Source organism: Oratosquilla oratoria, chromosome 24 (genome assembly GCF_046742065.1).
Source record: "Oratosquilla oratoria isolate Oo_2021 chromosome 24, ASM4674206v1, whole genome shotgun sequence".
Lineage (NCBI taxonomy): Eukaryota > Metazoa > Arthropoda > Malacostraca > Stomatopoda > Squillidae > Oratosquilla > Oratosquilla oratoria.
In genome coordinates, this window is record NC_134800.1 from 36,058,954 (window position 1) to 36,118,953 (window position 60,000).

Consider the following 60,000-nt stretch of genomic DNA (forward strand, 5'->3'; position numbering starts at 1 on the left):
ACCAGTCTCACTAACAAGCACGATTGCCAAAATTTGTGAGAAAATTATCAAGAATAGATGGGTAAAACACCTGGAAAAAAATAATATGATAAACTCAAGACAATTTGGGTTCTGACAAGGGAGATCATGTACCACAAACTTAATATGTTTTTACTCAAGACTAATAGACATAGTGCAAGAAAGGGATGGATGGGCTGATTGCGCTTTCCTGGACTTACAAAAAGCTTTCGACAAGGTACCACACAAAAAATTATTTAAAAAAATGTGGAACATATAGGAGGGATACAAGGAAACCCACTAAAATGGATAGAGGACTTCCTGATTGGTAGAAAGATGAGAGTAGTACTCAGAGAAAAATATTCAGGTTGGGAGGTGATCAGTAGAGTTCCGCAAGGATATGTATTGGCTCCAATAATGTCTGCTATTTATGTGAATGATATGGATGATGATGTGCAATGTTACATGAGCTTCTTTGCAGACGACGCTAAATTGTTAAGGAAAGTAAAAACCGAAACGGATTGCGAATCACTACAGGAAGACCTGAATAAGGTATGGAACTGGAGTCAGAAATGGGAAGTGGAGTTTGGAAAAAGTAAAAATAGAATATCAGGACAATATAAAATTGGAACTAAGGTGGTAAAGAAAGTGGGATCTGAAAAATATTTGGGAGTAATTATCTCAAACGACTTGTCCTATGATAAACAAATAAAATTGTCGGAGAATCCTATAACTTGCTAAGATCAATAAAAGTGGCATTTACATATTTGGACGAAGGAATTATTTTTAAAAAAAATATTAGTCACACTGATAAGGCCTGGACTAGAATATGCGGCGACATTGTGGTCACCCAGTACCAAAAAGAATATAAAGAAAATAGAAAGAATCCAGAGAGCAGCCACAAAAAAGGCTCCTGCACTTTCAAATTTGTCATATGAAGAGACACTGGCTAAATTGGAGTTACCGACTCTGGAGCAAAGAAGAGAGAGAGGTGACCTACTGACCATCTACAGAATCATGAAGGGCACAGAAATACTCGACAGAGAGGACTTGTTAAACTGGGACAAGAGAAGCACAAGAGGACATGGAAAGAAAATAAAAAAACATAGCTATAGAAGAGATCTGAAGAACAGTTTTCCACATAGAGTGGTGGACACTTGGAACAAACTGGACGAAAAAATAGTGTGTTCAAAAACCATTCATGAATTTAAGAGCAAATTAGACACTGCAAGATACAAAGGCAGGACACCACGACTGTAGCTCCCCTTCCCGTAAAATACAACTAGGTAAACACACACACACGAACCGTCGGAGAAAAAAGAGAGAACCTAGGAGAGGGATTTCACCTTCGTTAGCCATCGGGGGACGGACCGACCGACTCGGCCCAACCGCCAGCGTGACCGCAGGATTCGCATCAAAGTGTGAATAAGAATACCTCTCAAACCGTCGCCTGAAACGGTGACCCGCGGAAAGATTGGTTGAAAGCCTGTTCACACTAGCGGTTTGAACCGCCGCGGTTAGATTACAACGTAATTCAATGAAAGCGTTCACACACAACAGCGAATTTTTTCCTTGACTATACGGTACCGCCGTGGTTTCCGTGCGGTTCAAACCGCTAGTGTGAACAGGGCTTAATTGGATCATTTTTAGAAAGGCTATCCTTAAACAAAGAATAAATAAATAAATAAACAAACAAAGAACAACAGCAATAGGAGAAGGACATGAAAACGAACACTGCAGGAAGAAAGCAAAGGGCCTCCAAAGTGAGCCAACTGCAAAGAAAACCAAACACTCATTTTTAAGGTCAATAGCCTGTAAACATTAAAAACAATCAATTGTCAGTAACCAACAACTCAAAACAAATCTGGACCTTATCTGGGCTCACCTCCCTCTGCACCATTCCGACCATGCCATTGAACATCCCATCTCCAATGGGAGAACCCCAGCTATGATCTTCAGGCTGCCGAATCACGTAACTGCAGACAAAAGACGAGCAAGATGAAAGGGGTGGGAATGGATTGGGGATGTCAAATACTTATAGGAACTTTGCTTCGTCAGACATCTTTGTTTCATGAATGCTATCTGGCGAGAATTCGTCTAAACTTACTCGAAGTCGAGGACGTCCGCGAGGGCTTGAAGGACCTTCTCCATGGGACCCTCAATCTCAAAGACGTCACCATTTTTCCTCAATTTCAGGAAGGGTATCCACTGCAGAATCGGATCGGTAATAAGGCAAGGAGAAGAATAAGAAGAAAATAATTAAGTAAAAACCAGCTTGGTGATGATTGTACAGAATAAAAGATACACTGAAACTGGTGATGATTGTGCAGAATAAAAGATATAATGATTGAAACTATATATGTATACACATATATATATACGTATATATATATATATTTTTTTTCTTTGAGGCATATTGAATTGTATGCAACAGCAAATTGAGCTCTGATGAGTTTCCGATGAAGATTTTCAAGTCTTCTAAAGATCTCTCTAGCATGGAGAGGTAAAGAAAAAACCAAGTTGCCGATAGAAGCCATCTAATGGGTAGAACAGGATACAAGACGTTTCGCTAATCACAGTTAGCATTTTCAGTTGTGACAATAGCAAAGAAATGGATGATTATAAATACCTTCTGTATTTATAATCATCCATTTCTTTGCTATTGTCACAACTGAAAATGCTAACTGTGATTAGCGAAACGTCTTGTATCCTGTTCTACCCATTAGATGGCTTCTATCGGCAACTTGGTTTTTTCTTTACCTCTCCATGCTAGAGAGATCTTTAGAAGACTTGAAAATCTTCATCGGAAACTCATCAGAGCTCAATTTGCTGTTGCATACAATTCAATATGCCTCAAAGAAAATATTTTGCCGCGTTACTCCAATATATGTATATGTGTATATATATATATATATATATATATATATATATATATATTATATGTACGTATATATATATATGTATATATATATACGTATGTATATATATATGTATATATATATGTATGTATATATTGACAAGCACCATGATTTAAGACCTATTCCTGCAATGAAAAATGTCCATGAATATTAAATAGAAAAAATATTGGTGACTTCACAGGGCGTTGCACAGATGAACAAGAAAAATCGTTCGGCGACAGCCAGGATACAACGGAGATTACCTCTCGGTACGGAACGGATTCATCGTTGTGTTTAGTAACCTCCTCTTTAGTGCCACTGTATGCATCTGAATGAAATCGTCTGCCAAGAACCACAATAAAGCAAGTATTTCTTGATTCAAGTCTGAATGAATACAAATGGGTAGATAGATTGATATATATAAAATGAACAACAATAAATTAGACAAAAAAAAATAATGATAAGGTAAATAATGACGACCAACTCTGATGATCTGTCATCAATTTGCTTTCTAGGTCATGAAGGTTGACTTACTTGATGACAATTTACTGATGTCAATAGAGAAATCTGAACTCTTGTTGCTTCAACTTATCCTGCTATATACCAAATACAGTAGGGCAAGATATTTGCTTTTACGAATACAAACTGAATTTATTTTACGACCTTACTTGAGCGGAAACACGTTTTTTTTTTTTTTTTTTTTTTTTACTTGGAGACCTTGCTCGAGAGTTCATGGCCCTACGTGAACTTCGCATCATGACCAAAGCATTACATCGCGCCCATCTCCCTTTACAAATGCAAAATGTTCATGACTTTAGTACCTCTACAATGTACAAATTTAAATTCCTACTTGTTCACCAGCAACATATAGGAGAGTTCGGTTTTTCTCGCCGTTCCTATCCATAACGAAGAAAATGTAGCTGATGTTTTTCTTTCCTTTTTCTAGCCGGGCCTGTGTGGCCCCTTGTGTCGATGGGCAGTGTTCTCAAGATAATATTACAAGACCACCTTCATCCGACCAAACTGCAGTCGAAGAATGCTCTTTCAACCACATTTCAGGGTTTTTATAACCACAAACGCACCTCAACCTTTCTTTGGTAGACATTTGTAGTGATTACCTTTATTCATACGATTACCCCTTCAAAGTGAATCAACCATGATGTCTGAAATGAGTTTGAAGCATGTCTTCAACGGCGACATTTGGAAACTCCTTCTTGCAAGATGCTAACGACTCCCATCACCAACACTTCCGCGAAGATGAAAGCTCCCATTTCACTGGTCCGTCCGTTACTCAAAGACTATGAAAATCAAATGCATACACTGTCACCCACATCACTGTGATCACAATCAAACACTATGAGAAGGTCAGCATGTATTTTTCAGTCATGAGTGTCTTCGAATTACTTCTGAAGGACTTTACGAAAAGGTTACCCTGCTAGGCAATGCATTTCACACTCGGACGACATCTGTGTCCATCTTCGCCTCTCCTTTTCAGATACATTGTCAACGAATACATCAATACGTAGTTGGTGGTATGTGGTGAGACATGCATACGAAATGTAAAACGACACAGAACCATTCTCTGAAACTGCCAGCAAACTCAGAGATATCCACGTTCGTAATTTTCGACACCATCATTCCCTATGTCAAAACAGATCTCCAGATGTGAATAATAAATTCACGAATAAAATTTGCATACGTTTGGCAATAATTATTTTCAATATAATAAACACAATCTGCCGTATAAACATATACATGCTCATCTCCCAAGAAATGTAGACTGAAACAACGACAACTTATTACTTGGAGAGGTGGGGGGGCTGGAGGAAGCATTGGGGAGCCTTACGGTTCTGGGAGGGCTGTTGCTCCCTGTCTCTATCAGTCGTTTGCTTTATCTTGACCGCAAGTGTGGGTGTGCCCATGACGGCTCAACCCATTCGGGGAATTGTGAGTTGGGCCCCGTTCTAGCCCTTTCTTATGTGATGGTAGTCGAGTGCATCCGCTACTTAACCGCACTGCCACCATGATGAACTGTACCGGGATGACCGACACCACAATGACAAGATTCTTAGGCTGTACAAAATATTTACGACCACTTCACACTCCCTGAGACCAATGTCCCTTCCACCCCGCGAGCAATTGCTCTCCCCCCTGAACCCCCGCCCCTTCATATTAAAAAAAAAAAAAAAAAAAAAAAATGCTGACGCCAAGGTCAAGGCCAGTCAAGACAAGCGGCTGACAAGACAGAGCCCGACAATCCCCCCACCCCCACCCCCGGGAGACGACGCCTCCACTTCACAGCTCGAGCTCAAAACCCACTTCTCCAACAACAAAAGTGATGCAAATGGACAAGCCCCTATCAGCCCAGTTTCCTCCGAAGCCAGCGTGTCTACGGACGACATATGCCAGCTAGTGATGTCGATTTCATGCATCAGCGAGGAGGAAACAGTGGCAGAATATCTGCACCCTACCCTCCTCCTTCAATGATGCCCACCTCCCCACCACTATCCCTTATTCCCCGCTCCCACCCCACTCGTACAGTGGAACGTCAACGGCTTTGTTGGCAATATTCAATTACTACAGGCTACCCTGGTTAAAAAGAATACACGTACAGCGAAACGTAATTATGAAATTAAGACTGCTAGTCAAGCAAGATCCAACCCAAAAGGTTTCTTTCAACTCTATAGAACAAAGAATAAAGAGAGAATAGGACCAATTAAAAACGATGAAAATGTCATGATAGAATCGGAGGAAAAAAAAGAGTGAGGAATTTAACAATTATTTTCTATCCGATTTTCAGAGGGGATGAAGAAAGTAGTCTATCTAATATTAGTACTAGTAAAGTAGAAGTAGTCAAGCAGATTGAAAGACTTAAAACTACAAAATCCCCGGGTCCAGACGAAAATTTTCCGAGAATACTAAAGGAGTGCAAATTTGAAATCTGCGACCAGTTAACTGAAATATTTAATAAATCAGTAGACACTGGTTTTGTGCCTACTGCTTGGCGGCAAGCAAACGTTGTTTGTTCCTGTTTTTAAGAAGGAAGACAGATCGTCTATATGCAACTACAGGCCAATCAGTTTGACATCGGTTATAGGAAAAATGCTTGAATCAGTAATAGTAAATAGACTCAGAGAACACATCGAAAGACATAATTTAATTCGTGATTCACAGCATGGTTTCTCCAAGGGTAAGTCATGTGTGACTAATCTTCTATCCTTTTACACTAAAGTATATAAGGCGTCAGATAACAATGATAATTACGATGTTATTTACCTTGACTTTAGCAAAGCGTTCGACAAGGTGCCACACCAGAGACTACTAAATAAAATCAAAGCCCATGGCATAGGAGGAAAAGTGTTAGAATGGATTAGAGCTTGGATTAGTAACAGAAAACAGCGGGTCACTATAAATGGAGTAAAATCTAGGTGGGGCTCGGTTTTGGGTCCCTTGTTGTTCATTATGTACATAAACGACTTAGACAATTGGATAAATAGTGATGTTTGTAAGTTTGCGGACGACACTAAAATAGGACGCCTAATTAGGTCAGGAGACAACTCAGAAATTCTGTAGGATGATCTTAGCAAATTGTTCACATGGTCGGTGAAATGGCAAATGAACTTCAATATCTCTAAGTGTAGCGTGTTAAACGTAGGGCTACACAACCCCGAAAATAGATACAGCTTAGATAACACGCTTTTAGAGAAAACTGAGTGCGAGAGACACTTGGGAGTTCTAGTGAGTCCGGACCTTAAAACCAGGAAACAGTGCATTAGCGCCAGGAATAAAGCTAACAGGGCATTAGGTTTCATTGCTAGGACGGTAACGAATAGAAGTGCAGAGGTAATTATTAAACTCTATCTAGCGATAGTTAGACCCATCCTTGACTATGCGGTACAGTTTTGGTCTCCGTCCTACAGAATGGACATCAACTCACTAGAATCAGTACAGAGAAGAATTATCAAAATGATACATGGACTCAGAAATTTACCTTACGAAGAGAGGCTTAGGCACCTTAACTTACACTCTCTGGAAAGACGCAAAGTGCGGGGTTATCTAATAAAGGTGTTCAAGTGGATCAAAGGCTTTAACAAGGGTGATGCAAACAAGGTTATCATAATAAAACAACATGGCAGGACTCGCAGTTATGGTTATAAACTGGACAATTTTAGATTTAAAAAGGAAATAGGCAAGAATTGGTTTACTAATAGGGTGGTCGACGAATGGAATAAACTTAGTAACCATGTAGTAAGCGCTGAAACTATCAGTTGTTTTAAGAAACGATTAGACAACTTTATGGATGGGGATGACAGGTGGTGATGGATACGGAGCTGCCTAGTGTAGGCCTTATGGTCTCTTGCAGTCTCCTTCATTCTTATGTTCTTATGTGTTCAGTGACGTCGACGTAGCCCTCTTTAAAGGAAGCCAACTGGCAGGTCCACCTCCTAGCTGGCCATGAGCCCACATTCATTGCCGGGGACTTTAATGCGCATCACCTCATCTTCCGTTCCCTCCAACGGGGCAAACCCTAGCAACGCTGCTTGAGGAGATACCTATGGTCACCCTACTAAACTTCGCAGAGTCCACTCAACATCCTGGGAGGGCGATTGGACCTCACTCTGTTCTCTACGAGTATGGCTCAGCACGGCCACTGGATAGTGGACCACCTAGCTCACTGGTGACCATTATGCTATCGTCACTTTAGCCGTGGAAATCTTCCCCCCTTCTCCGGAACACAGGAAGGATCAAATGGACCCTTTTTCAGGAGATAAACCGCTGGCACCAGTCCTATGCCCCCACCATCACCCACACAGGATATAGACAACTTCCATCGAGACTTCGTCGCCGCGCGTCCGGCCCCTTCATGGACCTGTGTGGTGAATCTTAGGGCCCTTTCACACTAGGCAACTGGTGACCGTCACTATTGACGGTCATTAGTTGCTTATCATTATTTTAAATTGAGCCTTTCACACTACATCACTGCGGTTGCCCGGTTGCGCAACAGCCAATGGCTGTTGCCCGCTCCGGTAACAAGTGACCGTCACTGGCAGTTGCCCTCACCGAGTATTTCTTTTTCTTGACCAGCAAAGCCAACAAAAGCACCTCCTCCATTGATGCCATTCTTTCGACTATTGAGATGATGAGAAAGGATTCCACAGCTGGGTGACAGTCACTGGTTACTTGCAGCTGCCCGAGACTTTCACACTAGGTAACTAATGACCGCCACTAGTGACGGTCACTAGTGGCCTAGTATGAAAGGGGCCTTAGACAGGAGACAGGAGTTATCTCCCTTCATCTACGGGGAAAGAGGCTTTCTTCCTGTCTTATCGTCCAGCTTCTGACCGGCTCATGAAAGTCAAGGCCTCCTTTCTGAGTGTCTTGGACGTCGAGGGAAATCCCACCGGTCACTCCTGGAAGGGCTAAGCGGGGAGTGCGATCCGCGCCTTTGGACTTCGGGAACTGGTTCGGCGTCGAGCGTCTGGACAGACCTCATCCTTGTGCCAGCTTCGAAAAGATATGATAATATTACATACATACATACATATACCAAGAGCTCTTTCCCCCTTACAAGGGAGGCACAACAAAGACAAAAGGTATAATAAAGACATAAATCCACTCCCATTTCATCCCCACTCACTCCACTCCCATTCACCACCCGACCCTCCCTCTTTTCTTGGCTCCTGGATGACGAGTCATCCCAGCATCTCGCCCATTGCCCCGGGTCAGAGGCAATGCAGCATGACACAGCACATCCACAGCAAGGCCGATTCATTTAATCGGCGACCCCCCCCCCTCTCCGTTCTGTCATGCATAAAAAGAGAAGACGGGGAGAAATCCCTTCGGGCTGTGTCAAAATCTCATTCACACATAACCACTCCCTAACCCCCAACCCCACTCCTGTCCATGCATTTCAGTATCATCCATAAATAACCATTCTCAACTCACCCCTATCTCATGTCTTTTCCCTTCCTTCCTAATCAGACATCCCCCTCTTCCTCAACGCCCCTTTTAAAAGGCGATAAAAAACAGGACGAGGATAGGACTAGGCATCCTACTCTCTGTAGCCACAAAGGATTCCTAGAAATGCAAAGGCATAAGAGGGTCTCGGAATTTTCCAACCAGAGCTATAAGGTTTGGGTCTTTCAATGTGTGTGGATGTGGGAGAGATGAGAGTAAAATAGAAGAGATATGTAGTATGATTGTGAGAAGATGGATGTGTTGGCATTGTGTGAAACTAAGTTGAAAGGGAGGGGTGAGTTTGAGTTTAGTAATGTAGTGGGGGAGGGTGTCAGGAATGAAGAGAGGACGAGGGACAGAAGGGGTGGCTATATTAGTAAGTGAAGAGATGGGTAACTGTGTGTTGGAGTGGAAAGAGATTTCTTCAAGGTTAATTGGGATGAAGGTGAAACCGGAGAGATGTGGGTGTTTGTAAGTGCATATGGGCCTGGTAGTGAGGAGAATGTAGAAGAAAGGGAGGCTTTTTGGATATAGTTAAATGAGTGCATAGAAGGTTTAAGGAGAAAAGTCAATGTAGTGGTACTGGGAGATCTCAATATTAGGGTCGGAGACGAACCAATAGATGGTGTGGTTGTGAAATGTATAGCACTAGGAAAAAATCATAAAGGAGAGTTGATGGAGATGTGTCTTGAGAGTTGCTGATAGCTAGCAGTTTAATAAAAAAAAAAAGTCAAGCATAAGTACACATGGGAGAAGGTGGTGGATAGAAGGGTGGTAGATAGGGCTCTAATGGGCTATATAGTGATAACCAGGAGAAGAGTTGGGAAAGTTTTGGATGTACATGTTCTTAGTGGAGAGAATGGAAGAATATCAAATAATTTTCTGTTGGTAGGTAAGCTGAGAGTGGAGGATATATAGAGAAAGAGGGAAATAACAGAAGGTAGGGAGGTGCTTAGAGTAAACTGCTTAAATGAGAAAGAAAAAGAGAAGTACAAGAAGAAACTGAGAGAAGAGAAGGAGGGAGTGGAGGAGGAATGAGGATGTTTCAAGGAGGGACTCACGAGGTGTGCAAAAATTGTGTGTAGAACAAGGAGGATGGGAGGAAATAGAAGGAAGAGTAGTGAGTGATGGGATAATGAAGATTGTAGAATAGAAGAAATGAGCATTCACAGATTGATTGCAAAATAGGACAAGAGAATCACATGAGATGTACAAAGAAAAAAGAAGAAAAGTAAAGCATAAGATAAAAGGAGGTAAAAAGGAGAGATGTGAAATGGGGCAAGAGTGACAGATAATTTTGAAAGTAATTGAAAGGAAATTAAAAGAAGAGGAGGAGGCGAATCAAATAGAGAAGAAAAGGTAAAAGGTGCAGATGGAGAGATGATAATGGAAGAGATGGCAGTAAGAGGAAGATGGGCAGAGTATTTTAGGGAGTTGCTAAATGTGAAGGAGGATAGGGAGGAAAAGGTAATTGCAGTGGAAGGCACTAAGAAAATGACAGTGATGAATGAGGAAAATATAGGAGAAACAAGAAAAGATGAGGTGAAAGCAGTTATTAAAATGATGAAAGCAGGTAAGATACCTGGGTTAGATGGGTGTCATGTGGAATGTCTAAAAAAAAGGAGGTACAGTGATGTTGGACTGGGTGATGAGGTTTAATACTTGTTAAAAAGAGGGTAGAGTGCCAGAGGACTGGAGGATTGTCTGTATAGTTCCACTGTGCTAGGGAAAAGGGGGACAAGTGTAGTATTTTCAGAGGGATCAGTTTCTTGAGTGTAGTGGGGAAGGCTTGTGGGAGGGTTTTAAAAAGATTAGGAGAGGAACAGAGAGAATAATTGGTGAGGAACAGTGTGGATTTAGGAAAGGTAGGGGTTGTATGGATCAGATTGTTGTGGTAAGGCAGATGTGTGAGAAAGCTTTAGAAAAAAGTAAAGATTATTTTTGTGCCTTTATGGATTTGGTAAAGACTTATGACAAGGTAGACAGGAAGGCAGTGTGGGAGGTATTGAAGATATACGGTGTCATGTTCCATGATGCCTTACTGACACAAAGAGGATGAGAATAATGGAGCCAGAAGTTACATTCTAGCAAAAACCATATTGCTGGTCATCCTAAATGAGATGACCATTGATGCTGGATTCAACCAATTAGTGGGTTATCTTAAATTAGAAAATAAGATTTGATATAAATTGTCTGTACCTTTTAAATGCCCTAGTTCCAGGAGCCTTGCTGTGTGGACAGTAGAGTACAAATTTGAGGCCTTCTCCCCTCAGAGGTCAGAGGGCATGTAAACAAAATGATGTTACAAAGTAGTATCCTTGCATAAGTATTTATGTTCTCCCATTAGTATAAATTGGTAATGATTGACAATTTGTAAGCCTTCTTCACACACAAATAAAGTAGAAAGATTATGTGAAGCTAGGCAAATAGGGATGGAATAGGCTTATAGAGGCACACATCAGCACCTGTGCTTGGCACTGATGTTGTGCGGTTATGGTATAAATTTAAGAAGATGCAGGTATTGACTCTCTTTTACTTCCTTGCTTGCTCTTATATTTTTTGATAGCATGTAAATTATCAAAAAATACCTGTCTGGGGTATTGGCTGAATGTTATTGTGACAAAGTAACATGCAGTTGATACTTTAGGGTCTATATGGGGCACCACTACAGACCAGAGCCACGCATCATTTTGTTTGTGATAGAGGAAAACTCTGTTCATAGAGAAATGATGACACTTTTATACTACGACTATCCCTCCATTATGCTGTCCCCCAACCCCTTGTTACTATCCTGTACCATTTCTCTGAATATTCACTTCCTTTTTTCGCCGACCCTGTGGTGGGGGAAGAGAATGCTACCACCAAGTCTTTCCACTTGAGTCGTAAAAGGCGACAAAAAACGGGACAGGGATGGGATTAGGAGTCCTACTACCTGCAGCCCCAAAAGGGGACATTCCTAAAATAAGAAGAAAAGGCATAAGAGGGTCTGGGAGTTTTCCAACCAGTACCTTAAGGTTTGGGTCTTTTAATGTGCGTGGATTTGATACAGATGAGAGTAAAAGGGAAGAGATAGGCAGTATGTTTGTGAGAAGAAAGATGAATGTGCTGGCTTTCAGTGAAACTAAAATGATAGGAAAGGGCAACTGTGAGTTTGGGAGTGTAGCTGGGAGGTACTCAGGAGTGAAAAGGGGACGAGGGAGAGAAGGGGTGGCTATACTAGTAAGTGAAGAGATAAGTAAGCAGGTAGTGGAGTGAAAGGAGGTTTCATCAAGGTTGATGTGGATGAAGGTGAAGCTGGGAAGGGAGATGTGGGTTTTTGTAAGTGCATATGGGCCTGGTAGTGAGAAGAGCGTAGAGGAAAGGGAGGCTTTTTGGGTAGATATAAATGAGTGCATAGAGGGATTAGGGAGAAATGTCAATGTAGTTGTATTGGGAGACCTTAATGCTAGGGTAGGAAAAGAACCAATAGACAGAGTGATTGGGAAGTATGGAGTTCCAGGTAAAAATTGTAGTGGAGAATTGATGGTGGAGATGTGTCTTGAAAGAGAGTTGATGATAGCAAATACAGTGTTTAAGAAGAAAGTCAAGCATAAGTACATATGGGAGAGGGTGGTGGGTGGAAGGGTGGCAGATAGAGCGTTAATGGACTATATAGTGGTGACCAGGAGTATGGTAGGAAGAGTTAAGGATGTACATGTTCTAAGGGGAGAGAGTGGGGAAATATCAGATCATTTTCTGGTGGAAGGTAAATTGAGAGTGGAGAATAGGTGGAGAAAGAGGAAAAGGGCAGAAGGTAGGGAGGTACTTAGAGTGAACTGCTTAAATGAGGAAAAAAAGGAGAGTGAGTATAAGAAGCTGAAAGAGGAGTGGGAGGGAGTAAAGGATAGAGTAGAACTAGGAGTGGAGGAGGAATGGGGATGGTTCAAGGAGGGAGTCATAAGGTGTGCAAAGATGGTGTGTGGAACAAGGAGGGTGGGAGGAAATAGAAGGAAGGGTAGTGAGTGGTGGGATGAGGAAGCAAAGAAATGTGTAGAAGAGAAGAAGCAGGCATTCATAGATTGGCTGCAAATTAGGATGAAGGAATCGTATGAGAGGTACAAAGTATAGAGAAGGGACGTTAAGCATAAGATAAAGGAAGCAAAGAGGAGAGCAGATGTGAAATGGGGTAAGAGTATGACAGAAAATTTTGAAAGTAATAATAAGATGCTTTGGAAGGAAATTACGGTAAAAAGGAAACAGGAGGCAAATCAAGTAGAGAAGAAAAGTTAAAAGGTGCAGATGGAGAGATGATAATGGAAGAGAAGGCAGTGAGAGGAAGGTAGGCAGAATATTTTAGGGAGTCGTAAATGTGAAGGAGGATAAGGAGGAAAAGGTAGTTGCAGTGGAAAACGCTAAGAAAATGACCGTGATGAGTGAGTATAATGGAGGATAATTAAGGAAAGTAACTGTTAAGATAATGAGAGCAGGTAAGGGGCCTGTGTTGGATGGGTGCCATGCAGAATGTTTGAAAAAAGAGGTACAGTGATGGTGGACTGGCTGGTGAGGTTATTTAATGTTTGTCTAAAAGAGGGTAGACTGTGGGAGGACTGGAGGAGTGCCTGTATAGTTCTGTTTTACAAGGGAAAGGGGATAAGTGTGAATGTAGTAGTTTCAGAGGGATCAGTTTGTTGAGTGTAGTTGGGAAGGCTTATGGGAGGGTCTTGATTGAGAGGATTAGGAGAGGAACAGAGGGAGTAATTGGTGAGGAACAGTGTGGGTTTAGGACAGGTAGGGGTTGTGTAGATCAGATTTTTGTGGTAAGACAGATATGTGAGAAAACTATAGGAAAAGGTAAGGATGTTTTTTGGGCTTTTATGGATCTGGAAAAGGCTTATGACAGGGTAGACAGGAAGGCACTGTGGGAGGTACTGCAGATATATGGGATAGGAGGAAAGCTGTTAAGAGCAGTCAAGAGTTTAAAGAGAGTAGTAAAGCTTGTGTTAGGATTAGAAATGGAGAGAGTGAATGGTTTGAGGTAAAGGTGGGACTTCGTCAGGGATGTGTTATGTCGCCCTGGCTGTTCAATCTTTACATGGATGGGGTGGTGCGAGAGGTGAATGCAAGGGTAGTGGGTCAGGGGTTGAAGATGATTAAAGAAAATGGAGAAAAGTGGGAGGTGAGCCAGCTGTTGTTTGCTGATGACACTGCGCTTGTAGCAGGATCGGAGAAGTGATTGAGGAAGTTAGTGACAGAGTTTGAGGTTGTGAAAGAAGGAAGCTGAAAATAAATGTGGGTAAAAGTAATGTGATGATATGTACAAGGGTAGACAGAGTGACAAGAGTGTACAAGAGTGTACAAGAGTGTACAAGAGTGTACAAGAGTGACAGCAGGCTGGAAGTGAGCATTAAGGGTGAAAGAGTGAGGGAAGTGGATAGTTTTAGATATTTGGGTGCGAATGTGGCAGGAAATGGAGGAGTTGGGGTGGAGGTAGAATGTAGATTGAGAAAAGCAAGTAAATGCCTTGGTGGATTGAAAAGTGTAATGAGAAATAGACATCTGGGAATGGATGCTAAGAGGAGATTATATGAAGGAGTGATTGTGCCAACAGCAATGTATGGGGCAGAAACATGGAACATGAGAGAGGAAGAGAGAAGGAGTTTGAATGTGTTTGAGATGAAATGTCTGAGAAGTATGATAGGGGTTACTAGGCTGGATAGAGTGAGAAATGAGGAGGTGAGGAGGAGAACAGGGGTGGAAAGGGAACTGGGAGATAGGGTTGATGAAAGAGTATTAGGATGGTTTGGACACATGGAAAGAATGAGTGAAGAAAGATTAGTAAAAGAAGTGTGGAAGGCAGAGGTGGAAGGAGTGAATATGAGGGGGCGTCCTAGGATGAGATGGATGGATAGGGTGAAAGGGGCATTACAAAAGAGAGGAATGTCTGTTGAGGAAGGACGGGAGAGGACAGAAGATAGGGGTGAATGGAGAGGGGTTGTGTATAGATGATGCTGTGATGCATGAGGGGGAGTGGGTGGGGGATGGGGGGTGAGGAAGTATGTATGAGAAAAATTTGACGCAGCCTGAAGGGATTTCTCCCTGTCTTCTCCTTTTCTACATGAGGGTACGGAGAGGGGGGGTCGCCGAATTTATGAAGCGGCCTTGCTGTGGATGTGCTGTGTCTTGCAACACTGCTTCTGACCCAAGGCAGTGGATAGGATGCAGGGATGACACGTCATCCAGGAGGTGCCAAGATAAGAGGGAGGGTGGAGGGGAGTGGAACATATAGGAAATGGAATGGGTGGGAGTGGTTTCTATGCCTTTTTCTTTTTGGCTACCCCCTGTGTAGGGGGAAAAAGCCTTTGGTATATGTATGTAAAATGTAATTTTCGCAGGAAAATTAATTTTTCCCTGATACAAACCTGAGGTACTCCTTACCCAAGGATACGCGGCGCGTTTCTACCGCTAACACTGTGTGTGCTTGAAAACACCTCACTCCGAGGGTCTGGGCAACCATTATCCTCAGTAAGGGGCCCTCCTGGGGCAAGGGGGGCCCCCCCTCCCCCCGCAGGGGTAGGAGGGTAGAAGCTCCATTGTCTGAGCCAGGTATGAAATTAGTCACGAGGGTTGACAGGCCAGGGAGAAGGAACTACTAGCGGGGTGGATGAGGAGGGCCATTAGAGGTAAGGAGTACCTCAGGTTTGTATCAGGGAAAAATTAATTTTCCTGCGAAAATTACATTTGTTCCGAAGAATACAAACTCTTCGGTACTCCTTACCCAAGGAGACTTGGACTTAGGGGGGAAGGAAGTATTTGTCTAGCCTGGGAAACCCTCGTAAGGAGAAAATGTAGAGTGCTAAGATCTACGTTGACCAGACCCTTATACATTCCCCGAAACTGTGAAGGGCACCTGGATCTGTTCCCAGAGTGGAGACAGACAGGGCATACTCACTTTGTACCCCTTGTAGGGCTCGAACTGATTCCCTTGGAATGCTTGAGAGCCCTCGGTGAGGTAAGGGAATGTAGGAGTATGAGAAGGACTTGAGATAGGTATCCCCGTGGTTGCCGATCCAGAACTTGGATGAGGCTTCAGGGTTGGCTGTGTGCCATTGGTACGGGGTATGTTATCTCAGGACTTCTTGGGCAGCCACTATGGGGCCTAGAGAGAAGGTCCCTAAGGATTCCCACATGACATCTTTGAGGTAAAAGGAAGTGAACGTAGTCTGGGACTTCCATATACCTGCTTGAAGGACCTGGTTGACTGACCGATTCTTTCGGAAGACTAGGGAGGGTCCTATTGCCCTGAGGTCATGAGCTTTTGCTCCAGGGTAATCCGTGGGGCTCGAGGCGTAGGCCCTGCGGATGACTTCCTTGATCCAGTAAGAAATGGAAGTCTTAGTGACGGGCTTGGGTGTACCCCTGGTAGAGACGAACAGTCTTGGCAAGTCTGGTCTAAGATGCTTCGTCCTCTTGAGGTAGGTCCGGATAGCACGTACCGGGCATAGGACCATTTCTGCATGTTCGCCCCCTACAAAGTCGTCCAAGGAAGGAATACTAAAGGACCAGAATCTAGGGTCGGCTTTGGCCGGATCCTGGTTTTTGGCAACGAATTGGGGCAGAAAAGTGAAGGAGACCTCTTGCCATCCTTTCGAGTGGGCGACTCGATAAGAGATGGCATGCAACTCCCCGACCCTCTTGGAAGACGCCAGGGCCAAGAGAAAGACTGTCTTCAAGGTGAGGTCCTTGAAATTAGCATCTCGGAGGGGTTCGTAAGGGGGGCCCCGCAGAGCGTTGAGGACTAATGCCACATCCCATGGAGGAGAAGTGATCTCCCTGGGGGGGCATGATTTTCTGAAATGTCTGAAGAGCATGGAAATTTCTGGAGACAGGGCTAGATCCATGCCCTTCAGAGAAAACACCTGATTAAGAGCTGCCCTATAGCCCTGCACTGCCGAGAGGGAGATCTTCTTGGACTTCCGGAGGAAGTGGAAGAAGGAGGCAATCAGAGGAATGGTGGCTTGCTCTGGGGCTATTGCTCGGGAGTGGCACCATTCTGCAAAAGCATTCCACTTCCCTTGATAAAGGGCAGCTGAGGAAGAGCGAATAGGGGAGGACATGTCTTCTGCCACTTCTTTGGGGAAACCCTTCTCTAGGAGGATCCGGACCATAGTCTGAACGCGTGAAGTGCCAGGGCTGACGGGTTCTTGTGCCAGGCCCCGTTGACTGGTTGATGTAGAAGGTCGGGTCTTCCCTGAAGGGCCAGGGGCTCCTCCACTGCTAGCTCGAGGGCGTCTGGAAACCATGGGGCTTCCGGCCACCAGGGAGCGATCAAAGTCATCCGAAGGTTGGATGCGGTACGAACTCTCTGGAGCACCTTTTGGAGCAAGGGAAACGGTGGGAAAGCGTAGGTGTCGAGGTTGTCCCAGCTTTGCAGAAGAGCATCCTCTCCCGCTGCCAGCGGATCCGGGAGAGGGCTGAAATACACCGGGAGCTGGTGGTTCCATCTGGTGGCGAAAAGGTCCACCAGAGGGGAGCCCCATTTGTTGATGAGGAAGGTCGCCACTTCCGGATGGAGGGACCACTCCGTGCTGATTACCTGACTCCTTCTGCTGAGGTGGTCCGCCCAGACATTCTTTTTCCCTGGGATGTAGCGAGCTCTGAGTGTCACTTGGAGGTTCTCGGCTAATAGGAGGATCTCCATAGTGAGATGGCAGAGGTCCTGGGAGACTGTGCCCCCCTGCTTGTTCAGGTAGGCTACTACCGAGGAATTGTCCGACATGATGCCCACAACTTTCCCCGAGATTTGACCCGAGAAGTGACGGAGAGCCAGCAGTACCGCTTTCAATTCTAGCCAGTTGATATGGGCTGTCCGCTCGACCGTGGACCAGGAACCGCTGACGTGATCGTCGTTGAGGTGGGCCCCCCAGCCCTCCTTGGAGGCATCGGAGAAGAGGAGGACTTCGGGGGGAGATGGGCCGAGGGGCATCCCCACGAGCAGGTTGCACGGGTCCTTCCACCAGAGAAGAGAATGCTTGACCTCTCCGGTAAGGGTGATGTGTTGACGGGTGTCTCCCCTTAGCGGGGACCACTGGGACTTGAGGAGCCACTGTAGGGGTCGCATTCTCAGTCTGCTCCTGGGTATTAACCTCTCGACGGAGGCCATGTGGCCCAGGAGGACTTGGCACTGTTTGGCCGTGAGGAACCCGGTCGATAGTGCCTGCACGACGAGGGAAGAGAGATTCTGGATTCGCTTCTCTACTGGGAATGCCTGCATGAGGGAAGAGTCCAGAACCATACCCAGGTACGTGACTCTCTGTCTTGGAATGAAATCTGACTTCGTCCGGTTGACCGTGGAGCCCAATTTGCGGATGAAAGCTAGGACTATCCCCAGGTGGTCGCGGCATAGCTGGGCGGAGTGTGCCAGGATCAGCCAATCGTCCAGGTAACGGAGTAGGCGAATCCCTCTGGAGTGGGACCACGCTGAGACGAGTTTGAACACTCTGGTGAAGACTTGGGGTGCTGTGGAGAGGCCGAAGCATAGGCAGGTGAATTGAAAAGTGGTCCCCTTGTGGACGAAGCGGAGGAATTTTCGGGATGAGGGATGGACAGGTATTTGGAAATAGGCGTCCTGGAGGTCCAGGGACACCATGAAGTCCCCTTCCCTGATAGACGCCCTCACGGCCTCTGGGGTGTCCATCCGGAACTTCGTCAGGGAAAGGAACTTGTTGAGAGGAGACAGATCGATGACAGGTCTCCACCCCCCTGTAGCCTTTGGTACTAGGAATAGCCTCGAGTAGAACCCCGGGTCCGGAGTTGAGACTTCCTCGAGTGCTCCTTTCTGGAGCAGAGTGGAGATTTCCTCCACTAGGGCCCGCCCGCGATCCGAGTCCGGATGGTAGTTGCTGACTTGGATGGGATAGGGGGAGAGGCTGGGGATGGTGTGAAAAGGAAGACGATAGCCTGCCTTGATAACCTGGATGGTCCAGTCCTCCGCCCCGGCAGCCTCCCATTCTCTCCAGTAGAGAGAGAGGCAACCTCCTATCCTGTGCGGGAGGGCAGGCGAGTTCCTAGAATTTCCTGCGTTGGGGTCCAGAGCCTCTATGATGTTTGCGCCCCTGTTCTCTATTGGGGAAGGGGCGGGGCTTTCCTGTCTGGGCTTTGGACTTCGAATGGGGAGGGGGCCCGTCTTCCCGCTTAGGGAGACGAAAAGGCTGCCTCTGCGTCTGAAAGGACCGAGGGGTCGATGGGGGGGTGGTCCTTGGCCTCGAGCTAGAGACGGCTGTTCTCTCGATGGCTCTGTTGTGTAGCAACTGGTTGGTGCTAGTGATTGCCGAGTCCACCACATCCGGGGGAATCAGCGTGTGGGTGAGCAGGGGGGCCCTCCTCAAAGGAGCATAAATCTCCCTGAGGAGGGGGTCACTGGGGTCCCCGAGGATGGTGTCTCTCCTGCGGGACTCGAAGTTGGCCCAGGACGTTGAGAGACAGGAAGCCTGATGCTTCAGGGCTCTGCTCGCGCTTGCCAAAAAAGCCTGGAGGTCGCATTCTTCCTGGGGTTGGAGTTCGGGTAAGAACTCCCTCGCCGAGGCAAGGAGGCGTTCTAGCCAGGAGTTCACCGCCAGGGACAGAGCCAGTGAATGAATGTGGTCGCTGACTTCCCTGCCGGAGAGGAGGACGTTTCGTCTGCGCAGCGACTCGGCGTCCGCCTTAACCAGCTCTGGTAACCTCGCCGGGATCGAGGCTGGTCTGAGGGTTGACCCCGATGGGGTGTAGAAGCGCTTCTGGTGTTCCAATGGGACCGGATGCCAACGCGCCCTCTCGGTCGTCCTTGTTGCGAGAGCGTCGGAGGCCTGGGCCATGGCCCTCGCCGTCTGCGTACTCCATGGAAGGTGGAGGGGAGTAGGCTGGGCTTTGTGAGAGTTGGCCGCCATGAAGATGTCAGACTCGAATGTGGCTTCCTCTTCTTTCGGGGGGCCCAGTCGATTCGCCCTCCGAACCCTCGCGAGGACGTCCGAGAAGGAAGGTGGGACCACCATCGAGGATTCCGACTGGGAAACGGGAGGGGAAAGGGAGCGTGACCCCCCCCCCCCTACGGCGCTGTGGACATCGTCGTCGGCGTAGGAGGGGTCGGCACGGGCAGAGAGGAACCGCACGCTACCATCCTCGTCACTGATGGGTTCAGGGGGGGGCTGAGCAAGTGGAAGCTGGTCGAGGGGGGCCCTTGGGGGCGGAGACTCCTCACGAGCTTCCGTGCGGTGCACGAACCGCGCTTGAGAAGCGCGGAAAAATTCCCGTTGGGCCTCCATCTGTTCCTTCAACGTAGTGACGAGTGAACAGAGAGTGGGGAGGAGGTCCGGGGAATGTCCTCTTGGAGGGTCCCGCCTGGGTGCGGATGGTCCGGGAGACGCCAGGGGGAGACTGCCTCCTCCGGACGAAGCTGAGTCACCTACGACGAACGCGCGTGTGGGTACACCTCGGGCTTCCTGCCCACCGGGCATAGAAAGGGTTCCGGCGATGACCCGGCTCGTCTGACGAGAGGTGGAAGGGGTGGGACTGGGGGTCACCCGAGAAGGAGAAGAGGCTGACGCGCTCCGAATCTCCGAACTCGGTTCCTTTGTCCGTGGGGGGGTGGAGCTGCCGGGGAGCATCGCGGAGCAAGCGGACGCAACCGGGAAAAAGCTCGTACCCGGGGGGTAGTTCGCGGGGGCCAATGGCGCGTGCCCGTCGAAAACTAGCCCCCTTTTTGGCAGGAACAGGAGACAATTTAGCCTGAGACTGACTCGGGGCGGCTATTGTACAACCTTTCCGTTTACTACGCTTAGGAGGGGGGAGACAACTGCCCGCGTCCTCCGCCGACGTAGCATGCCTTCTCTTTGTGTCGGGTGAGGGGGGAAGCCATCTTCCTGGCCCGCGTATCTTGACCCGTGGCTGCACCTTCCGGTGAGCATGAAAATACGCGGACCACTGCTTATCACCCCATTGAGCGCACGTAGTACACGGGGATGAAGGGGAACATGCCAGATTCCGACAATGGATACACCAAGAGTGTGGGTCCACAGTTGTCGGTGGGAGAAGAGCCCGGCAGCGAAATTCACCACGGGCGAAGGCACACATGCTATCGCGAACAACAACAACTCTAGGACCAGATTCCATACTTACAGAGAAGCGGAGAATACCCGGTGGAGATTAAAGAGAGGGATAAAGGGGACTCAAGCGCTTCCAAGCAGGGGGAAGGCGGCGATGCAGGACGTTCCACACAAAGGACGCCGTTGGAAGGGTGTAGAAGGCCGATGCCGATTGCGTTCGAGATAATCGAACGATCCAAGCAGGGGGAAGGCGGCGATGCAGGACGTTCCACACAAAGGACGCCGTTGGAAGGGTGTAGAAGGCCGATGCCGATTGCGTTCGAGATAATCGAACGATGCGGAATTGGCGCAGGAAATTAATTTCCTGATACAAGCACGGAACTGTGAGAGATGTTGACTCGATCGCTACCGCTTAGACAATGGAGCTTCTACCCTCCTACCCCTGCGGGGGGAGGGGGGGGCCCCCCTTGCCCCAGGAGGGCCCCTTACTGAGGATAATGGTTGCCCAGACCCTCGGAGTGAGGTGTTTTCAAGCACACACAGTGTTAGCGGTAGAAACGCGCCGCGTATCCTTGGGTAAGGAGTACCGAAGAGTTTGTATTCTTCGGAACAATTAAATAAGTTTTGCACATCACCTCTTTTTTTTTCCAAGTGAAGATAAAAAAAAACATTAAAGGGCAGAATACTCACATTGGCCATTGGATTGAAGAAACTGTTCAAATCACAGCTGAGAGTTGATACATCAACTCAAATACAATGGCTAGTCTGTGACAACAGGGTAGGAGGAAAGCTCTTATGAGCATTCAAGAGTTTTTATGATAGTAGAGCCTGTGTTAGAATTAGAAATGGCGAGAGCAAGTGGATTGAGGTAAAGGTGGGACTTTGCCAGGGATGTGTCATGTCACCATGGCTATTCAATGTATGCATGGATAGGGTGGTGCAAGAAGTAAATGCATGGGTAATGGGCTGGGGATTGGAGGTGGATAAAGTGGAGAAAAATGGGAGATAAACCAGTTTTTATTTACTGACAACACTGATCGTAGCAGGATCAGAAGAAAGATTAAGGAAATTAGTGATGGAGCTTGGTAAGATGTGCAAAATAAGGAAGTTGAGGATAAATGTGGGTAAAAATAAGTTGATGAGATGTACAAGGGGAGATATTGACTGCATATTGGAAATGAGTATTAACGGAGACTGAAAGAAGTACATAGCTTTAGATACTTGGGGTAAATGTGGCAGGAAAGAGAGGAGTAGAGGTGGAGGTAGAATGTAGATTGAGATAAGCAAGTAAATGCCTTGGGGGGATTAAATGTGTTTGATATGAAATGTCTGAGAAGTATGGTAATGGTATTGAGATGGTTTGGACACATGGAAAGAATAAATGAAGAAAGATTTGTAAAAGAAGTGTGGAAGGCAGAGGTGGATGGAGTGAATAGGAGGGGATGACCAAGGATGAGATAGATGGATGGGGTGAAAGGGGCATTGGGAAAGATGGGATGTCTGTTGAGGAAGGTAGAAGACAGAAGACAGGAGTGAAGAATGGTTATGTATGGATGATGTAATGTATGGAAAGGAGTGGGTGGGGGATGGGGGAGGGGGTTTGGAGTGTGTGTGAATGATATTTTGATGCAGCCCAAAGAGATTTCTCCCTGTCTTCTCTTTTTCTGCACGAAGGGATGGAGGGGGGGCACTGATTAAATGAAGCAGCCTTGCTGTGGATGCACTGTGTCTTGCTGCATTGCTTCTGACCTAGGGCAGTGGGAGATATGCAGGGATGACCCATCACCCAGGAGGAGCCTAGAAAAGAGGAAGAGAGGGGTGGTGAATGGGAGTGGAGTTTGTGGGGATGAAATGGGTGGGAGTGGATTTATGCCTTTGAATTTGGCTACCTCCCTTGTAAGGGGGAAAAAGCCCTTGTTATATGTATGTATTGTATGTCTGTACCAGTATAAGGCCCAAAAAACATCCTTACCCTTTCCCACAGCTTTCTCACTTATCTGCCTCACTGCAAAAAATCTGATCCACACCTCTAACTTTCCTATACCCACACTGTTCCTCACCAATTACTCCCTCTGTTCCTCTCTTAATCAAAACCCTTCCCAACTACACTCAAACTCATCCCTCTGAAACTACTACATTCACAATTATCCCCTTTCCCTTGTAAATATGAACTGTACTGGTGCTCCTCCAGTCCTCTGGTACTCAATCTGTAATGGTGTGGTACGTTGTAGCATCACACAACTAGTTATGCATCATACGTATTTTTCAATTAGGAGATGCTCGTTTTCCCCTTTATATAATTATCAGATTTTGTTTGATATTAATTTTATTATTATCATTGCTTTATCTATTTACAATTTTGGTACAGTCTGTAGGGAGAACCAAGTGAGCTTATGTATATTTTTGTGCCAGCTCAAGGCTTGGCATCTAGTTGTTACTCTGCCTTTGTACTGTAAGCACACATTTGAATATTGTGGTGTTTTATCACATTGTAATAAATTATTTACAGTGATTCATATACTTATATTTAGCCACACTACACAAACCCTCTCTTGGCCACACATAACACCTCACCAGTCAGTCCAGTATTACTGTACCTCCCTTCTTCACATTCCACATGACACCCATCCAATCCTGGAGCCTTACCTGTTCTCATAATTGTCAAAGCTCCTTGCACATCATCTTTTCTTATTTCTCCTGTTTTCCTCTCTCATCACCATCATTTTCTTATCACCTCCCACAGCTATCGCCAATCCTTCTCCACATTCAACATCTCTGAAATACTCTGTCCATCTTCCCCTTACCACTTCTTCTTCCGTCAAGGTCTGCCAATCTGCACCTTTTACCTTTTCTTGACTCACCTCACCTTCCTCTCTTGATTTCCCTCCAAATTATATTTTCTTGGCTTTCAAAATTTTGTCATACTCCTCCCCATTTTACATCTGCTCCCCTTTTTGCCTCCTTTATCTTTTGTTTTGCTTCTCTTTCGTTTATACTTCTCATATTTTTCTCTCATTCTACTTTGCAACCAATCCCTGAATGCTCAAAAGATGACTGGCCAAGTATCTGGCAGGCAGAAATGCTTATGTGTCATATAATGACCAATCATTGCACACCAGAAACTTAACAGAGTACCACAGGGCTCAGTTCTAACCCCCCCACTCTATAATCTATACACATATATACCCATGCCCAACACATTAGATACAAATCTCTCCTTATGCAGACAACATAACAATTACATACACCACAATGCAGATAAAGCTGCAATAATACTACAACCATACCTCAACACACTTAATTCCTGGTTCACAACACTCAAAATAGCCCAAATCTACAGCCACACTTCTCACCAACTGGACAGAGAAACACAAATACATACCATGTCTCTTTATCAATAACATTTTCATACCACACACATCCAACTGAGACTCTTGGAGTAAAATATGATATATCCATGTCATTTAAACAATACATCACAAACATAAGGACTAAATGCACATCTAGACTTACATACATATACCAAGGCTTTTTCCCCCTTACAAGGAAGGTAGCCAAAAAGGAAAAGGCATAAAATCATTCCCACCCTTTCCATCCCTGAATACACTCCACACCCCTCCACCCTCCCTCTCATCTTAGCACCTCCTGGATGACGGGTCATCCATGCACCTTGTCCACTGCCCTGGGTCAGAGGCAGTGTCACAAGACAGCACATCCACAGCGAAGCCGCTTCATTAAATCGGTGACCCCCACCCCCACTCCATCCCCCATGCATAAAGGAGAAGACAGGGAGAAATCCCTTTGGGCTGCGTCAAAATTTGCTCACACATACTACCTCACCCCCCATCCACCCACCCATTCCACCTCATGCATCACATCATCCATATACAATCATTCTCCATTCACCCGTCTTCTATCCTCTCCCATCCTTCCTCAACAGACATTCCCCTCTTCCCCAAAGCCCCCTTCACCCCATCCATCCATCTCATCCTAGGCCGTCCCTTCATGTTCACTCCCTCCACATCTGCCTTCCATACCTCTTTTACTAGTCTTTCCTCGCTCATTCTTTCCATGTGTCCAAACCATCCTAATACTCTTTCATCAACCCTATCTCCCAACTCCCTTTCCACCCCTGTTCTCCTCCTCATTTCTCACACTATCCAGCCTAGTAATGCCCATCATACTTCTCAGACACCTCATCTCAAACACATCTAGACTAACATGTTTAAAAGAATTGTAGGAACAACATTTGGACAAAACAAAGAAACTATTACTATAGTATACAGACAATACATACACTCAGTGATGAATTATATTTATGCAAGCCCCACATAAACCCCTAAACTTGCTTAGACACACCACACCCTACAGATTATACAAAATAAAATCCTAAAGATAATTAGACTACACAAACAGAACATCTACAGACCATTTACACCATGAAACAAAAGTCCATGAGAGATACACAAACATTTGCTGTAGCCTTCACAAACACAGCACATCCACATTACATAGCAGAACACCCATACACCAAGAAACATCAAAACAACCCCCAAATACCTACGTCACACACAAATACTCTTCTCTTCCTCCACAACCACCAAACACCTGCCTCCAGAAGCATATCCATAATCACATCACTCCCTGCTCCATCAACAAACTGAAAGACAATATATTGCTGCATGCCAGACCCCCTGATATCTATCCCTCTGAATCCGCTCACCTACAAGGAGAGTCCACCTGGCCAGCCTGTAGAGTGGCCACCATCCAATCCTTCTAAGCTACCTGAAGAGGCTGGATGACCATTTTGCAGATAACTGTCCAGGATGCAACACTTCACCCCAAACTATACAACACATTATGGAAGACTACATTGTACACAATTACACACTCCAACAACACAATATACATTATAAAGGATTTGTGGGAAAATCCCATTCCAGTCGTTGCATTCCTCAGGGATACAGGACTGCTCAACCAGACAGCCTAGGGAATGACAACAACAACAATAACTTCAATTGTATCTTATTCACCTTTTCACTTAAGGGGAGCTGACAATAGTAACTATCCCCCTTTCCCCACTACATGTCAGTGATATAGAAAGTTTGGCAAACACAACACAGACAACAGTCCATAGTTTCCTCTTAGGCCCCATCCACACACAGCATTTTGATGCGCGATGTATTGAAGCGATGAGTTGAAAAACGTGACTTTCAATTCGTCGCAGCATCATGAAAGCAGTCATGGGGCGTACCGATTTCGAATCGCTGCACAGTGTGTCAATGACAGTTGAAGGGAGAGGACGCACTCGCTCTGCTTCGCTCTTCTAGTTTCATACAATGGCACAAGCAACTTCCACAAAGCCGTTCGAGTGGACGAAGACTATTATATTACATTTCATTAAGCTACTAAAGCAGTACCCAGTCATTTGGAATATCAAGTGCAAAGAATATGAGAAATGTAAAAAGTACAAGCATCGAAAGCTGACTTATATTCTTTAACAAAATGTAATGTGCGGAATGAAGACGTTACCAAAAAACTTCATACACTGAAAACACAGTTTCACAGGGAAATGACTGCCATCAATGCATCAAAGAAGTCTGGTGCTGGCACGAAAAATATATACACTCCAAAGCTGTGGTGGTTTAATGATTTAATGAGTAGAGCGTCGGCAGACATCCTCCTCCCGTGAAAGCCAAATGATGACTGAGATCTGGTTGCTCGCGCAAGGTATTCGCAGTGATGCAGCCCGTCCGGACGCTAGTGTCAAGTTTTCAACACGACTACTGCATCAAGTCGCTGATGTGTGATGCTCCGTGTGGACGGGGCTTTAGAAAGAAGGCCTGAAAATTGTTGCCAACTGCTGTGGTGCTGCAATTTCCATTCAATGAAAATTAAGGCAGCAATCATTAATAAATACGGAGGCAATTATGGTCAACGGGTAAAAGAAAAAGAAAAAACTAATATTTTAAAAAACAAAACTTTATTAGAAAAGCTTGTAGTATTAAAAAGGGAATCCAACATTCTTACAATACAGCAGATTGTGCTCCACATATCTAAAACACTTATTGCCAAAAGTATGTAAATACAAAAACTGAAATGCTAAATAAATTTAAAAAGTTTACCAGCCATTATCATAAGCTCACTGGTTTAAGATGAATACATTTTCCCAATTTATCAATTACACAACAAATGGAACAAAAAAGTTTTTCTGCTCTGGCCATAAAAAGGATTGGAAATAATCAACCTTCTTGGCCAGATGATGGTATTCAGATTTTGTTCTGCCAAATACTAAACTTCATTCAACTTATGAGCAGACCCAGGCTGTAACAGGCTTCATCAATAAATTTCCATTTGTGTACTAAGTCTGTCACTAAACTGAATAGAATAGTTTGGCATTGACAAAAGAAAAATACTTGGTGCACTAGCTGCTCATAGTATAGAATGAACTACCAACATCCCATCCAGTTCAATGAGACTGGATCAATGCTGGAAATGACCATTTATCAGAACAAATGATGCCCTGCAGGTGTTCAATATCCAATCACAAATAAAACACTTCACTGCAACAAACAAGGTTAGCAGTCTTTGTTAAAAAAGAAAGAACAATCATGTGCATAGAGCATTTCCTGTTACTGAATTCTAAAAACATCTGTTGCAGAGGTGGGAAGGGTGGTTAAACAAGTTTTACTTAGGTTTTGCTGTAGGTAGGTACTTTGACTTGGCCACCCCCTCATAAGGGGAAAGGACCCTCGACACACACAAACATTATTTGCTCTACATGTTATTCACATTATTGCATTGCCTTTACTCTAAGTCGAGGTTGAGCTACAAGGATGACCCTTCATCTGCAAGGAGCTAAAATGGAGGGGACAACAAATGGATTTTGGATGGGTGCAGGGTATGTGTATGCCTTGGCTGGTTATCCCCCTTAAAAGGTGGAATGAGCCTTTTGGTGTCTGTTATTCATAACATTCACCCACCGGTACTAACAGTATCAAACTGTGATTGAGAAATAAATGACCTAACCCACTCATGTATTTATCACAACTTAGTTTACAATTATAATAACTGCAGACAAAAAGTCCCTTTGGCATCTAAAAGATGTAAGATACTAAACAGTATCATCAATAAAACCGAGCACTAAAATAATTATGAACTGAGACCTGTACACCTTGACAAAATGAGCAAATCTCCTGGTTGAGATTGAAGTCAAGCTTACTACAATCACATTTTAACTATACTACTTTGTTCAAAACTCCATGCTTCATGTTGTAGTGCAGGAGTGATATCTAAAAACTAAATTATAAATATAGAAAATAGGCAAGCATGAATAATGATGATACTGTATAAAGTATTAATGAATAGTGAGTACATGTAATGGGAAATTATGAGTTACATTATTTCGGATATACAGAACTAAAGAATGAGTATATGTAACAAAACATGATGGATGTAATTGAATCTTGCATACCTTAAAAATAAAACATAAATAAAAACTAGTGATGCAGTGGCGATGAAGAGGGATTATGCCCGTGCCAGCTTCCCTAAACTTTCTTTATCATCCATTACAGACACCAACAAGTTCCTGTCACCAAGCGCCTGTTCTGCCTCCTCAGCATTCAGACGAAGGCTAATCTGCAAAACAGTTATAGAACTCAATACCATATCTCTATGATGAAAATTATATTCAACATTTTGTCATATAAATAGTTGGATGGCCATGACAAATGCCTCCATTGTAATTCTTCAGTTATTAGCAAAATCATATCCTTCCACTGTCACTTTCCTTTTATTTGTCCCTTTTATACACAGATATAGATATAGATACAAAGAGAGAGAGAAAGAGAGATTGAGATAGAGAGAGAATGTGTGTGTATTTACCTTGCTGCAATATACAGGAAAAGATCAACATGTATGCACGCTTGTGTGTGTGCACACACACACCCATGTATGTACATACCCATAAATTTCTTACCTTGGAACTTCTGACATCCTTGTTCTTCTTTACCAGCAAAATTCCTCTGGATTCAAGCAGCACACACACTGACAAAAATTCTGTCTGGTCTATATATTGTACATTCCTTTTCTTGCAAACATTGTTGTACACAGTGTGCAGCTGGAGAAAGAACATGGTAAGAATTAGTATGCAGTACATTTACTATCAAGATCTGCAACACAGATTGGTTAGGGCAATGCTGACCACTGGGCCATAGTCAACTGTGCACCACTGTATATTTCCCAGTAATGTAATAAATAAATGAAAATTGGTAGGAGTGTTTGGAGGAAGGAAATAATGAAGGAGGCCACGATGATGTTCAAAGTTCCTAAACAAGGGAACAAAATTTTAAAATTTGAGAACCACTAGGCTAGAGAAAGAATACCTTACGCTTCTTCTAGGTCTTTTTAAAACCAGAACTGAACACCTATGTTCTCTCATATTTTGATGACTTGACAATAATAACATAGCACAGTAAATACAAAATAGCAGTAAAGAACACCCAAGCCTAATTGAACACATTGGAAGAATGGCTCAAAAATAATAGAATGGAAGCCTCATCCCAGAAACTAAATAGGATACTCACTCTGGACAACTGTGGAAAACACCGTGTGGTAAAATTAATGGACAAATCCTTTCAGTGGAAAAAGAACCATAACATTCTAGGCCATACATTTGATACTCGTACAACTTTCTGCCCACATACCAAAGACCTGACAGCAAAACACAACAAGAAAACACTATATACATAGGGCAATTTTCCCCCTTACAAGGCAAGTACCCACTCCCACCCACCACCCTTTCTTCCCTCTCATCTTAGTTCCTCATTGATGATGGGTCATCCCTGTATCCTGCCCACTGCCAAGTCAGAGGCAATGCAGCAAGACCCAACAAGTCTGCTTCATGTAGTCTGCGACCACACCTCTTCATCCCCTCATGCAGAAAAAGAGAAGATGGGGAGAAATCTCTTTGAGCTGCATCAAAATATCATTCATACATAACCACTCCCTACTGGCCCCTACAAACTCAAACATAGCCCGTGGGAGTGATACTTCACCCTCCCCCCCAAAAAAAAATGGCCCCCCATCCCCCACCCCTCTCTTCCTTGCATCAAAGTATCATCTACACACAGCCATTCTCCACTCACCCTCATCTCCTGCCTTCTACCTTCCTTGCTCATGTCCCTTTCACCCCATCCATCCACCTCATTGTCAGCTGTCCTCTCAAGTTCACTCCATACACCTCTGCCTTCCACACCTCTTTTATTAATCTTTCTTTACTCATTCTTTCCATATGTCCAAATCATCCCATTATTCTTTCATCGGCCCTATCTACCAAGAAAACACCCGCTACACTACATAGCAGAACACCCACACACACCAAGAAACATTAAAACAACACCCAAAGACCTCTATCACACACAGATACTCTCTTCTCTTCCTCCACAACCACCAAATACCAGCCTCCGGAAACATATTCATAATCATAGCACTCACCACTCCATTAACACACTGAAAGACAACACACTGCTGCATGCCAGACCCCCTGATATCCACCCTTCTGAATCCTCTCTCCCACAAAAGGACAGAGTCCACTTGGCCAGACTGTGGTGCAGCCACCACCCAGCACTTCTAAGCTACCAGAAGAGGCTGGATGACCGCATTGTGAACAGCTGCCCAGGATGTAACACTTCACCATACAACACATAATGGAAGACTGCATTATACACAATCGTGCACGCAAACAACACAACATACACTCTATAAAGGATTTGTGTGAAAACCCAGTTTCGGCTGTAGCATTCCTTGGGGAGACGGGACTGCTCGGACAGACAGTCTTGGGAACGACAACAACCAAGAAAACAAACCTACAAAACCATCACTATCACTGACTTTATCCAACAGAAACTAATAACTATCTACAAGCAATCCATAAGGACCACCCTAGAAAATAACTCCACAGCATGGTTCCCAACAATCAGCAAGACAAACATAAACAGTTTACAAAAAACAAATCCTCTACCTGGAACACCAACCGAATTCAACCACCACCCTCTCTCATTTGTACTTATGCTCGACTCTCTTCATAAACACAGTGTTAGCTATCATCAACTCTCTAGACACACCTCCACCATCAACTCGCCACTACGATTTTTTCCTTGCACTCCACACTTCCCAACAACTCCATCTATTAGTTTGTCTCCTACCATAGCATTGATATCTCACAATACCACTACATTTACATTTACCTAAACCCTCTATCCACTCATCTAAATCTATCCAAAAAGCCTCCCTTTCCTCTACACTCTTCTCACTAACAGGCCCATATGCACTTGCAAACACCCATATCTCCCTTCGCAGTTTCACCTTCATCCACATTAACCTTGAAGAAATCTCCTTCCACTCTACCAAGCACTTACCTATCTCTTCACTAACTAGTATAGCCACCCCTTTTCTCCCTCGTCCTCTCTTCACTCCTAACACCCACTCAACTACTAACCCAAATTCAAACTCATCCTTACCTTTCAACTTAAGTTTCACTCAATGCCAACACGTTTCTTCTCACAAACACACTGCCTATCTCTTCCCTTTTACTCTCATCTGTACTACACCCACACACATTAAAAGATCCAAACCTTAGGGTTCTGGTTGGAAAACTCCTCCCAGACACTCTTATGCCTTTGCTTTTTTTTAGAAATGTCCCTTAAGGGGACACAAAGAGTAGGATGCCTAGTCCTATCCCCATCCCATTTTTGTCACCTTTTACAATTCAAGTGGGAACATTCAATGGTAGTATTCCTCTCCCCTACCACAGGGTTTGGCAAAAAAGGAAATGTATATTCAGAGAAGTGGTACAGGACAGTATTAAAAGTGGAGGGACAGCATAACAGAAGGACAGTGTCAGTATAAAAAAGCAGCAGCATTTCTCTATGAATAGATATTTTCTCTACCACAGACAAAATTATATGTGGATCTGGTCCATAGGGGTGCCTGATATAGACACTAAAGTATCAGCTGTATGCTACTGAGGATAATTTAACCTCACAACATGCAGTCAATACCTGACTGGGAATGCCACACATACACACTCGATTTGCTCCACACACTTTACAAGGAAGACTGCCAAACTCATTACTCCAACAACAAACCCTAGACATAAGTTCTGATGTTGCATCTGGAGCAGTTTGAATCTAGCCAGGCCTATTCTGCGTTGGTCCTGACAAGAACTACACTGACACACCTGCACTCAGGACACCATCCAGCATCAAGACAGTACCAACACTGATTAGGTGTGGCCAAATTCAAACTGCCCTAGATGCAACCACCACAAAGAAGACACAGTACACCTCATACCACAATGCACCACACTAACAATCCTGACAACACATCTTCCTTAAGGGACTTACAATCCCACCCTGAGACTTGTTGGTGAAGGCCACAGGTCTTCTGCAAGAGAGAGACCAGGGGCTACAGACTGATTGATTGATACAGTACAATCAACCCAAGTATGAACTTACAACAATGGCCTCTGCACCTTGAATTCAGGTTTCCAATGAAGTTTCCTTTCTAGGTAAAGAGAATCTATGCCAACATCCCAGACCTTATTTAATAAAAGTTGTACATAACATTAATTTTGATAACTTCAAAATGCAAGTATTTACATAAAGCAGAAATTGTTCTTGTTCAGCTTTTACTATTACTTCATCACTCCTCTGACTGTCATAACAGCCACTGGGTAGGCCCATGAATCATTCAGGGAAGAAATACTGTGTTGTTGTCTAGGGATTGTTAGTGAAGGGCACTATAAGAAGAGATGTTCTGTGTCTCTTGTGTGGTGATTACATGTAGGGCAGTCTGATTCTGTGGCCCAGCTTATTTGTATTGGTATTTAAAACTGGATGGTATCCTGAACACAAGTGTACAAGTATGGTTCTTGTTTCTGTGGGATTTCTAGAGAGGTTGTTGTTGTTGTTGTTGTCGTTCCCTAGACTGTCTGTCCGAGCAGTCCCATCTCCCCAAGGAAGGCCACAGCCGAAACTGGGTTTTCCCACAAATCCTTTATAGAGTGTATGTTGTGTTGTTTGCGTGCATGATTGTGTATAATGCAGTCTTCCATTATGTGTTGTATGGTATGGGGTGAAGTGTTACATCCTGGGCAGCTGTTCACAACACGGTCGTCCAGCCTCTTCTGGTAGCTTAGAAGTGCTGGGTGGTGACCGCATCGCAGTCTGGCCAAGTGGACTCTGTCCTTTCGTGGGAGAGAGGATTCAGAAGGGTGGATATCAGGGGGTCTGGCATGCAGCAGTGTGTTGTCTTTCAGTGTGTTAATGGAGCGGTGAGTGATATGATTATGAATATGTTTCCGGAGGCTGGTATTTGGTGGTTGTGGAGGAAGAGAAGAGAGTATCTGTGCATAATAAAGGTCTTTGGGTGTAGTTTTAATGTTTCTTGGTGTGTGTGGGTGTTCTGCTATGTAGTGTAGCGGTGTGATGTGTTTGTGGTGGCTGCAGCAAGTGTTTGTGTGCCTCTCATGTCGAGGTGGTCCTTGACTTTGAGGACTTTTGTTTCATGGTGTAAATGGTCTGTAGGTGTTGTATTTGTGCAGCCTGTAATTGTTTTTAGGGCTTTGTTTTGTATGATTTGAAGGGTGTTGTGGTGTGTCTCACTGAGATTAGGAGCCCATGCAGGACTCGCATAATTCATCACTGAGCATATGCATTGTTTGTATTAGTTTCTTTGTTTTGTCCAAATGTTGTTCCAGCGATTGACTTAAGTGCATTAAGTCTAGGTGTGCATTTGTTTTTTATGTTTGTGAGGTGTTGTTTGAAAGACATGGATGTATCGTATGTTACACCAAGAATTTTCGGTGTGTTTGTGTGTGGTATTAGAGTGTTGTTGATGTAGAGATGAGGTATGTATTTGTGTTCTTTTGTCCAGTTGGTGAGAAGTGTTGCTGTAGATTTGGTTGGAGCTATTTTGAGTCTGTTTGTGAGGAACCATGTGTTGAGTGTGTCAAGGTAAGGCTGGATTATTTCTGCAGCTTTGTCTGTGTTACGATGTGTGCATGTGATTGTTATGTCGTCTACGTAGGAAGAGATTTGTATTTCTGAGGTGTCTGGTGTGGGTAAGTCATGCATGTATAGATTAAATAATGTGGGGGATAGAACTGAGCCCTGTGGTACTCCGTTCTTAATGTTTCTGATGTGCGATGATTGGCCATTATATGACACATGAGCATTCCTGCCTGCCAGATAATTGGCCAGCCATCTTTTGGTGTTATTGTGCATGTCTGTGTTATATATTTTATTTGTTAGGTTGTGGCGGGGGATAGCATCAAAAGCTTTACTAATGTCCAATGTTATAAGAAGTGTTCTGTGGTGGGGCCTATTTGAATTGATGCCATCTAAAATTCTTTGTGTGAGGTTTGTCAGAAGAGTGTTTGTGGAGTGTAGTGGCCTAAAACCGTGTTGTGAGTCAGCAAGGGGAATATATGGTGTGACAAGTTTAAGTATTAGGCGTTCAATGACTTTAGAGGGGGTGCAGAGAAGTGTGATTGGGCGGTGCGATGTTGGGATTGTTGGGTCTTTGTCTAGAGAGGTATAATCTGGTGGTTCACCTTGAAGAGCTTGTTTAGTGATATGGATGTAAATGTTTTTTATAGTAGCACTATGTGGTATGAGTGGTAAGTTGTTGTATTTGTTTGAGTAGTAAACTGCTGTTTTTTCTTCTTTCTCCTGCAAGTGAGACCTGGGGCAATGGATTATTTGACATTTGTATGTACTTGACATAAACAGAAGACTTGGTCTTACCTTCCCCAGAGTTATATCTTTTGATTTTGCATGTTTCAACATCAGGAGCACTGAGCACACAAGAACCTTTTGCTGCAGGGGGAAACTTTGTGGTGCTTGAGTGACAGCTGTAGTGACTCGCGATCCATACACTTCATTGAAGATTGACATTATCTGTGGTAACTCAACCATCTTAATCCTGGGCTGTTTACTGGGAGATTTGACAGGGCTTCCAGTTATTCTTAACAAGGATTGTCTTCTTGCTTGAGTTTCACATAATTCAACTGCCCTTCGACAAACATCAAGGGCTTTCCTTACATCACCAGCAACTGATGCTACCTTTGCTGCGAGGAACATAATAGCTGCAGGTTTTATTATCCGTACTTCACCAAGGCCAGCCTGAAAGATACATTCAATTCATCTGTCAATCACACTTGTTCATGATACACTATATTGGCAGATATATTAGTTCCACAATACAAGTGTAAATCATTTTAAAGGGATCTCCTTTAAAAATTAATATCATCTTCAATCAATATTGTGGAGTACTTGAAACCTTACTAATAAAAGCATTTATCAGTAAACAATTCCTGACTTTAAGCAAATGACTCAAACTCAAGCAGATTCTATGTATTTTTAAGTTTTTAGCTATATTTTCCCTCCATTATTACCACCTAAATCTCACATTTTATACACTCAATATCTAATGGAAAAAAGAAAAAAGAATAAATACCTCTTCAATTCTCTGATTCAAGATTTTTACAATTTCTGGTTTAGTGTATGGGGGAAAGTTGAGAAGTTTTGGTTTGAATGTTGGTCGACTTTGTAATCTTGGAAGAACTCTGTCAGTCAGATCAAGAGCATTGGCAATACCAATAAGAATTAATTTTGACTTCTCAAGGGCTGGCCATTCAAATATGGTGTAAAGTACTTCCTGGTTGCGACTATCTAACTGGTCCATCTCATCGAGAACAATCAGTCTGAAATTGCAAATCAACAAACATTTAGTAATTACAGAAAATGATCGGTCACAAACAGAACTACTTCTTCCATCAATGGTATTCTAAGGTTCCTTTATATGCAATTAAGTACTTTACCAATGTCAAATTAATGTTTAACTGTATTGTTTATTAAGTTATTGAACCAAAAAATTAACTAAATTATCTCTATAGGGAAAAATACAAAACATACACTGGAGATTTTGCTGACTGGAGATATTTCTCAATTACTCTGACTGCATCTCTTTCAGAACCTTGCACATCTACACCCAGCTCCTCTGCCACACGACTGTATATGGCCCCCGATGTACGCAATGACATACAGTTCAGGAATATCGGTTTCAACTTCATCTTTGCTCCCTAAAATAAACCATATCAATATAAGTTCAGGTTCGAGGGTTAATTTTGTATATGATCCACTTATGCACATAGTCATATACATTTAGAGATTTGCCACATTTTCCCCCACCTTCATTTCAGAAAGTATGGAGGTCAGGCAAGCTGTTTTCCCTGTGCCTGGAGCTCCAGATACATATAATGATCCTGGCTTACAGCTTGTAATATGATCATCCAAGAATTCTTTCATCTGACGAATCTGAGTTTCTCTGCACAACAAACATGATGGAGTCCCAGTATTCATACTTTGTTTAACAGCTCTATACGCACTTACTAAAGGAACAAAAGTTACAAGTAAATAAATGCATAAATACATGGACAAATTTTTTATATACAAAGCAAAATCACTGTGATCTATCTAGGCATAAAAACGACTCAAATAACACTTACCATTAGGCTTGCTAAGTGAGACAGAAGGCACCTTCTTTCCAGGACTAGACACAGAAAGTTTTGATACAAGTGATGAGGGGCTCATAAATCTCTGTGGCGATGCAGGAAGTTTACGAGGAGACCGCCTTGGACTGCATACATCTTCCTGAATCAATTTTCTAGGTGACTTCTTAGGAGTTCCGTAATCAAGTCGTTTAATAGGAGAGTTGAGTGACTTACTGTGTTTCCTTGGACTACAACGAACTGGCTGGTGGCCAGAAAAAAGGGCTCTGGCTGGGCTCTTGATAGGACTGTTTAGGATATTTGAACACTTTAATGGTGTTTTCTTTGGTGATATAAGGTCTGGTGGTGCAAATTTGATAGGTGATAATCTTGCTTCACAAGCTGTTGTGATCCTACTAGGAGATGGCGGAGAAGCTTCTTCAGTAAGTAGTCTTCTACGTGCATTTGGGGTTGCTTTGTTTTCCTGAACTGGAAATTTGTCTTTAAGAGTTTTTTTTGAAGGGCTGCTGTCTTCATGGGAGCACAACTTACCTGTAATAAAATATAAACAATTCATAAAATTCAATACCTAAAGCATAGGTGTAGCAATAATACACTTGTTCCTAACCAAAAGAATAAGTGAAGAAATTGAAGAAAGATTAGTAAAAGACATGTGGAAGGCAGAGGCAGGAGTGAACATGAGGGGACGACCATGGATGAGATGATGAATGGGGTAAAAGGGGCACTGGGAAAAAGGGGAATGTCTGTTGGGGAAGGAAAGGGGAAGACAGAAGATAGGGGTGAATGGAGAATGGAGAATGGTTGTGTATGGATGCTGCTGCTGATGCATGGAAGGAAATGAGTGGGGGAGTAAGGGAGTATGTGTGAATAATATTTTGATGCAGCCTGAAGGGATTTCTCCCTGCCTTGTCTTTTTCTGCATGAGGGGACGGAGCTGATTAAATGAGGCAGCCTTGCTGTGGATGTGCTGTCTTGCTACACTGCTTCTGACCCAGGAGGAGCCAAGATAAGAGGAATAAAGGAAAGGTGGGGTAAATGGGAGTGGAGTATGTGGGGATGGAATGGGTGGGAGTGGATTTTGTGGCTTTGTTTTTTGGCTACCTCCTATGTAAGGGGGAAAGCCTTTTATTTATGTATGTATGTATAACCTAAAAGGCCTTCTTCCTATTATCAGTGTGCGTGTATTTGTGTGTGTGTGTGTGTGTCAAAGCATACAATCACCTTACCCCATACCCATCCAAGACCCAACTGTTGTCCCTTCTATTTTTAGCACCTTGTGGATGAAGGGTCATACTTCATTCCTGCCAAACTACTGTTTGGATCAAAGACAATGCGCTAGACACAATACAGCACTGCCAAACAGCCACAGCTGGTTTACCTAATAATAATAACACATAAATAACAAAGGGCTAAATCACTTATAAGGTGGGTTGGCAAAACTGAATCACACACCCTACACCCATCCAGCCCTATTCATTGCTTCTGGGAAGGAGCGATGAGGACAGGGTTCTAACTGGTTTGCTGAGACTTCACTGTTGTTTCTATTCCAGTGTGGCAGGGGAAAGGGATGACTCTTCATCCACAAAGTGCTAAGATTGGAGTGATGTTAAATGGGTTTTAATATACAAATGTAGTTCCAAAAGTAATGCCTCCTATTTTCTTATACTGCATCATGGGATCTGAGGAGATGGTTTATAGCATTGTCATAATGACTGAACCTTTCTACTCATAACCTGAACATTTTATCTCTCTGTTGCAGATATTGACGGCATGACAGTCTCACAAATTAACCCCTGCCACAGATGTGCATCAAAAGCAGGGATGTATCATTGAATTCCTCCACACAAAAGAAGTGGAACCATTTGACATTCACCGGCACTTGGTAAATATTTACAGCGCCAAGGCAGCTGATGTCAGCATGGTTAAGAGACGGGTCAATTCTGGAATGGCAATAGATATGCGTGTTACAAACTATGCTCTGCTCACCCATGCACAGGCCTTTGCTCATTGCTAGTGAAAGTGCATTGAGAAGGGGAGTGATTACATGGAGAAATAAATTCTGGAGCAAAAATGTCTGCTCATTTTAATGGTGCCACTCAAGAAAGAAAGGAAGGAAGGAAGGAAGGAAGGAAGGAAGGAAGGAAGGAAGGAAGGAAGGAAGGAAGGAAGGAAGGAAGGAAGAAGAAGAAGAAGAAGAAGAAGAAGAAGAAGAAGAAGAAGAAGAAGAAGAAGAAGAAGAAGAAGAAGAAGAAGAAGAAGAAGAAGAAGAAGAAGAAGAAGAAGAAGAAGAAGAAGAAGAAGAAGAAGAAGAAGAAGAAGAAGAAGAAGAAGAAGAAGAAGAAGAAGAAGAAGAAGAAGAAGAAGAAGAAGAAGAAGAAGAAGAAGAAGAAAGAACAACAACATTACTCTTCTTGGAACTCCCCTAGTATATGTAGTAGTTGTGTCAAGCAAGGAAGGGAGGGGGTGGGAGGGAGTGTATGTGGATGATATTCTGATGCAGCCGAAAGGGATCTCTCCTCACCTTCTCTATTTTCCACATGAGGGGGCAGAGAAACATGAGTGGGTGGGGGTGTTGCTGTGTAAGTGAAGCAGTCTTGATGTGAATGTGCTGTGTCTTGCTGCATTGCTTCTGACCCAGGGCAGTGGGCTGGAGACAGGGATGACCCTTCATTCACAAGGAGCTAAGGTGAAAGGGAAATGAGGGTGGTGGATGGGAGTGGGTGCAGGTCTTTGACTTGGCTACCTCCCTTATAAGAGGGAAGAAGACCTTAGATAGATAGTGGGCATGTGCTCTGACGTGGCCACATCCTCATTAGGGGGAAAGGTTCTTTAAGTAAGTCAAATGCCAAAATGAATTTGAGGTGTGAAGTGGTCATTTAACCAATAGAAGATTTTACCCCATTCACCTTGTCTAAATGATATGGTTTGACATCAGTGAAAAAAGGTTCTGCACAATATGCAATTATGCTAGAGAATTTTATGACATAGATTATAAAAGCTGTTAGAAGCTGACCATAGGGAATTGTTTTACTTCTTAGATTTTTTTTTCAAAACCTGTGCAAGTTTTTAAGTATGGGAAAGGAAAAGCCTCACTCCTTTCACTCGAATCATATACATCATGTTCACTCTCCCCAATTACTTTTGGTTCATCCCCTGGGCATCCCTCTGATAAAACAGTTCATTGTATTAATCGATCAATTTGTTGCTCTAGTCCTTTCTTTCCTCACACCTACAGCTCCCCCCAGAAAACAGTCATTGATACTAGTTCAGCCCATAAGTCACTCAACAAAGAGATTCTGTGATACTGTCTGCAAAGAATGTGTGTAGAAGTGTAGTATAATAACTTTTGTCTTGTGTGGGCTAATTGCATCAGGGATAATTGGTGTCTGTGAAAAATTAAATATTCTTTCCCTTACCTTGCAACTCATAATCCCTCTTTTTAGTTCCTTTGGGAGGAGTATTCTCATTATCACTGTTAGTTGGTGAAGAAGATGTATATTCTGATTCTGTTTTTTCCTTTAATCTGTAAATACAATAAATATATCATACAATCTGAGACATAAAAATCAAAATAATAAAAATAAATAAATAAACAAAATGATGCACACACTCTTCCTCTCCAAAACTCATACTATTCTTCCTCAAATTACTGTTTTATTCTTAAACCTGTGAATCAATTTGAGGTAACAATTATACTATCTGCTTTATGAAATACATTATGTTGCCTATTTTGACCCTTCCCTAGAGCTGCAATGGCGGGTAATAGTTGACCTGACAGGTCATAGATATCTCACCTTGACTTCCTCTGGTGTGGACTTAAGGGCAGTGTTTTTACTTCAGCTTTCAGATGCCTTGCTGACCTCCGTGGACTACATCCCAAATCTATAGTTTCAACTGCCTTAGAAGTGTTTCTGGTTTTACGAATTGGGAAATTAATAAGTTCCTGTTTAGACATCTGTAAAATAAAAGATCAACATCAACATTCAGCAAAATATTAGTGTTACTACGGGGAGAAATCCCTTTGGGCTGCGTCAATTTTTTTCTCACACATTCTCCCTCACCCCCCCCATCCCACCTCATGGATCACAACATCATACATATGGAGAATGGTTGTATATGGATGATGTTGTGATCCATGAGGTGGAATGGGTGGGGGATAGAGGGTGAGGGAGTATGTATGAGAAAAATTTTGATGCAGCCCGAAGGGATTCCCCCATCTTCTCCTTTTCTGCATGAGAGGACGGAAGGGGGGGGGGGGGTTTTTTTGCCAATTTAATGAAGCAGCCTTGCTGTGAATGTGCGGTGTCTTGTGACACTGCTTCTGACCCAGGGTAGTGGACAAGATGCAGGGATGACCTGTCATCCAGGAGGTGTCAAGATAAGAGGGAGAGAAGAGGGTGGAGGGGAGTGGAGTGCAACAGGGATGGATGGGTAGGAGTGGTTTTTATGCCTTTGTTTTTTGGCTACCTCCCTTATAAGGGGGAAAAAAGCCTTTGGTATATGTATGTGTGTACAGGTCCCCATATCCATATATTTTTCATAGAAGAGAGGGTCAGACATTTGTGAAGAGACCCCTGTTTATAGAGAAACATCTGTAGCATCATTTTATTCCTGTGTAGACCTGTTCAAATAACAACTTTTTCCTATTTTCATACATTACTGTACTTTTTCCCATGTGTTTTGACCTGAAAAAGCCAAGTCACATCCATTTTTATCTAGGATATATGGAAGCATTGCCACATGGAGGCTGAAGTTTTTTGCTATCTTACCAAAAGGGCCAATTTTGAGGCATTTCTAAGCATATTTTGTGGTATAATCTTTTATCTATCCAAGATAGAGCAACAAATTAGGTACCAAAGGAATGAGCAGGATCTACTCTACATATAGCGACTGTTAGAATTAATGAATTTTCCCTGTGACTTTTAATAGATACAAAATTGTTGAAAATCTTTACTTTTTTAACCTGGAGACATGGTTTTTGCATGGAGAAAGATAGAGCAACAAAATAGTTACTGTAGAATGGGAAAAGTGCACCGTGATTTTTTTTGTAATTTTAACTGTCTGCATTTACATTAAATTTATTGCATCAAAGCATAGAGAAAAAGTGTTGTAAACATGACCACACTTATTCTTCTTTGTATACAATATGGCGCACATCCACCACTCTGTTCCCCACAGTGGTGGACATATGGAACAAACTGGACAAAATGATAGTGTGTGCAAAAACCATACACGAATTTAAGAACAATTTCGATACAGAGACAGGACACCACAAGCATAGCTTCCCTTCCTGTAAGATACAACTAGGTAAATACTTATCCCACACCTTGGGGTAAGTGTGCCACATAGTAAAAACCTACCAAACAGTGATGTTTACAAAGCAGTGAGCAGGAAAGAATGTGAGATTCTTTGAAATTGAAGGTTGTGGTAGCCTCTTAACTACATCATCTACTAATGTGGCATATGCATTAGGTCTTTCAGGCTTAGCAAAGGCATATTTTGCATCTTGGTCACTGTCATAACACCGACATACATACTCCACCACATATTCCTTGCCCTCCTATTCTTGTACCTTTCCTGCATAATGGATATACTGTTTCTTGTTAGCAGACTTCACCCCAAAATGTAATCTGGTGAAGTGGAGGTGGAGGTAAACAGAAGAATGAGAGAAGCAATTAAATGTCATGGGGGGTTAAATCTTTTATGAGAAATAGACATCTGGGAATGGATGCAATGAGGAGATTGTATGAAGAGATGATTGTGCCAATGGCACTGTATGGGGGCAGAGACTTGGAATTTAAGAAAGACAGAGAGGAAAAGTTTAAGTGTGTTTGAGATGAAGGAAATGTCCAAGAAATATGGTGGCAATTACTAGGTTGGACAGAGAGAGAAACAAGGTGAGGAGTGTGGGCATGAAAAAGGAGATGGTAGACAGGGCTGATAAAAGAGTGTTGGGATGGTTTGAACACATGGAAAGAATGTGTGATGAAAGATTAGTAAAAGAGGTGTGGAAGGCAGAGGTGGATGGAGTGAACTTGAGAGGATAATCAACAATGAGATGGATGGATGGGGTGAAGGGGTCGTTGTGCTAGAGGGGAATGTCTGTTGAGCAAGGAAGGGAGATGGCAGTGTAGAGATGAGTGGAGAGTGACTGTGTATAGATGATACTGTTATGCAAGGAAGGGAGGGGCAGGGGATGCTTATGTGTGAATAAGATTTTGAAGCAGCCCAAAGGGATTTTTCCTCACCTCATTTTCTGCACACGGGGATGGAGGGGGGGGAGGGGGTCACTGATTAAGTGAAGTCACCTTGCTGTGGATGTACTGTGTCTTGCTACATTGCTTCTGACCAAGGGCAGTGGGCAGGATACAAGGAGGACCTGTTATCCATGAAGAGCTAAGATGAGAGGAAGGAAAGTGTGGTGGATGGGCATGAAATGGATGGGAGCAATTATGTGCCTTTGACTTGGCTTCCTCTCTTATAAGGGGGGAAAAAGCTCTTGGTATATAGATGGACAGGTCTTTAGTATAATCCTACTTAAATAGTAATATACAGTGTCTGGATGATGTTCTGACAGTACCGGATAGCTCTGGATGGTGTTCAGACAGCATTGGATGGTTCTGCATGGTTCTGGACAGTACCAGACAGTAATTAACATGACTGCTATTTAAAACAGGTATCAGATCAAATGTTGTGGTCATACATTTTAGATTACAAGTAAATATTTGTTCTTTGTTTTTCCTGGTAAACTTCATAGACTGGGTGTAGATTCCAGATGAAGAGTAGTGAAATTTCTTCAGCACATTATCTTTGTACTCATATACCTGTATATCCTGGTATCTTATCAGATCCAACTACTTAAAGAATTTAAGGATGTCTATACAGCCTATACTGAAAATAATGGGCTTATCTTATGGTGGGCAAAACAGTACTGAAATAAATGGTTGTCTTCTTTAAAAATAGGATAAACTTAAAATAGTAGAACTGTTGCTGCAATCAAAACAATATGCCACATTTGACCATTGCTAGGTTTTGGCAGATTTTTCCAAATTAGGCTATATTCGAGTGGCCTCCTTCTATACAAACCCTTTTCTGAAGGTACATTTTTACCGCCAATAACCACTGGTTACCACCAACTATCAATAGATCTCATTTTTAATCACATAGGATAATATATGAAGTTTGTCAGCAGTTAATATGTGATCAAAGATCAGGAATGTCATTGATCGATACACAGCACTGTTGGTGGTAAATGTGCGATGGAAAGAACAGGAATGTCAGTGATAACAAAGAAATTTATCATTAATTGGTGGTAATATAACACAATTTGGGTTAATTGTAGAATTCACCCCCCTCCACCCTAGCTAACGTAAGCTAGGTTAGGTATCATAAGCCATAATCAACTGTAGAATGTGAGGTTAGGTAAGGCATCATGTGCCATAACACTGTACAACAAATTTCAGGATTAAGAAGGAAACATAGTTCTCATGTGCGTTTTATTATGAAGTTCAGTGTGCTGAATTCAAATTTGATGATAAAAATTTCATGCCACGTCACAATTTTTTGTAAATCGCTGTTTTAATAATTATGCAATTAATAGAGATTTCCAAGGTTCCATAAATGTATTTTGCTCCCAAAGTCAGATTAAATGTCTTCATTGTATTTATTTAATTAATATATAATGAATCGGCATGTTTGTTAGCTTTATATGATGTATTAACCTACAATCTATTATTTACTTCTTCTTTTATAAGACGTCTCAGGCGTGTCACGCTTCAGGTTCCAACAGAAGTCAGCCAGCATAGCAGGGCTCCATTTTCCCTTGTACCTGTTTTCCATTGACGCTATATCTTGATGGAACCTCTCTCCATGTTCATCACTCACATCTGCTGCATTCTCTGGGAAGAAGGACAGATGAGAATGAAGAAAGTGTATCTTCAGTGACATATTGCATCCGAGATCTTGGTAGCATTTGATTAGCCTCTCCACTTTACGCTCTCGCTGGGACTCTTGGTGCTTTCCCAGAAGCCCTTTGCATACATCTTTGAATGCATGCCAGGCCGCTAGCTCAAGTTGTTTTCCAAAGTGAAGAAATCCTGTAGATTTGCAGAACGCTTCCTAAATACTGTAATTCGAGCTTCTTCATCCAACAGGTGCCATTGTTGCAAATGTGAGGCCAGGAGTTCACTCTGTTGCTTAGTAAGTGTTAGATCACAAACTAGATCATTGAGTTCTGGTTGGGTGATGAGGTGTGGTTTCTTATCAGATTCAAGTTGTGTCGTATACGTTGCATCTTGAGATTCTGAATCGTCTGAGTTGCTCGTGTCATCGCTTGGTAGTTCAGAGGGCGGCTGTGGTACAGGAATATCACTTGAATGTAGAACTGGGCGAATAGCAGACTGAAGATCTGGATACACGATAGATTTCTTGCCTTTTCTGTTGCGACCTGCAGGAAAATAAAATAAAATCAGACTAAAAATGGATACTATTGGTTGTGATCACGTGCAAAAATAGTGGAAGTGCAACTTATTATGTATTTCGATCTTTTTTATTGATACATCTCTTGAAAATATATATAAAAACAGTAAAAAATAAACACTGAACACCCACCTTTAATATCCGTTAAGCAGAAGTAGCAATCTGTTGAGTGGTCCTTTGGCTCCCTCCAGACCATTGGTACGCCAAACATGAGGCCAGTCCCTTTGCCTTTCACCCAGGCAGAAAGGGAACTTGTACACCTGACACAACATATGTGAGGTGCCCAGCTTTTGTCCTGGTCACCCACTTTACATCCAAAGTACAGCTCATAGTTTCTTTACATGTTGAGTCAACTGTCTCTTGTATTGCCTTAATGTAACTGATCCACATATATAACAAAACTTGTCTGGCGAATTCTTGCATTCTCTAGGCATCTTAACTCTGTATCCTGTTAAGAAAAAAAAAACACATAGCTATGTGAAAAATTATATAAATGGTAAAAGCAACAAAAAATACCGTTCAGATAGACATTGCGGGCACTGCTATTTACGAAGAACTGGAGGGTCACAGAAAGAAACGGATGTTATATTCGTGATCTACGCAAAAAATAAATCTAGAAAAGAATAGTCTCATTTCCGTTTTTTTTTCATTGTTATACAGTGTATAATCAACCATAGAATATCCACTCCAGTAACACTAAATTTGTACAAGCTTGCATTTGGGTGAAATTATGTAAAATTTTAGTTGTGCACACCTACACCATATAGCAATAGAAAATTATTTTGTAAAATATAATACACAACATAATATGCTATTTTCTTTGCAGAAATCAATAACAAAATAGTTGCTAAAACCTATTCACTAACAAATGAAGTTGCAGGGGTTGAATGATATGCTATGTTTGTTTTGATATATGACGAGCTTGAAGAAATGAAAGGATGGTAAATTCATTTCTTCTAGCCTAACCTATATTTAGTAATTCGGTACTTCAAATTCTGAAGATCATCAGGGTCATCGTCACAGATGCTGATGGCCTGATTATCATTGTCCCTCGGGCAGTTAACAGACAAACGGCTTATTAACGTCACCTGGAGTTGGAGAACACCTGGTCCATTGTCTAATTGACAGTGACTGGACTGGACAGATGACAGCATGGCATCTAGACAGTATCCTAGCTGCTTCATTTGTTACTAGATTTGCTTGTAGTAAGGTTTTTTTGTTATTTATTTCCAGGATGAAAATTGCATACTAAGTTCATGTATGATAATTTACAAAGTTAATATTTAATTTTCTGCTATATTGCTTTGGTGTGCACAACTAAAGTACATACATACATATACCAAAGGCTTTTTCCCCCTTATAAGGGAGGTAGCAAAAAAAAAAAAAAAAAAAAAAAAAAAGGCATACAAACCATTTCCACCCATTACATCCCCAATGCACTCCACTCCCCTCCACCCTCTCTCTTATCTTGGCACCTCCTGGATGACGGGTCATCCCTGCATCTTGCCCACAGCCCTGGGCTTTTTTCCCCTCCTTATAAGGGAGGTAGCCAAAAAACAAAGGCATAAAAACCACTCCTACCCATTCCATCCCTGTCGCACTCCACTCCCCTCCACCCTCCTCTCTCCCTCTTATTTTGACACCTTCTGGATGACAGGTCATCCCTGCATCTTGTCCACTACCCTGGGTAGCAGTGTCGCAAGACACAGCACATCCCCAGAAAGGCCTCTTCATAAAATCAGCAACCCCCCCCAATGCAGAAAAGGAGAAATCTCTTCAGGCTGCGTCAAATTTTTCTAACACATACTACCTCAGCCCCATCCCCCACCCATTCCAACTCATGTATCACATCATCATCCATATACAACCATTCTCCATTCACCCATCTTCTGTCCTCCCCCGTCCTTCCTCAACAGACATTCCCCTCTTCCCCAAAGCCCCTTTTACCCCATCCATCCATCTCATCCTAGGTCGCCCCTCATGTTCACTCCCTCCACACCTGTTTTACTAGTCTTTCTTCACTCATTCTTTCTATGTGTCCAAACCATCCCAACACTCTTTCATCCACCCTATCTCCCAACTCCCTTTTCACCCCCATTCTCTTCCTCATCTCCTCATTTCTCACTCTATCCAGCCTAGTAATCCCTATCATACTTCTCAAACACATTCAAACTCCTCTCTTATGTTCCATATTTCTGCCCCACACAGTGATGTCGGCATAATCACTCCTTCATACAGTCTCCTCTTAGCATCCATTCCCAAATGTCTATTTCTCATTACATTTTTTAATCCACCAAGGCACTTACTCCCTTCTCTCAATCTACATTCTACCTCCACCTCCACTCCTCCCTTTCCTGCCACATTAGCACCCAAGTGCCTAAAACTATCCACTTCCTCCAGTCGCTCTCCCTTAATGCTCACTTCCAGTCTGCTGCCACTTTCACCCCTCGTACATCTCATCACCTTACTTTAACCCACATTTATCTTCAACTTTCTTCTTTCACACATTCTCCCAAACTGTCACTAACTTCCTCAATCCCTCCTCTGATCCTGCTACAAGTGCAGTGTCATCCGCAAACAACAGCTGACTCACCTCCCACTTTTCTCCATTTTCTTTAATCATCTCCAATCCCTGACTCACCACCCTTGCATTTACCTCCCGCACCACCCCATTCATGTATAAGTTCAACAGCCAGGGCGACATAACACATCCCTGACGAAGTCCCACCTTTACCTCGAACCACTCACTCTCTCTATTTCTAATCCTGACACAAGCTCTACTACTCTCGTAAAAACTGTTGACTGCTCCTAGAAGCTTTCCTCCTATCCCATATATATGCAAAACCTCCCACAATGCCTTCCTGTCTACCCTGTCATAAGCCTTTTCTAGATCCATAAAAGCCCAAAAAACATCCTTACCTTTTCCTATAGCTTTTTCACATATCTGTCTTACCATAAAAATCTGATCTACGCAACCTCTACCTGTCCTAAATCCACACTGTTCCTCACCAATTACTCCCTCTGTTTCTCTCCTAATCCTCTCAATCAAGATCCTCCCATAAGCCTTCCCAACTACACTTAACAAGCTAATCCCTCTGAAACTACTACAATCACACTTGTCCCCTTTTCCCTTATAGAATGGAACCATACTGGCACTCCTCCAGTCCTCTGGCACTCTACCCTCTCTCCAACAAACATTAAATAACCTCACCAGCCAGTCCACCATAACTGTACCTCCTTTTTTTCAGACATTCTGCATGGCATCCATCCAGACCAGGTGCCTTACCTGCTTTCATCATCTTAACAACTGCCTTCACTTCATCCTTCCTTATTTCTCTTCCATTTTCCTCACTCATCATGGTCATTTTCTTAGCACTTCCCACTGCAACTACCTATCCCTCCCTATCCTGCTTCACATTTAGCAACTCCCTAAAATACTCAGCCCATCTTCCTCTTACTGCCATCTCTTCCATTATCATCTCTCCATCTGCACCTTTTACCTTTTCTTCTCTACTTGATTCGCCTCCTCTTCCTCTCTTAATTTCTTTCCAAAACATCTTTTTATTACTTTCAAAATTTTCTGTCATACTCTTACCCCATTTCATATCTGCTCTCCTCTTTGCCTCCTTTATCAAATGCTTTACTTCTCCTCTCTTTTCCTAGTACTTCTCATATGACTACCTCGTCCTATTTTGTAACCAATCTGTGAAAGCTCGCTTCTCTTCTACAACCTTCTTTGTTTCCTCATCCAACCACTCACTACCCTTTCTTTTATTTCCTCCCATCCTTCTTGTTCCACTCACCATCTTTGCACACCTTATGACTCCCTCCTTGAACCATCCCCATTCCTCCTCCACTCCTAGTTCTACTCTATCCTTCACTCCCTCCCACTCCTCTCTCAGCTACTTCTTGTACTCCTTCTCATTTAAGCAGTTCACTCTAAGCACCTCCCTACCTTTTGTCCTTTTCCTTTCTCCATCTATCCTCCATTCTCAATTTACCTTCCACCAAAAAATTATCTGATATTCCCCTACTATCTCCCCTTAGAACATGTACATCCTTAACTCTTCCTATTACACTCCTATCTACCACTGCATAGTCCATGAACTCTCTATCGACTATCCTTAACTCTTCCTATTACACTCCTATCTACCACTGCGTGGTCCATGAACTCTCTATCTACTATCCTTCCAGTCCTGGAGCCGCAGCGTCTACGTCGTGGGACCACCCCCCAACCCCATGAGTTGGGGGCCAAACGGCGACAACCAGCCCTGGCCACCGGCTCTACGCAGGTGGCACCAATCCCCAAGAGGGGCTACGACTGCCTTGGGGAGTACCACAATCCTTTTTTCTCAACATGCACTGTTATGTTTTTTCTGCACTGAGGGGTGATTCTCTGGTGATCACCCCTCTTCTTCTACTTTTAGCCGGAGATGTAGAGAGCAATCCTGGGCCCACCACAAAATACACATGCTTGACTTTCTTCCAAAACACTGTATTTGCTATCATCAACTCTCTAGACACATCTCCACCATCAACTCTCCACTACAATTCTTTCCTGGAACTCCACATTTCCCAACCACTCCATCTATTAGTTAATTTCCTACCCTAGCATTAAGGTCTCCCAATACCACTACACTGACGTTCCTCCCTAATTCCTCTATGCACTCAAAAAGCCTTCCTTCTTCTACACTCTTCTCACTACCAGGCTCATATGCACTTACAAAAACCCACATCTCCTTTCCCAGTTTCACCTTCATCCACATTAACCTTGAAGAAACCTTTCCACTCCACTACACATTTACCTATCTCTTCATTTACTAGTATAGCCACCCCTTCTCTCCCTCGCCCTCTCTTCACTCCTGAGAACCTCCCAACTACACTCCCAAACTCACACTCGCCCTTCCCTCTTAACTTAGTTTCACTCAAAGCCAACACATCCATCTTTCTTCTCACAAACATACTACCTATCTCTTCCCTATTTCTCTCATATGTACCACATCCATGAACATTAAAAGACCCAAACCTTAGGGTACTGGTTGGAAAACTCAAAGACCCTCTAATGCCTTTACTTTTTTTAGGAATGTCCCCTGTGGGGCTACAGGGAGAAGGATGCCTAGTCCCAATCCCCGTCCCATTTTTCTTGCCTCTTACAATCCAAGTGGGAATACTTGATGGCAGCATTCTTTTCCCCCACCACAGAGTAGGGTAGGCGAAACAAGGAAATAAATATTCAGAGAAATGGTACAGGACAGCAACAAGGGGTTGGGGGCAAGCATAACAGAGGGACAGTAGCAGTATAATAAAAATGTCATAATTTCTCTGTGAGCAGAGTCTTCCTCTATCACAGACAAAATTATGTGTGGCTCTGGTCTGTAGGGGCACCCCATATAGACACTAAAGCAGGGGTTCCCAAAGTGGTCGAAAGGGGGTCAGTAGATTGCTAGAGGGTCAATATCGACCCCTAGGGATCGATGAGACCATCGAAGGGGTTGAAAGGGGGTCAGCAGATTGCTAGGGGGTTGAAAGGTGTCAGTAAATTACTATGGGGTCGAAAGGCAGGCTTTTAAATTAAATGGTTAGCATGAAATGATCCTGTTCTCTTCCTGTATTGAAAGAGTGAGAATAATTAATCAACCAATATATAAAATTTAAGAAAAAACATGTCAATTCACTCAGAATCAAAAATCCTCCCCATTCTGTGCATGTAGGGAGAATCTCACATACACACAACCACATCGTGAATGAACATCTAGATGACGAGCTTGTGTAATATTATTGGCTTGAATGTTATAGTAATATAATAAAGAATATATGATATCACTCTTAAAGCTATTGGTAAGTTATAAATATTTATTTTAAAACATGTTTATGTATATGTGAAAGTGTCTGTATGATTATTGGAACGCCGTCGCCATGATGAATGTTGCCATTTGGCCCTTCTATAACGAATCAAAATAGAAATAAATAAATAAATAAGAATAAACGAATAGAATAAGTAAAATCCACAAACATGAAAACTGTGACTATGGTACTTTAGAATTACCCTAAGTGATTTAAGAGACCAAACAAGAAATACAGTAAAGAATTAGAAACAATAATATCAATAACAAATATTCTAACAATCATAACGATGATAATAACACTATTGATAACTAAAATTATAATGACAATAATAATAAATAATAATAATAATAATAACTATAATGATAATAATATTACTAGTATTAATAACAATAACAGCACCAATAATAAACTGACATAATTCATGAATTAATAATTTGGGGGTCTATAGAAAATCTTAAACTTTATTAGGAGGTTGATGAGCTGAAAAGTTTGGGAACCCCTGCCCTAAAGTATCAACTGCATGCTACTTTGCCACAACAACATGCAGCAACAGGCAGCCAATACCCCAGACGGGGACAACTAAAATAATATCAGAAACATAACTTAAGAAATAACCTAATTGAAACTAATAACCTCAAAACTTTTAAGGTTACTAAATCTACACATTCATCAAAATGGAAGATAACACTAACAGCAATGGTTGCCAGGCAGCTCGGCCCATCAGCTGTTTCCGATGCCATCTTAGTCTTGATAGATACAGAGGTTGAAGATTATTGTAAATTAGTCTACTCTAACCTAACCATGTACATAAAAAAAAAAAAAAAGTCATGGCAGGCAACGTGGTCAAGTAGATGGGCCAAGTTAGCAATTAACAGAGTTGACCCTACACCCATGCAATGCATCTATTGCTAAAAACATTGGCTTATGATTTTTTTTTTTTTTTTTGGGGGGGGGGGAGGGCCAGGAACTGCCAAATGGCAAATGGTACAATGCTCAGTATACTGCATATATTATGGTCAGTTACAATTGCAACAAATTTTAGGGAAATAAAATGTATTCCTATGTATATACAGAAGAAATGCTTGCCGCACAACTCGGCCCATTGCCAACTCAGGCCATCGCCAACTTGGACAATTTCCATTGGCTGTTTGAGATGCCATCTTTGTTTTGATAGATATGGAGGTCAAATAAATAAAAGTATGATAAATTCGTCTACTCTAACCTAACCGTAGTGGACCAACTTAGTCAGGTGGCGTGCCCACATTGGTGATGAGCCAAGTTGACTCTACATCAAAAAACTTTAGTTCAATGGATTATGTAATTTAAAAATTAATTGAAGTCAAAAAATGAGCAATATCCTAGGCTTAATTTACGAAAGATTGGCAAAAGCAGTGAACCAGCACAGCTTGGAGGAAGACACTAGATTCACCCTAGATTCTATATGATTGTTTTGTATCATTATCATAATTATTCGATGGTTTAATTCTACTTATATTTTTATGGGCAATCCACTGTTGTACATTACATTTCACGCAGACCTTAATAGTTGAAGGCGAGTATAATTTGGTTTGGGTGCATTTTTTTTCTTTGTTTTTTGTAAGAAGTTATGCCATAACTTATCATATGTTGACGGCAAAACACCAATCATCCCTCCATGACTTATGAAGGGATGATTGAATGATTGGTATTTTGCCGTCAACATTTGATATTGAGCGATTGCTACTTGAGGAGACAGACGGAAGAAAAGATGGTTGATGTAGATAGTTGTATAAATCGGGAATTCTATGGGGTAAATGTAATACTATAAGAAAGCTCCGTATTAACAAGTGGGAGGTCTTTTCCTTTCCTTTGAAGTGAAAGGGAGATTGTCTGGTTCATTTCACTCTAACACTAATTTTCAGCTTTCACACTTTCAAATAACTACCACTAGTGATACCAAAACAATAACAAACCTTGTGGGAATTATGTAAATTGTAAATGACCACTGCACTTCTATATTTAAATTAATGGAACACAAAGTGAATTCCGGAACAGACCAAGGATGCTGAGCCTTGGCGTCCCGTATTTTGGCGCGAAGATATTTGGGCTCTGTTTGGAATGAATCAGCTGTTCAAACACTAAACTCTAATCGAATAATTAAAAGTTACCAACTAGTACAAAATAAGTAAATGGAAAAAAATAAATGAGCATATATCTACCGTATATTTACCTAATGTGATATACCTATTTATGATATACAGAATAACAGATATTTTGGTGAAATATCATATCCATAGTTCCAACTATCAAACTTTGTTTTAAATTGATTTATATTGCCGGGTTGGACTATTTCATTTAATCAACAAATCAATACATCTGTGCTAAAACTACTATATATTTAGAAATTATGTTTTCTTGGTAATTTTACTATATCGTCTTTCTTCCCCGCCTGGGGGGCGGCATGTTATTGTAGGGTTTAAAGCTGCTTAGCAGCATGCAGCTGATACTTTAGAGTCTATATGGGGCACCCTTACGGATCAGAGTCACACATCACTTTGTGAGAGAGGAAATCTCTATCCATAGACAAATTATGCTACTTTATTATACTGCGAATGTCCCTCCGTTATGCTCTTCCGCTACTCGCAGTCCTGTACCACTTCCCTGAATATTCATTTCCTTCTCGCCGAACCCTGTGGTAGGGAAGAAAAAATACTGCCACAGAGTGCTCCTACTTACGTCGTAAAATGTGACAAAACCGAGACGGGAATAGGACTAGGCATCCTATTCTCTATAGCCCCAAAGGGGGCATTCCTAAAAAGAGAGAGAAAAAAAAACACATAAGAGTAGGGTCTAGGAGAAGTTTTCCAACAACAACCATAAGGTTTGTGTCTTTTAATGTGCGTGAATATGGTACAGGTTAGAGTAAAATGGAAGAGATAGGCAGTATGTTTGTGAGAAGAAATATGCACGTGTTGGATTTGAATGAAACTAGGTTGGAAGTGAGGGGCGAGTTTGACTTTGGGAGGGTGTCAGGAGTGAAGAGAGGACGAAGGAAAGAAAAGGTGGCTACACTAGTAAGTGAAGAGATATGTAAGCGTGTGGTGGAGAGGAAAGAGATTTCTTCAAGGTTAATATGGATGAAGGTGAAACTGGGAAGGAAGATGTGGATGTTTGTAAGTGCATATGGGCCTGGTAGTGAAAAGGGTGTATAGGAAAGGGGGGCTTTTTTGAGTGCATAAAGGGATTAGGGAGAAATGTCAGTGTAATGGTATTGGGAGATATCAATGCTATGGTAGGAGTTGAACCAATAGATGAAGGTGTTAGGAAGTGTGGAGTTCCAGGAAAAATCGTAGTGGAGAGATGATGATGGAGATGTATCTAGAAAGAAAGTTGACGATAGTAAATACAGTGTTTTGGAAGAAAGTCAAGCATAAGTACACATGAGAGAGGGTGGTGGATGAAAGGGTGGTAGATAGGGTGTTAGTGGACTATATAGTTGTAACCAGGAGAAAAGTAGGTAGAGTTTCGGGTGTACATGTTCTAAGGGGAGAGAGTGGGGGAATATCAGATTACTTTTGGTGAAAGGTAAGTTGAGAGTGGAGGATAGATGGAGAAAGAGGAAAAGGACAGAAGGTAAGGAAGTGTTTAAAGTAAAATGCTTAAATGAGAAAGAAAAGGAGAAGGAGTACAAGATGAAACTGAGAGAAGAGGGGAGGGAGTGAAGGATAGAGTAGAACTAGGAGTGGAGGAGGAATGGGGATGGTTCAAGGAGGGAGTCACAAGGTGTGCAAAGATGGTGTGTGGAAATAGGAGGGCGGGAAGAAATAGAAGGAAGGGTAGTGAGTGGTGGGGTGATGAGGCAAAGAAGGTTGTAGAAAAGGAAAAAACGAGCATTCACAGATTGGATGCAAAACTGGATGAGAGAGTCATAGGAGAGATACAAAGAAAAGAGAAGAGAAGTAAAGCACAAGGTAAAGGAGACAAACAGGAGAGCTGGTGTGAAATAGGGTAAGAGTATGACAGAAGATTTTGAAAATAATAAAAAATATGTTTTGGAAGGAAATTAAGAGGTGAGAGGGAGGCAAATCAAATAGAGAAGAAAAGGTAAAAGGTGCAGATGAAGAGATGATAATGGAAGAGACGGCAATAGGAGGGAGATGGGTAGAGTATTTTAGGAAGTTGCTAAATGTGAAAGAGGATAGGGGAGGTAAAGATAGCTGTAGTGGGAAGCGTTAAGAAAATGACAGTGATGAATGAGGAAAATAGAGGAGAAATAAGGAGAGACGAGGTGAAAGCAGTTATCAAATTGATAAAAAACAGGTAAGGCTCCTAAGTTAGATAGGTATCATGCGGAGTGTCTAAAAATAGAGGTGCAATGATGGTGGACTGGCTGGTGAGGTTGTTTAATGCTTGTCTAAAAGAGGGTAGAGTGTCTGAGGACTGTTGGAGTGCCTGTATAGTTTCAGTGTACAAGGGAAAGGGGGATAAGTGTGAATGTAGTAGTTTCAGAGTGATATGTTTATTGAGTGTAGTTGGGAAGGCTTATGGTAGGGTTTTGATTGAAATAATTAGGAAAGGAATAGAAGGAATAATTGGTGTGGGTTTAGAACAGGTAGGGTTTGCGTGAATCAGATTTATGTGGTAAGGCAGATGTGTGAGAAAGCTTTAGGAAAAGATAAGGATGTTTTTTGGGCCTTTATGGAAAAGGCTTATGGCAGAGTAATCAGGAAGACACTGTGGAAGGTATTGCAGATCTTTGGGATATGAAAAAAGCTGTTAAGAGCAGTCAATAGCTTTTACAATAGTACTGTAGTAGAGCCTGTGTTAGAATTAGATACGGAGAGAGTGAGTGTTTTGAGGTAAATGTGGGACTTTCCCGAGGATCTGTTATGTCCCCTTGGTTTTTCAAATTATACATGGATGGGGTAGTGTGAGAGGTAAATGCAAGGGTAATATACAGGGGATTGGAGATGGTTAAAGATTATGGAGAAAAGTGGGAGATAAACCAGTTGTTGTTTGCTGACGACACTGCGCTTGTGGCAGGATCAGAGGAGGGATTTAGGAAGTTAGTGTCGGAGCTTGGGAAGGTGTGTGAAAGGAGGAAGTTGAAGATAAATGTGGGTAAAGGGTGATTAGATGAGCAAGGGGAGAGGATGGCAGCACATTGGAAGTGAGCATGAAGGGAGAGAGACTGGGGGAAGTGGGTAGCTTTAGATATTTGGGTGCGAATGTGGCGGGAAAGGAAGGAGTGGGGGTTGAGGTAAAATGTAGATTGAGAGAAGCAAGCAAATGCATTGGGGGATGAAAAAGTATAATGAGAAATAGACACTTGGGAATGGATGCTAAGATAAGATCGTACGAAGAGGTGATTGTACCGACAGCATTGTATGGGACAGAAACATGGAACATAAGGGAGGAGGAGAGGAAGGGTTTCAATGTGTTTGAGATGAAATGCCTGGGAAGTATGATGGGGGTTACTAGGCTGGATAGAGTGAGAAACGAGGAGGTGAGGAGGAGAACGGGGATGGAAAGGGAGTTGGGAGATTGGGTGGATGAAAGAGTGTTAGGATGGTATGGACACATGGAAAGAACGAATGAAAAAAGATTAGTAAAAGAGGTGTGGAAGGCAGAGGCGAGGGCAATGAACATGAGGGGGCGACCAAGGATGATATGGGTGGATGGGGTAAATGGGGCATTGGGAAAGAGGGGAATATCAGTTGAAGAAGGAAGGGAGAAGACAGAAGATAGAGGTAAATGGAGAATGTTTGTGTATGAAAGATTCTGTGATTCATGGGAGGGAGTGGGTGGGGGGGATGTGAGCGTGTGTGAAGGAGTAGGTGTGAATGATATCTAGACGCAGCCAGAAGGGATTTCTCATCTCCTTTTCTGCATGAGGGAACGGAGAGGGTGGGTCGCCGATTAAATAAAGCGGCCTTGCTGTGGATGTGCTGTCTTGCTACATTACTTCTGACCCAGGGAGGGCAGTGGGCGAGATGCAGGGATGATCCATGATCCAGGAGGAGCCAACAAAAGAGGGAAGGAGGGAGGGGCGGTGAATGGGAGTGGAGTTTGTGGGGATGAAATGGGTGGGAGTGGATTTATGCCTTTGACTTCGGCTACTTCCCTTGTAAGGGGGAAAAGCCGTTGCTATATGTATGTATGTCTTTCTCTCTTAATGAGGGCAATAATCCAAATTTGTTCTTCTCTCGAGCAATCTGTCGGCTACGATTACTCACCACTCTGTAATCAGCTATCACCCATTATATTATATATTTTTACATATTTTTAATGTTTCGTTCAATCACTCTACTACTGAATATTCCAATTTAAGATTGATAGAATTTTAATTTGATTTTATTTTTGTTATGTCTTCGCTAATAGTGAAATGCTACTTATGTTAAAGTGTTCCTGTTCATAACCAAAACTTCCAGGTCATTTTTTTCTTTTGCTTTTCCCATTATATAATACCATGACGGTCTCCTATTAGTATTCTGTTTCCAAAAATGAGCATTTTAAAATATTAAATCTAAATTACATTGTGCCCAGATTTTTGTATAATTTTTCTCTCTAATCCAAAATTTCATCCTCCAGATTTTTCCTCGCCGCACATTTATCCATTTCAGGGAGTTTCTTACAAAAAAAAAAAAAAAAAAAAAATCTCCAGATTCATATACCCCCAGTTCATCTAACCATCTTTTGCAGTACACCAGCTGATCTTGAATAGAAATGAACCAATTTCATACAAGGAATCTTCTTTTCCTAAAATTATATCGGTCAAGTGTCAGAACTACCATATCCTTCAGGTATAAATATTTGGAGGATATGATTATGGGATACAATCCATCTTTTTTCACTGTTCTCTTACACAGTTTAACCATCACACTGGTCAGAGGCACTGAACTATAGTTTACTAGAAGCCCTTCCCATATAGAAGTTCTTTAGCAGTACATGTACGCGTCTCATTTGTTTTAAGTGACGATTAGTCTCCAGTCGTAAAAGAACACTGAGTGACTTGGACAGAAGGAATGTGACTTAAGTCCATAGAATGGTGACTGAATTTAGTACTCCGTACGGGAAGAGGCAATTAATTGGGGCTGGACGAAGAGGATGCAGCCAAGAGAAGCTACACAAGAGAACGACCGACACCAACTGAGACTACGAGTAAGAACATTTTGGGTCTTTACATTTGCCAACGAGTGAATTAGAGCGTCGCAACTTGCGTCGGAGGTCGAGGTAACGGCAGTTCGAACTCTGCCGCCAGCGAGCTGGACCATTTCTTTTTTTTTTTCTACGTTACAAAGTTGTCTGAGAGAGGCACCGTCCTAGCCTCCTCATAGGAGTTAGCAACGTTAAACCGATCATCACCAATCACATTCGTCAAGTATGACTTTTCCAAAATTCCTTTCATCCTGTTGTCAAATACTTGTAAATTAATTTCTGGTTTGCTTGTAGTGTTTCGTCGTCCTCACAGTCGTTTTATTTCTCTCTCTCTCTCTCTCTCTCTCTCTCTCTCTCTCTCTCTCTCTCTCTCTCTCTCTCTCTCTCTCTCTCTCTCTCTCTCTCTCTCTCTCTCTCTCTCTCATCCCCGGAGACGGGGCATGATGATTGTATGTAACACTTACATAGTACCACTATCTCGCCATCACCATTTCGGGGGATCCTGAATGATTATTGTATTATGTCTCCATTTAAAGAATGTGTGTAATATATGACATGTCCTCTAACACAATGCTGTGATAGATGTACTATTGTTTGCCGCCCACGGGCGTAATAAATTTATTAAAACCAAAAATCTCTCCACTCATATAAGGAATGCTGATCACTTAATTTTTACAATTCCTCTCTTCTCCCATATGCAGGAGTGACCTGTACTAAGATTAGCAAGAATGAATGGATATATAGATAAACAACGAAGTACATCAATCAATCTATCCTATCTATTTACCGATCGAGGGCTTTATCACCATACATGAGAGGTAGCCAGCCATCTCACTCTCATCCACAATAGAATACATAAATATATATATATTAATTTAGGCTACACGTACATAGAAATAAACAGTGATAAATGCATAAACAAAAATATAATCTTATACAAAAAATCTGTACCTAAAGGCAGATGAACAATGATAGATAAATAAACAGATAATATGATGTACAAATAAATAAATGCATAAATGTGTAGGTGAATAAGATGAATAAGTAAACAGATAAATAAACAACCAAACAAATAAACAAGCAAGCAATGAGATAAATGAGTAAAGCATTTCATCTGTGCTACAAATATAATTAAGATTAACCAATTTCTAACCGCAATACACTCTAATTACGATAGATATAGTGTCCTGATTTAATTGTAATTACCCGTAATAGGACGTTAGGACTGTAGCGACTTGTATGAAAAACACTAGCAGAAATAGTAAACAAGTTTTCTTCATTTTTGATTTGGCAACTAAATTCAAAATCGTATCCCAATTAACGCTTACGTTCACGGCGGCAAAAACTACTTGGCAACATGCACAGTTAGTTTAGGAAAAAGCAAAGAGATGGCAGGACAGTTCCGTTGCTATAGAAACCAAGGGACGCCAGAGTGTTGCCATATTGCTTGGACTATTTATTTCTGAGAATGTGGGGATGCAGTGTAAGTGAAGTAAATTGTTCATATACAAACATCAGACAGTACATATATTGATGTGTTGACTTAAATTATCCCATGCATCATAGACTATACCACAACTAAATGTAATTACCCTTGAGTTTTCCTCAACGCGATAAGACCAAATGGTGTCTTCTTGACCCGATCAAATAACTTTTCTTATTGTGTCTAAACCCATATAAAGTATATAATGGAACATATGAAGATCAAGAAAAAATGCATGTGATGCGAAATACCACAATGTCCAAATTCAGAAGACAATTTCTGACGGTATATGTTCAAAAAACATCTAACCGGTTTTGTGATCAATGTCCGAAGTATTATGAAAAAATAATGAATATATATGAAGGATTTCATGTAATCGGGTCTTATGTCTTGTCTTTCGAACTGGAATCAGTGTTTAGACAGAAGTGCGGGAAGTTGGGTTGAATTGTACATAAACACCCACGTTCTCTCGCAATTGTGTGCACGCGTGTAAACACGCAAGCAAATGAACACTGTACAATCACGGTTTTAAGAAAGAAAAAATAACAAGGAAAATGAGACCATAGATAT

General features: G+C 42.5%; 1 protein-coding gene across 1 annotated transcript; it reads right to left on the bottom strand.

Annotated features, from left to right (window-relative positions):
• Positions 1 to 26,877: 26,877 nt before the first annotated feature.
• On the bottom strand, positions 26,878 to 52,894 carry Cdc6 (Cell division cycle 6). The gene is made up of 10 exons (XM_076207905.1): positions 52,763 to 52,894; positions 40,280 to 40,440; positions 39,902 to 40,008; positions 36,483 to 37,016; positions 36,166 to 36,365; positions 35,890 to 36,056; positions 35,432 to 35,678; positions 34,720 to 35,097; positions 28,890 to 29,030; positions 26,878 to 28,549 (listed from the first exon to the last, which is right to left on the bottom strand). Exons 2-10 carry the CDS (start codon positions 40,438 to 40,440, stop codon positions 28,439 to 28,441), a joined length of 2,046 nt encoding a protein of 681 aa, XP_076064020.1. The 5' UTR covers positions 52,763 to 52,894; the 3' UTR covers positions 26,878 to 28,438.
• Between the last annotated feature and the right edge of the window lie 7,106 nt (positions 52,895 to 60,000).

What these genes read in the sequence shown, in the direction of transcription:
- Cdc6 (XM_076207905.1), bottom strand. Translation starts at nt 40,440, where the DNA reads ATGTCTAAACAGGAACTTATTAATTTCCCAATTCGTAAAACCAGAAAC. An exon ending in GAGGGATTATGAGTTGCAAG is followed by an intron (nt 37,017 to 39,901) that starts GTAAGGGAAAGA and finishes ATTTTATTACAG; the next exon opens with GTAAGTTGTGCTCCCATGAA. An exon ending in TGAATCAGAGAATTGAAGAG is followed by an intron (nt 35,098 to 35,431) that starts GTATTTATTCTT and finishes TGTATCTTTCAG; the next exon opens with GCTGGCCTTGGTGAAGTACG.